The sequence below is a fragment of the Enhydra lutris genome, unplaced genomic scaffold (assembly GCF_002288905.1).
Source record: "Enhydra lutris kenyoni isolate GAN:26980312 unplaced genomic scaffold, ASM228890v2 scaffoldscaffold9, whole genome shotgun sequence".
In the NCBI taxonomy this organism is placed as follows: domain Eukaryota; kingdom Metazoa; phylum Chordata; class Mammalia; order Carnivora; family Mustelidae; genus Enhydra; species Enhydra lutris.
The window spans coordinates 13140142-13210859 of NW_019154093.1; the positions used below are offsets into that span (position 1 = coordinate 13140142).

Sequence of the window (70718 nt, forward strand, 5' to 3'; positions counted from 1 at the left end):
GAGGCTTGACAACCAAAGGCAATATGGGATCCTTAAATGGAACCTCGATCAAATAAGGAAAAAGGTTACCAAGAAAGCAAGGAGGACAACTGAAGACATTTTAATATTGTATATTAGATATCATCATATTAATGTTATTTCTTAGATGTGATAATGGTATCAGAGACGTGTAGGAGAATGCTCATGTTATTAAAGAGTCACATGTAGGGGCTCCTGGGTGGCTCAGTCAGTGAAGCATCTGGCTCTTGATCTCAGCTCAGGTCTTGATCTCAGGGTCATGAGTTCAAGCCCCATGTTGGACTCCATGCTGGGCAAGAAGCCTACTTAAAAAAAAAAAAAAAAGAGTTACATACTGAAATATTCTGGTATGAAATGTCATGATGTCTGGAACTTTCAAATGGTTCAACAAAAAAGAAAAAATATATAGATGGGTACTTAGATAAATAAAATGTGACCAAATGGTAATAATGGTGAATAATTGGTGAATCTAGGCATTGGATAAACTATTAATTTGTTATACTATAATTTTACCTTTTGGGGGGATTATTTTTCAAAATAAAAATTGGGGAGAAAAGCAAAACCAAAAAAAACTAAAAAATGCATCTAACGCAATTGGACAGAGGTAAAGGCAGCAGGGGATAGAAGAAATCCAGTGCAGCCGTTACTGTGGCTTTAATCCTAATTGGTTAATCACCCACTGTGTTCTTGAAATCCTCACTTTTGCAGTCATAAAAATGGAAACATTCCATAATCTGTGCTTGTTTCTCTTCTCTCTCTTCATAAGGTCTGACTAATCTGAATAGTTTCTCCTGAATTTACTGACGTAGTTTTATTTTTCTAGTTAACCTTGGTTTCTCTCTCCTCCTGTACAATACATTTCTGTAGGAGCGCTGACGACACTGACTCCATCTTTGGCCCTCCATTTTGTTCCTGTCTGTGTGATGACCTCCCTAGAGCCTACATGTTCCAGGCCCCATGGAGGTTAAGGTATGCCCTGATCTTCCCGAAAGTCATCCACCACAAGGCACCATGTTAGATAACTGGTAGAAAGGACTGGTGCACAGAAGACCCCACTTGAGATAACTAGTAGAGATCTTCAGGCACGCAGATGGGGCCACTTCAGATAGCATTACCCTTTGTCCTCACCACAATGCCTCTCACTCTGTAAAAGCTGTGGCTTAAGGTCAAGAGTGGACAAAAAATAGCTGTGCAGTGTTTGTCTGTCTGTTTGCCTAATCCTCTTCTCAGTAAGTTACCCTGGCTAGAACTGTATAAACGGTAGGGAGTGGTTTGCATTGTTTTTGGGTTTCAAAGGGCCTTCTCGGTTTAGAGAATACTTTCCTAATCCTCCTCCACCTTGTAACAATTTCCCTTCTCAATTTCCCCCCGCTTTGACCAATGCTGTCCTTTCAAAAATGGAAACCACCTTGATAGATTAAAGGAGGTGTAAAACCATCTGATCATCTCCCTTGATTCGAGGAAAACATGCAATAAAATTCAGCGCCCCTGGAGTGTCTGGGTGGCTCAGTTGGTTAAGCACCTTAGGCTCAGTTCATGACCTCAAAGTCCTGAGATTGAGCCCCATTTAAGGCCCCCACTCAGCCAGGAGTCTGCTTCTCTCTTTCCCTCTACTCCTCCCCCTGCTTGTGCTCTCTTTCTCTCTCAAATAAATAAATAAAAATATTTTTAATAAATAAACACAGTGCCCCTTAAAAAATAAGAAAACTTCCTTAAAATGAAAAGAGCATCTATGGCAATATCTCTATCAGAACTTATACTTTAAAGTATGACTAAGGGGCACCTGGCTGGCTTGGATGGTTAGGCGTCTGCCTTTGGCTTGGGTCATGATCTCAGGGTCCCAGGATCGAGCCTTACATGGGGCTCCCTGCTCAGCAGAGAGTCTGTTTCTCCTTCCCCCTCTGCTGCTCCCCCTGCTTGTGTTCACTCTCTCTGTGTCAAATAAATAAAATTTTAAAAAATTATGAGTAAGCTTCTAAACCTTAGAAGCATTTCTTTAAACATTGGTTAACTAAGCAGGCCAATAAGATGGGGTACTTCTATCACCATTAATGCTCGGCATGATCCTGGAGGTGCTGACCAATACAATAAGACCAGAGAATGAAGGCAGAAGTATGAGGATTGGAAAGGAAGAGATTTATATGCAGGTTATATCACCATCTGCATAAAAAATAAGAAGAGCTAACATTTACTGAGCACTTAATATGTGTAGGTTCTGTTCAGTAAGCATTACATGTATAATGCACTCAATCCTACTTTTTAAAAAACTCTAGGAGATACAATTGTATAGATACAATTATTGTCCCCATCTTACAGCTGATGACACTAGGGCAGAGGAGGTAAGAAATTCACTAAAGACTAACTAAACAGTCTAATCCTAGGGCCCTAACTTATAACCACATTTTATATTATAACTTTATTGCCACCAATACAACTTGAAGCGGACAAAGACAGGAATGAGAAGATCCAGTGCATTAAAAGTAACATGTCTTTAGAGCTAGAGGAGAGGGCATAACAGTGGTTCTCAACCTTGGTTGTATGTTAGAATCTTTGAAGGAGCTTTGAAAAACCCTAATGCCCAGGCTGCACCCAGACTAATTACATCAGAACCATGGAAGAAGGGTGGAAAGGCCTCAGCTTCTAAAGAACAATAGAATTAAAATATCTTTTTTTTTTAAAGATTTTATTTATTTATTTGACAGAGAGACATAGTGAGAGAGAGAACAGAAGCACAGGGAATGGAAGAGGGAGAAGCAGCCTCCCCACCGAGCAGGAAGCCCAACACACAGCTGGCTCCATCCCAGGACCGAAAGGCAGACCCTTAATGACTGAGCCACCCAGGCACCCCCAGAATTAAAATATCTTAAGAGCACTCAAGAATTCACTCAAATTGAGACAGAAGTTTCCTTTCTTGCAACCTGCATGAGGTTGCAAATTTCGATCAGATGAATTACAGAAGGACGTAATTTGAACCCAGGAGAATGGTATGGACAAAAGTCCCTGTTATGGCAGCTATAAGAAGGGGTCACTGTATCCACATGTGGCTCAGGTTGAATCATCTTGGAAGCCTGCAAAGCTCAGGTCCTGCTTCCCAGTGTTGAATCTCTGACTGATAATGACCTTACTGTGTTAATAAATTGTCAACCCAATAGCCTCTGCTTAAAATGTCAACCTCAGCCTTCCTAAGAAGGTAACTGTATCAGAACCATGAACTGCTGAGCTGGTCACCTCAAGGTCACCCTCCCAGATGGTAACTCTATAATGGTTGTGAATTGTTGACCCAGTAATCTGAACTTCCTAGAGATGTTAGACCTTCTTTCTCAGTGATCAAGTGGCTTTCAAATGAGAAAAGGCTTAAAATTAAAAATAGAGATAGATGATAAATAAATCAAACCTATCATATTTATACTTTTGTGTTTAAAATATGTGTGTGTCATAATTTTGAAATAATATGGCATATTGAAGAATCTGGTAGATTATTCTATGGGTGTAAGATAATTTAAGTTTGGAAATAGTATTGGAATATCTGAAAACTAGATCTATTAGATTTATGTTACATATACATATATATAATAAATTTTTGACAAGTACTTGGGAAGGACTTGCTCACTAGGGCTGGAAACTAGATTGATCAGGCATATGAAGGGCATAAAATGAAAATAGAATATATGAAATTTACAAATATAGTTTAAAATGTTTGATGGGGGGGATGCATCACCTGGTGGGCTCAGTTGAAAGAACATGTGACTCTTGATCTCAGGGTTGTGGCTTTCAGCCCTATGTTGAGAGTAGAGATTACTTAAATATAAAGTCTTAAGAAATGCTTAATGGAATTACATATTATAAATTTTAAAATGGGATTAATTGTTTAAGAGTTTAGATCGTGGGCTGTCTGGGTGGCTTAGTTGGTTGAGAGACTGCCTTTGGCTCATGTCATGATCCCAGGGTCCTGGGATCAATCCCTGCATCAGGCTCACGGCTCTGCAGGAAGCCTGCTTCTCCCTCTCTCTCTGCCTGCTCCTCCCTCTGCTTGTGCTCTCGCTCTCTATCCAATAAATAAAAAAAATATTTTTAAAAAAGTCTTTTTAAAAAAGAGTTTAGATTGTTCTGCCTGTTACTTGACAATATTAAAATATCCATTTAAAACTAATTAAGATATACTTTTAAAGATTTTATTTATTTATTTATTTATTTGAGAGAGAGAAAGAGAGCAGGGGGAATGGCAGAGGGAGAGGCAGAGGCAGAGACTCTCAATCACGACCCTGAGATCATGACCTGAACCAAAACCAATAGTTGGATGCATAACTGACTGAACCACCCAGGTGCCCGAACCTAATCTATATACATATAAATAAATATATACGTGTGTGTATACATACATACATATATATTAAATTTAATTAATTAATTAATAATTAATTAATTATTAAATAATTAATTGATATCAAATATTTATTTATTAGAGAGTGCTAGTGAGGGGGGTAAGGGAGAGGGAGACAGAATCTCAAGCAGACTCTGCTCCACAGACATGGAGCCCAATGCAGAGCCAGATCCCACGACCCTGAAATCACAAAATGAACCAAAACCAGGAGTCAGATGTTCAACTAACTGCACCACCTAGGTGCCCCAACTTAATTAATATTTTATATAGGTCCAATAAATTTATAAATAGAGTAGTATAGTTGCAAAACTTTTAAGGCTTAAATAAACCAAGTTTTCAGTTTATAGATGAATAAATGTAATATTAATTTAAAACCCAAGATGCTTAGCATCTTTTCTATACACAAAATCTGCCCTCGGACCTGAAAAAAAAAATCACACTGATGTTATTATTATATATATTTAACCAATGAAGAACTGAAGCTCAGAAAGTTTCAGACAGCAGCAATCAACACCATGCCTGCCTGGCTCTAAAGCTTGTGCTCTTACCAGTGTACGTATGGCTTCTCTAAGTGACCACACCCCTAAAAATTCAGGTGACTTTGGAACTTGAGCCTCTGGGCTCAAATACAGCTAAAAAAATGTGGCTGCCTCTCTCCCAAATGTTCCCCCCAAAGAATCATTGCCTCTCATTAACTCTAACTAGCTTAAGGGTCTAATCTGGAACCAATCACTGTGTCTGGGGAAATGTGATGCTTTAATTGGCTGTGCCTGGAACTGACTCCAAGTTTGAGGAAGAGTCAACTCAATCACAAACACTCGGGCCTAGAGTAGAGATTGTGCAGTGTATGTGGGACATCACCAACTGGACCAACATAGGCATTGTGGGCATCCCAGAAAGGGAAGAGAAAAAAAAAAGGGGGGGATGGAGAAAATATCTGAAGAAATAATGGCTGAAAACTTCCCAAATTTGATGAAAGATATGAATATAAACATCTAAGAAGCTCCAGAACTCCAAGTAAAATGAAATCAAAGAGACCCACATTGAGAGACATTAGGATCAAACTTTCAAAAGACCAAGACAAAGAGAGAATCTTAAAAGCAGCAAGAGAGAAACAAATCATCAAATACAAGGGATCCTCAATAAGATCATAAGCAGATTTCTCATCAGACACTTTGGAGGCCAGAAGGCAGTGGCCTAACACATTCAAAGTGTTCAAAAAAACAAACAAAAAAACAAACAAATAAACAAAAACCTGTCAACCAGGATCTGTATGTGGCAAAAATGTCTTTCAAAAGGGAAGGAAAATTAAGACATTCCCTGATAAACAAAAGCTGAAGGAATTTGCAGCCACTAGATCTGAACTGCAAGAAATGCTCAAAGATGTCCTGCAAGATGGAATTAAAGGATACCAGAAAGTAACTTGAAGCCATATACAGAAATAGAAATCTCAATAAAAGTAAATACCTGGTAATTATAACAGTTAGTATTACTGTTAACAGTGGTTTGTAACTGCACTTGGTGTTTTCTACATAATTTGCACTAAGGAGAGCATTTGATGAAATGACAGTGTTATATGTAACTGATGAATCACTAAATTCTACCCCTAAAATAATATAGTATATATTAACTAGACTGAATTTAAATAAAACATTTTTATAAACATAAAATATGCATGTGCCTAGAAGTGTATTCATGAGGCTAAATAAACAAATAAGTAAAAATTTTAAAAATAGGGGTGCCTGGGTGGCTTAATTATAAAAGGTCTGCCTTTGGCTCAAGTCATGATCCAAGAATCCTGGGACTGAGCCCCATATTGGGATCCCTGCTCAGTGGAGATCGTGCTTCTCCCTCTCCAGGTCCCCTGTGCTTGTGTTTCCTCTGTCTCTATCTCTGTCATAAATAAATAAAATCTTTTTTTAAATAATTTAAAAAATAAAGAGTATAATACATTTAAAGAAAAAAAAACCCAATTATTGGTTTAAAAGCTGGTGTTACTGTAACTTCGATTTGTAACTCCAAATTTTGTTTTTGACATAATTTAAAAGACTAAAGAATTTAAAAGAATTTTAAAAGTTTTATGTTTTGGGGCACACAATGTATAAAGATATAATTTTGTGGCATTAGCAACCAAAAGGGATGGGGATAGAAGTGAACAGGAACAGAGTTTTTGTATCTTATTAAACTGTTATAAGTTCAAATTAGAGTGTTAAAACTTTAGGATGTTCAATGCAATCCCCATGGTAGCCACAAAGAAAATAGTTACAGAATATAAACAAAAGGAAAAGAGAAAGGAATTTAAACATTTTACAACAATAAAAAAAGTCAACTAAACACAAGAGAAAACAGTAATGCAGGAAACAAGAGACAAAGCTATTGGGCATATAGAAAACAAATAGCAAAATGACTGAAGTAAATCCCTCCTTATTGGTAATTACTTTACATGTAAATGGATTAAATTCTCCAATCAAAAGACAGACTGGCAGAATGGATAAAAACACTTGACTCAACTAAGATGCTGTCTACCAAAAACTCACTTTCGATCCAAAGACACAAGCAGATTGAAAGTGAAAAGAAGAAAAAGATATTCCACACAAACAGTAGCCAAAGGGAAGTAAAAATAGCTCTCCTAATATCAGACAAAATAGACTTGAAAGCAAAAACGTTTACAGATTACTAGGGGTATTAGCAGGAGGTAAGGATGTAAGAAAAAGCAAGTCAGTGACTACAGAGGATAGGTACTCTTAAATGACAGGGTAGGTATTCCTTCCACAGTGTGTAGTCACCAAGGCTATCCAGCAGGGAGGACTGCTAACCCCAGATCTGATGACAAGAACTGAAATGGGAAGAGTAAGGAGGAAGTGGACTTGGTTGTGGAGGTGTTTCAGTTTACACTCAGAGAACAAGAAATATTTTCCCATAAAGGACTTGACTTGAAATATCCCTTCTAGAGCTTGCCTCTGAAGATACATCTTGAAGAGTTAGACATGATTTTTGAAAGTATAAAATGAAAGGCTAAAGTTTGCCTAAGCTCCAGCACCCATTGCCCAAAGAATGAAAGGACAACGTTATAGATTTTTGACCCAGTTGTTTTTGAGCTAAGTGGTTTTTAAGAAAGCCAGCACAAGGTGGCTATATAGTAATATAATAATTATTATTATAGTAACCATTTAGTGAGCACTTGATGTGAGCCTGGTACCATAAGCCTCCAATACTCATAATGACCCTGTAGTGATATATGTTATTATCTTCTTTTCATAAATTAAAAAAACACAGTCTAAGGGAGGTCACAGAATCATATGTAGCATTACTTAAAGTTCTGTGCTTCCTGTGTCAAAGTCAGTCACGTTCTCAGCCACCACACTTCACATACATAAGCAGTTGCACTAGGCAGAGAGCATAGCACTGCCCATCCCCACCCCCCAGGATGATGGGCTGACAAGAAAGGAACTGCTTGACTTTTTTAGGTCTCAATTTGTTCAGCAATAAATGGAAATAAAAACTGCCTCTTTATTGAGCAGAGTGATGGGAGATAAGGCCAGTTTTTCCTCTTGATTGGATTTCAGAGGAGGCAGCTCAACCATGATGGAAATGGGAGGCTGGTTAAGAGAGTGTAGATCTGTTGGCAGCCCAGGTGCAGCTGCCTCATCTAGACAATCGGCATAATCATAATAGTATCTACCTGCTGGGGTGTTTCTAAAGATCTGATATATTAATAGACGTCATAGATTTAGAACAGTGTTTTGACAGGGGCGCCTGGGTGGCTCCGATGGTTATGCATCTGCCTTTGACTCAGGTCATGGTCTCTTGGTCCTGGGATGGAGTCCTGCACTGGGTTCCCTGCTCACTGGAGAGCCTGCTTCTCCATCTCCCTCTGCCGTTCCCCCATGCTAGTGCACTCTCTCAAATAAATAAATAAGATCTTAAAAAAAAAAAAAAAAAAGACCAGTGCTTGACAAATAGTACTCATTATCTAAACACCAGCTGCTATTGGTATTAAAGATAGAAACTAGGCTACCAGGGATCACTGTGGCCATACACATATGTAACCTCCAAGCAGAGAAAGGAGAGAAGCCCATACTCACCTTGGCTTCCTCTCAGTTGGAATTTAGTTGGGAGGATTAGCTAGCTATAATCTAGGCAAACAGAAAGGAGAACTCAAAGATATGATATGGATGAAGAAAGAAAGTGTTGGGAAATGATAATAGTTCCTATTTTTTATCATTCCTCTGATCAAACTCTGCATGAAGAGTATATCACTTGGTCTTATCTAATCCTTGCAGATCTCTGGAGTAAGTATATATTTTTTAAACATCTTTATATATTTATTTGTCTGAGAGAGAGAGAGAGCAATCGAGCAAGCATAAGCAGGGGAGCAGCAGAGGGAGAAGAAGAAGCAGACTCCCCACTGAGCAAGGAACCCAATGCAGGACTTGATCCCAGATCTCTGGGACCATGACCTCAGCCAAAGGCAGGCACTTAACTGACTGATCCACCCAGACATCCCTGGGGTAAGTATTCTTACCTGTGTCCCTTGTCTTAGCTTCTACTCTCACGTCTGTAAAAAGACAATAAAAACTGATGGGGGTTTGTGTCTAGGCAATATGGCCCCCAAGCCTGTACTTCTATCCCTTATCCTCATGGCTCCTTAAGGATCTGCCACTGAGAACCAGATGTCAAGGTCAAATGTTAACAAGGCGGGGACAGGGGGACTGAGACACACTGTAAACTACATCACAATCTGCATAAAGTTGTGTGGAAATAAATTATTAGCCTCGAATACTTTCATATACCTTGTTTAAAATTAGATTTTAAACCTTAGGCCCAAGTATCAGTGATACTTCATGAGAAACTTTGAGTGCAGTCTGTCACCACGAGCGCTTTTGAAATACAAAACACTAAAAAATCTTCTATCCTCTGCTTAGAAAGAAAGGAAAGTGGTGAGAGAATATTTACCTGCCAGTGTTTACAAAGTTTGGGTTAAATCTATCCTTATCCTTCATACTTCTTTCTGTCATAGAGAACAACTGAATTCTGAAGACCCCTTATGAGGAAAGGCAGTGAAATTCTTTTAATAGAGGTTCATTTCATAACTACCTTTCATGGGTTGTTGTAACCTCACAACTGTATTTTTATACAGAAAACTATATATGTTGAAATGAGGAAAGCTGTGTTGGTCCCCTCAAAGTTGTAAAATACGCCACAGGAGGTTGGATCTGCTCACCAACCCGTGAAAACTAACCTGCTGACCGTAACTGTGGATTACAATTGACACAAAATATCAGAACAGGGAAGTCTCATCTTACATTTAGAAACAAAAGTTCTGGGGTGCCTGGGTGGCTCAGTGGGTTAAGCCTCTGCCTTCAGCTCAGGTCATGATCTCAGGGTCCTGGGATCAAGTCCCACGTTGGGCTCTCTGCTCAGCGGGGAGCCCGCTTTCCCCCACCCCTCTCTGCCTGCCTCTCTGCCTACTTGTGATCTGTGTCTATCAAATAAATAAATAAAAACCTTTTTTTAAAAAAAAAGTTCTCATGTGATCTAAAGGCTCAACACAATCTAGCTCTCTGTCACCTCTTTGATCACGTCTACTTGTCACCCTAGTCCAGTGGCCTTGACCTCCTTGCTGGAGGCCAAACATGGTCTGCCCCTGCACCTCAGAAATTGCTGTACCTTGACTTAGAAGGTTTTTCCCCCAGGCATGTATATGATTTGCTCCCTCCCTCCCTCATCTGTGTTTAAATATCACTCCTTTGGGAGACCTGCAAATTATCTCATCTAAAACTTACCTATCTATACCTGCTCTCACAATCCATCATCCTCTCTTTAGACTGCCTTTTCCCCCCATAACACAAATCACCATCTGATACCTTATTATGCATTTGTTGATGGCTTATTGGGTCCTCCCCTCAGAATCATTATTACCTATCATTAATAACTCCCAGCCCTGGAATAATGCCAGACTCCCAGTAATTCATCAGTAAATGAATGAAGCAAAACAAAAGATCTGAGTTCCAAGACAGGAAACAGCTTGCACTGGCAATCTATCAACAGGCGGTTTAGGAGATGTCCAATGTCGGAGCCAGAGATAACCTTGAGAATGGAAGAAATCCCCAGGAAACCACAGAAATCTCGACAGTGAGCACTAGACTTTCCCAATAGGGTAGAAGGGGGAATGTGGACTAACTCCAGCTGATGCTGGCTTTACACATATGTTATCTTCTTTCATCTTAATATCACCACAGATGAGGAAATTGAAGATCAGAAAGGCGATTTCTTCAAAGTTATTCTGCTAAATAGCACGTTCTTTCCAAGATGCCTCATTGCTTAGGAGAAAGCTTGGCAAAGAGTGTGTGCCCAGTTAAGTAACAGTTGAAGGAATGAATGGACATGTTGTAGAGAAAGTGACAGTTAATTTACTCTACGTGAGATCAAATGGCCTTTCAGAGAGAGCAAAGGCAGACCAGGAAAAAAGCAGTTTGAACAAAAAGTTTTGGGTTAGTTAGGTGAGGAGCTGTTCAGGAAACACTGAACACATCACTGTCACTGGATCCTTGAGTGCTGAAGAAGCATAGTGGAAGTCAAGGTTTCCAAAATCTTGCCTGCTAGGTTAAGGAATCTGGGCTTTATCATGAGATAGTGGGGAGTATTAAGCCATAGAATAATGTGGTCATGCACTGCTTTAGGAAGGTCATTCTGGGATGCCAGGGATAGGGTCACCAAGTAGATTTGTTGTAATAGTCCTAGTGAAGGGTTATCTCTAGGGCTCTGAACCCCCTGAGAGGTTGAGGTTATCACCTGCCCAAAGAGTTCACACAACAGCCACTAGTTGGCAGCAATGTCCCAACGAGCAGCTTTCCCAGGGTTGTGATGGGATGTATCACCTGGTGGAAAACAAAACTTAGGTGGCAGGGTGATCTGAGTGGAGGGAACCCAAAGGCCCATAGGAGAAGGAGTATGTGGAGGTCAGAAGTATGTGGAGATCACTGCCTAGAGGATGGTTAGGTGAGGTGGGGGCAGTGGTGAACAATGAGGCTGCATCTGAGCTCTAGGCACTGATCCTGAATGGCCTTGAATTTCTGGATCAAGGAAGCTGGGCATTATCCCAAGGGAAATGGGGACCCAGGGAAAGTATTAAGTAGGAGAGAGACATGACCAGATGTGCATTTTAGAAATATTTGCCGTGGGGCGGGGGGCGCCTGGGTGGCTCAGTCAGTAGAGCATGAAACTCTTGATCTTAGGGTTGTGAATTAAAGCCGCACATTGGGTATAGAGATTACTTAAAAATAAAATCTTAAAAAAAAAAAAAAAAGATTTGCAGTGTGGGGAATAAGAGGAGACAAAAAGCAGAGAGAACAGTGAGATGAGATGAGATGAGATGAGATGCTGCAGTGATCCTGGGAGAAAGACGATGAGTAGCCAACAGCAGGGCCAGCAACTGCAATGGACAGGGTGGGTCAGATCTGTAGGTGATTTAGGAAATAAACATCCTAGGATGAGAAAGGGGGCTTTCAAAGTGTTGTTTTCACAGAAGAGAATTAATATTCTTTCCCTATTATTAAATACACACTCTTAATTGTTGGATTTTCTGCCTAAAACTGCACTGGAACAACTCAGATTGTAGAATGTCACTGAGTCTAAATTCTAGTTCATTTGCTCAACAGCCCTGAGCTGAGTCTGCGGTGGCATTCCTGGGGACAAAGGAGTGACTTAGCAGGGGCCTCCCCAGTCTGGTGGAAGGACAGCCACCTCCTGTGTCGGCAATGGAGGAAAGAGAGCACGCCGCGGGGCCCAGCGCGGTAACCCGATGCAGGTTTTCAGGGAGAGGAGGCTTTTGAGCCGAGGGTATCAGATGGAGGATCTCACAAGCTGTCAGCGAACTGAGCTAAGTCCTGGAAAAGAAGGCGGCCGAGTGCAGCCTCGTTACCTATTTACCCCCTTCCGTCGGAGACCGCACATGTCACCTTGTGCGCGCTAGGAATCCCAGCGGGGCTACACTCGCCAGGGGCCGGCACTCCAGCCGCGCACACACACCTTCCCGCACGCAGACCTTGGAGGGGGTCCCGCACCCGGGCCGGGGCAGCCAGGCTGTGATTGGTGGCGGCCTGGGGCCCCGCCCCTCGCCAGCCAACAGTGCGGCCGATTGGTGGAGACGGCGCGGAGCCCCGCCCTTCCTGCGAGGCGACGAAAGGAGCGACTTCCGAGCGAGACCTGGAGTACTGGGGCTGGGGTCCGGGGTGGGTGGCGGATACCCCGGCGGTGCTGGACTGCGCGGCCGGGAGAACAGGCGTCGAGGGGACGGAAGACATGCCTCCCGGGGCATTGTGGGCCACGGCTGGGGCGGGTCTGGGCTCCCGGCGCCTGCGCGCACCGCGCACTGTGGGAAATGGCCGGCGCGTAGGGGCGATTCCCGTGCCGGGAGGGGACAGGCAAGTGGGTTCTCGGGCATTTTCACACCCGGGTCTGGAGCCCTGGGGCGGGGCGGGTTTGGGATGCTGTCGGTTCTGTCCCGCTTCAGGGCCTCGGACTGGTGGCGCCACCGACTTGTCATCTTTCGTGCGCTCCTCCCTCCCCAACCATCCCCTGATGGTTTCCTTGCACCCAGCGGGAACAGCCTCCAGGGGTGTCGCCCTGAGCTTTTAAAAGCCCAGAGCTCATCCCTGCATCCTGGGCCCCTCTCTTTGCACTGCTCCTCCAGGCTCTCCCTAGAAGCTTATAAAGATAACTGCTTTCAACGGAACGTCTTTGGAGGCTCAAAAAGCTTCCTCCGTCAAACACAACACCTGGCCCCAACCCTTCAGGCTTTAATCCTTCAGGCTCCGGCAAGGCTAACCCTTTTCTGAACCAGAGTCATTTGTTACTTGGGGATGGATAATGCCTCAGATTCTTGTACCTAATGATGGCCACAGGCATTTACATTTACTAAGTACCTGTTTTCCCCTCCTTATTCCGTCCTACAACCATTCTCCGCGCCGAGGGAATTACAGTTCTGCGTGCGGTTACGAAGACTTCTACAGGCAAATTCCACCCCCAACCCGCTCGTCCAATGTTCTCAGTTGAAGCTCTAGGGACTAATTTCCTTGGTGCTTTGTTTCACAACTCTTCTCCACGTGCCCGCTGTGTGCCAAGCCCACTTTTAATGCCAAACACCCTGATGAACGAAATTGACTTCCACGAAATTGATACTAAACGGAGAAATCAGGAGTTGTAGGTAAGAGGAGGAAGAGTATATAGGAAAGGAGTATATAGGAAAGAGTATATAGGAAAAGTATATAGGAAAGTTCTTGAAATTCCTGGGTAGGAATGGGGGGTCAGAAGTCTTGAGAGGCCACAGTAGCATCTAAGCTGATCAGAGGGGGCATTTCCAAATGAAATGAAGGCAGCCTGACAGTGCTCACTGGGCCCATTGGTGGTGGTGTAGGACGTGGACGACTCAGGTATGGGTAAAGAGTTGTGTAGTGTAATTGTTAGGAGTTCTAGAAGGATTTGCTGTGAGGTTTCAGGCCTTTTTGGGCCTATCAAATGCAGATATAGTACCTACCTCACATTCAAGATAATACCTATCAAGTTTAGCACATCATTTTCTGAAAACCAGCTATCATGTGAAGGAAAAGAGGAATGCCTCGAATGCCAGCTTATTTAGATTTTCTCTGGGTAATAAGGGGTCTCCCAACCAAGTACTAATCAGGCCCAACCCTGCTTGGCTTCTGGAGATCAGTGAGGTCAGCTGCATTCACGGAGGAATGGCCCTAGACAGACAAAGCAGGAGAAGGGTGTTGATCAGAAGTGCTTGGATGGGACTGGATCTTGAGTCAGAAGTCCAAAAGGTCATGGTCGCTACGGCAGTTGCTTCTCTCCCATTCCATCCAAATCTCCCTACCCTTAACGCACAAGCATTTCAAAACCATGTTTCTAAAAACCAGCCATTTATATCTGTTTAGGTAAGTTACAGAAGGAGTAAGGTGGTGTATTTACAAATTGGTTTGTCCAGATATACTATAACTTAGTGTCTGTATTTAATATTGACAACCAAAAAATATATATAAATATCTTCCATCTATACACAGCAGGGCAGGAGTGTCTGTGGTCTTCTTGCGCAGTGGGTTCTCAGCCTCCCAGGGCCCTCCTCTCGTGATGATCGTCTGGCCCTCAGTGCAAAGGAGACTAGAAGCTGGTAGCCCAGTTGGCCCTTCCCCTCTCCTCCCTGCACCCCAGTGCTCCCAACTGGTCTCAGGCAAGGCAAAATTACTTTAAGTGGTTGGGTAGGAAGGGCGAACCCTAATGGAGCCTGACACTTAGGGCAGGGAGATCCAGGCCTCAGAAGACAGTGGCCACAGCTACCTCTTGGGATAGAAGCTTCATAGTTCATAGTTCGATTAGTGTGTCCTTGGTCATAGGTCCAGCCCTACAGATTAGCGTGGTGAGGAAGGCAAGTGTCTAGGCAGGGCTTGGTCCCCACCTTCAGGTACTGAGCCATTCAGGGTGAAGTCTGGGGTGTAGATAGAGGAGACTCTGGCTGATAAAAAAATAATAAAATCAGTAATAAAAAAATTATAAAACTTGTTGCTTGTCTGAATAGATCTGAGCAACAGTCTTGTTTTTGTTAAAATCCTGGAGCCATTAACGTCCTGAATACTCTTCTGGACATCATTGTTGGCTGAAGGAAGGAGCCCCAGGCCCAGCTCTGCTGAAATCTGTCAGTTTGGAAATCTTATCCAGCTGCCTGTGCTCCGAGAGATCCTTGGAGCTGCTGGGAGCAGGCCAGGCTGGTGGTGTGGGGCGCCTCACACTTGGGAATCAGCTCCCAGGGGGTGGAAGAGCTCCTCGGGTGTCTTGTCATTTTGGCTGGCTCCCCCCTGCCGGAAACCGGAAGCAATCTCGTCAAAGGTCCGGCCTTTCGTCTCAGGCACTTTGAAGTAGGTGAAGATGAAGAAGAGAACCAGTAGCACGGTGAAGATGATGAAGACATACGGCCCACACAGTTGCTGAAAGACACACAGATACACTCGCTTGGAGCATTGACCCTTCCCCCTGGCTGTAGGGTCTTGACCTGTATGACTTGGGGCCTTTGATCTGAAAAAAGGGAACAACTACGCACAACCCAAGGAGTGCTGGGATGATTAAATGACACTGCCTGCACCTGGCACATAACGGGCTCCAGGGGGCAGGGACCCCCCCCCAGCAGAGCAGAATGGAGACAATTCAAAGCTAAGAAAGAACCCTGGAATGGAGGTCAGTGTTTTTAGCTGTGTGATCTGGGCTTCGGAGCCTCGATTTCCTCCTCAGCAGGCTTCTGATGGAAGAACTGGGAGAGCACTTGGCACAGCAGTGCGAGGGGCCTGCAAGCTGGAGAGGAACGATGGGCGTGGAGGCGGGCGGCTCTCACCTCGACATACTGAAAGCACATGCCCACAATGAAATTCGAGGTCCAGTTGGAGAAGCCAGCAACAGCAATGGCAGCTGGGCGGGGACCCTGGCTGAAGAGTTCAGCCACAATGAACCATGGGATGGGGCCAGGGCCCACTTCGAAGAAGGCCACAAAGCCGAAGATGGCCACGATGCTGAGATAGGACATCCAGGGCAGCTGTTCCTGTTGAGGATGAGAGAGGGGTGGAAAAATGGATTAGGCGGTGATGGGACGCTCCAAGAAAACACACTGCTGACGTAGCCCAGGGTAGGGCTAAGAGCTCTGGCCTGGGAGGCAGGCGGCTTGGGGCTGATCCTGGATTGGATACATTAGGCTTGGGGCTGATCCTGGATTGGCTACATGACGTAGACTCTCCACTGGGTCTCACTTTCCTCATTTGAACAAAATGACCTAAGTCCTGTAGGGCGGGTGTGCAGTGGAGTGTACCCTTCGGGACAAGGGTGCACATGGGAGGGGCTAAGAAGAGGTTCCTGTGGTCCCCTAGCTCTGGATGCAGAGCAGTCTGCTGGAAGCTGAATGATGGGGAAGAACATTCCTGGGGTAAATGTTAAGGACTGTAAGGTGCCCAGCTCAGGACCAGCAGAATGGGTCCCAAACAGGTGGCCAGATATCATCATTGTCCTCCAGGAGGCCACCGTGGAAAAGCCACAGGCTTTGGTTCTGATCCCAGATCTGTTACGAATCCCCTGCAGCGTGCCAGACCTCTCAGCCATCACCAGACTCTCCAGACTTTGGTTAAGCTGTCAAATGAGCAAACCGCTGCTTCCTTGCCCCGGAGGTGGACAAATGAGGGTTTATGCAGCGAAGGTGGCTTGCACACGGTCACCGTTGTAACCAGCAGACCTGAGATGAGCTCCTAGCTTTGTCCTTTATCTGCTACCTTCCTCGCCTCACTGGACTACGTTTACCGCACCTGGGAACTAGGAATACTAACTGCACCCCACGGGGTGGTGGCTGAGAACGAGAGAAAGCACGCTTCCATGTGTTGGTGGTTGCGGGGGCTCCTATTTCCTGGGGCTCTTCTACAGATGAACTAAGGCCATGGATGCAGACTTTGAAAGGCTCAGTACTGGCAGAGCAATTCCTGGGGAGAGGATGCTTAGGTTATAGGGCCAGAGGTGCTGTGGCAAGAATGCACCAAACCCAGAAAAGCCAGGGCACGACCAGTCCTAAGTGGGTGGAAGGAGACAGCCTAGGGGGCCAGGAGGTCAGACCTGAGCCCGAGTGGGGTTGGGAAGAAAGGGGCAGAACTAGGGAGAGGGCAGCTCCCACCGGGGCTCTGGATGCCCCTGGCCAGGCTGTGGCTGTCATCCTCCTTCTGGGACCCGAAGCTCCTGGTGCTATCCCCCAACTCGTGCCACCCCACTCCCATAGCGTGGTCACTCACCAGCAACGCCAGCGCGATGGTCATGAGCACGGCACAGCCTGCCATGCCGGCCAGGCCGATGAGGTGCAGGGTCCGGCGGCCAGCGCGCTCCACCACAAACAGCTGTGGGCAGACATGGGGTCAGCGCCACCCGCTCCTGCTGCCTCTCTGACCCCCAACCCCATCCAGAGGCTCGTCGCCAATGCTGGGAAAGCCACGCGGCACTGCAGACACCAGGGAACACTGCACCGCCTCCCCGCTGGGGCTCAGCTTGGGGACTACACAGGATTTGAGGGGCAGAGCGCCGGATCCGGACGGCAGGCTAGGGTGACGGCTGGCCCCAGAGGGCGCAGAGCATTCTGGCTGGGACTGTGGGCAGCCAGTGCACTTCTTAGCATCCGTGTCATGGGCTGTTAGACTGGAGTAATGAACCGGACAGGCTTGGGAGGATGCGCCAACACGTACTTGCGAGAACCTAACGCGCTCGGCTCACAGTAAATGCTGCTGTTCGGCAGCAAGGCCCTGAGGCCACCTTGAGCCAGACCCCGACAGCTGAGTGGGGGCGGGCCCTAACCCTGACTCACCGACACGACAGTGAAGGCCGTGTTGACGATGCCGGAGCCGATGGTGGCGTACACAGGCTGCTGCACCCCCGCCTTCTCGAAGATGCTCGTGGAGTAATAGAACACCTAGGGGACGGACAAGTGGTTGGGGTTTGGCCAAGTGCCACAGCCATTCTCCTGCTGCTGTCCCTGCGGGTACAGGACCCAAGGCAAGGAAAGGATGAAGGGGACCCGGCACCAGGGCCCTGAGGGGTTTTGGCTCTGCAGGAAAGCCGTTCCTGCGGCAGGGGTGTTTGTTTTCAGTGGGGGATCTGGTCCCAGCACACACTTGACCGCAGGGTTTGGCTGCGGCCCACGGGCAAGGGCGGCTGAGGGGGCACTCACAGCATTGATGCCCGACAGCTGCTGGGACAGCTGCAGCACCACAGCGATGAGGATGGGCTGGCGGTAGGCGGGCGAGCGGAACAGCTCCAGGATGGTGACCTTCTTCTCCCGCATCATCTGCCGACTCTCCTCCTTCATCTCCTGCAGGTCTCGGGTCACATCAGCCGTCCCGCGCAGCTTCTTCAGCACTGCGGGGGGAGGGACCGGAGGGAAGGTGGGGGTGCCTCAGAGCAGGAAGGCGGCCAGGGCCGGGGGCTGGGGAGGAGGGCAGTGCCCTGCCCGTACCACTTTTGGCCCGGTTCTCCTCGTTGCGGTTGATGAGCAGGAAGCGGGGGCTCTCGGGGCAGAAGGGAAGCAGGACGCACTGCACCAGGGCCGGGATGAAGATGACGCTCAGCAGCAGGGGCCACAGGTCCTCGTTGCCCATGATGGAGTCCAGGCCGAACACCTGGAGGAGGCCGGGATGGAGGAAGCGGCCCCGGGCACCCCCGCCCTAGCCACCCCTGCTCCCAGGCCCGCTCCAGCCCGTGGCCTCCGCCCACTTTGTAGAGGGGCTGCCAGTCAGGCGAGGCGAGGCGAGGCTCTTCCGAACCTCAGTTCCCTCAGTCGTCACACAGGGAAAAGCAGGACCTACCTCACAGCACAAGTGGGAGGACACATGTGGCAAGGGTGAGTCACAGGGCATGGGGGCTTTGGGGATGGGGATGGGGAAGGGAAAGCCTTCTGGAGAGAAGGTGGTGTCCATGTAAAGGCATCAAGGCCTGGAGGCATGGGAGAGCCCGGCATGTGGAGATACAGGGGCAGGACAGGACACAAGGCTGAGGAGGCTGGGACGAGAAGGGCCAAGTCATCTGGACTTGGCTCTCATGCCTGGGAGGCCGTGGGGAAGTCATGAGTGGCGGAGTGTTCGCTGGGATCTGGGCCTACTAGGATGTGTGCCAAGAGGCCATCCTTCACTGCAGGGCTGCAGAAGGCTGGGTGAGAATTATCATCGGGGAGATATCTGGACAGAAACACGAGAGCCATGGAAGCTGTGGGGCACGCGGGGAGGGGACAGTGTGAGCAGACAGACCCCGCCCCGGCCTACCTGGGCAATGAGGATGCCGACGACGATGCCCAGCTGGTGCAGGGTGCCCAGGGCCCCGCGGAGGGCCGTAGGGGACACCTCCCCCACGTACATGGGCACGAAGCCTGTGGTCAGGCCACAGTACACACCAATGATGAAGCGGCCCAGGATGAGCATCTCAAAGGACTTGCCCAGTTTCGAGAAGCCCATGAGCACAGAGGACACGAAGGCCAGCAGGTTCATCATCAGCATGGAGTTCCGCCTGGGGGTGGGGTCACCAGTCAGGTGCGTGCCTGCATCTCCCCAGAGTCCCAGGGGCTAGGTCACAGACAACACCCTGAACAGGCAGGGAAGTCTCCCGTCCCCCATCTGGGACCCCCTAGCCACAGCCAGAACCCCTTCTGCTCACCGGCCAAAGCGGTTAACAAAAAGGCCCACAGAGAAGGAGCCAATCATGCCTCCTACAGAGAAAATGGCCACAGAGAGGGACCACAGGGTGGTGAGCGTGGCTGACGAGATGCGCTCCCCATAGCGGTGGATCCATGTCTGGTTGTAGAACTCCTCGATCACCTGCGGGAGGAGAAGCAGCCTGCTGGGGAGGGGAGGCAGCTGCCCTTCTTCCCCTTGCGTGGTCCCCTCCATGGGGGCCACTGACCACAGTGTGCCAGAGAGGGCCCAGCACCTGGCTGGGCCCCAAGCTCACTGCATGTCCTTAAGCCAAGTCCCTCCCTTTGGTGGGCTTCGGTTTCCCCAGGTGAGAAAGAAGGGGCTGGGCTCCATCTCCAAGAGGGGAGCCAGCTTTTTTTTTTTTTTTTTTTTTTAAAGATTTTATCTATTTATTCGACAGAGAGAGATCACAAGCAGGCAGAGAGAGAGGAGAGGAAGCAGGCTCCCCGCCGAGAAGCGAGCCCGATGCGGGGCTCGATCCCAGGACCCTGAGATCATGACCTGAGCCGAAGGCAGCGGCTCAACCCACTGAGCCAGCCAGGCGCCCCATGGGGAGCCAGCTTTTATGCTTCCCCCAGATGCAGTTTCCAGTACCCTTGGGGGTCACAAGGTTAACAGAACTTGCTAGCGGGAGGGGGATACAGCAAATGACCCACAGTGAAGTTCAGGCACAGGGTAGGGAGAGGTGCAGGGAGAAAGCGTCTCCTCCGACTTGCCCCCCCTCTTCTCTTCATGGCACCCAAGGCTCTCCTGGCCTCTGCGCCTTCTCCCCAACCCCATGGCTGGGGAGGAAATACAGCTGGACAGATGGCTCCTGGTTCCAGATGCTCTAGGATAAAGGAAGGGCAGCTCACTGACTCACTCACTGACTTTACCCTCAGCACCGGCATGCAAGATGTGCTCCTGAACCTCACACAACTGCCTTCTGACCCCTTGGCCCAGCTATTTGTGGGAGTTCCACCCCGAAGGATGACCCATGACCTCTTCCCCTGAGCCAGGTGCCAAGCTGGGATGTATGGGGAAGGCTAAGGACAAGGAAGCAGTTCCAGGAACTGGAAACACCTGCCCTAGAGGCCTGCCCCCCCACAGCCCTGCCCCCACCCAAAGGAGGGCCTGGCCTGATCCACCGGTTCTACCTGGACACATTCACCCTACTCTCAGGCAACGCGGCCACACACCCAGTGCCACGGGACCGGTCTAACCCATCCAGCCACATGCGTAGCTGGGCATGGACCCAACGTACCCAGAAAAGGCCTTCTGTGCACTCGCACCATCTCGCACACACACTGGTGCTCACAGTCTGAATATTCCTGGGTTCAGCCAGTCACAAACCTGCATGTCTCTCTCCGCTTCCACCACCTGCAGCTCAAACTCGGCTCCTTGCCCACCTAGCCCGTGCCCAGCCTGTCCAGGCAGCCCTCCCCGCAACACGCGGTGAATCCCTCGGCACGCAGCAGTGTGCTGCCGCTCGCACCACCTCCGGGCCACTGCTCTTGGACTTCCCTAACCCTCCCAAGCCCCAGGGGTCTAGCAGAGGAGAAAACGGTAGGCAGCTACCAACTGCCCAGGTTGGGGGTGGAGGGGGTCTGAGGCCCTTGGTCCCAGGACGGACCATCAAGTATGCTGGGCCTGGCCCCATGGCTGCAATGGGTCCTTGGCCTCTCCATTTCCTGCCCTGCTGCCATGATCGGTCCCAGGTCTCTGGAGATGGCTGACAGGCGGCCAGGGTCCAGGGGGTTAGGATGGGTTGACATGGGCCTGGGGAACAGAGGGAGGCAGCCCCCATCTGTCCCAGGGAAGCCAGAGAGCACAGGGGTTATGAACCTGGACAACAACTGAGTTCAGGTCCCAGCTCTACCCTGTTATCACAACCGTGACTTTGGGCAAATTATTTCATCTCCAATGGCAACATTAGCAATATCTACTTCAGAGTGCTGCAAGGAACTAATGAGTAAGAGTGCCTGCGTGGTGCCTGGGGACTGAGCCAAGGGACCCCCATCACGTTCCAGGACCGGCCCGAGGGCAGTGCAGACCAATGACAAGGTCCAGCCAACCCTGCATCCCATAATTCAAAGTGAAGGCTCCGGGTCAGATACCAGTCCGACCTCCCCACTTCCCACCATCTCTACCTCAGCTCTAGGACTCATTTCCACACTCTCCACGGTTATTCCACCTGAAAGGACCATCCTGCCTTAACCATGCTGAGAACTTGTGAGATCCAGCTCACAGGGTCCCAGGAGTCTGTCCTCTCTGAGGACAGGGACCCCAAGGATTCACACTGGGCCCTATCCCAGGGCTGGGGCCTATCCCAGGGCTGGTGTCAGGGACACCTGGTGAGGGAATGGGAGGCTGAAATGAAGAGAGGGCCTCAGGCTCTCCTCCTGGGAGCTTCTGCTTCTGCTCCTGCTTGTGGGGGAGGGGGGCAGAAAGAAGGCAGATTTTAACAAAACAAAACAAAGTGCTTCTGTTCTTCAAGGGCTAACACCAACCCCCAAGGAGGACTGGTTGGGAGAAGTAATGCTCCATTTATCAGGCTCTGCAGAGAACAGGCCGTCCTGGATAAGCGGACTGTCCAGATAAATGACACTAAGAACCCATCATTGGGGTGGAAATCTCCCTCTGTCAGTCTCACTCTGCTGCCCCTGGGGCGCTCTCCAGGGGCAGGGAGACCACCCCTCTGCCCCAGATAACCTTTAATGTTTGCATTTTGTAGTTCACAGGGTCTTCCTCTGCCCCCCGTGGTTCAGATGTTGTCTCAAGAGAACGCTCCACATACATCATTCTGATTTTTGCCAAGAAGCCAGATAACGGAATTACCCAAATTGCGTGCAGAGTCCACAAGCGCTGAGTAAGGGCTTACTCCCTAAATGAGCCTAAAGATGTGAGGCTGAGCTCTTTCAGCAGCTCAGGTCTTTAACCCTCTTCTTGGGGGCTGGCTGGGGATGCTGAGGTGGCCAATGAGAGGACCACATTTCCAGAGGCTCCCCGCCCCCAGTTAAGTGTGCTGCTTGTGGTAGCAAGTCAGAGGGACCCAACCTTGTCCAGAGCTAGCTCAACAGCTCATGAGCTCCCCGGCCACTCAGACCACTCAATGGGGATGGCTGAGGGTGAGGCACCAGTCCCCTCCACCTTCTCCCTCCCCGTCCCCGAAGCCCCAGCTCCAGGCTCATCCTTTCCACTCCCCAGTGGCACTTCCTGGCCAAGTTGAGGCTGCACAGTGGGTTCCTGCCTCTTGATCTGGCACTTGAGATTTCTGGGAAGAAGGTATGTCTGGTTTTCCATTTCTGTTGCTAGTGTGGGGACTCCGTGTCCTGTCCCCCCTGGGGGTCCATGGCCCACGTGGGCCTGAGCTGGCCTTGGGCCCAGGAAAGGCAGGGAGTACCTGGAGAATTAGAAGAACCTACACAGGGAGAAGCTCTGGGATTACCCCCAACCTAGTCTGTGCCCTCAGCGTCCATCCTAGCAGTGGCTGGGTGCCCCTAAGAGCAGCCTACAGTCCCCCAAAAGGACCCCACAGACCCAGGCTCCGCAACAGGGTCACTGGCAGCCTCCAAAAGCCCAGCTCGTACGTGAGGTGAGGCCAGGCTCGTGCTTCTCTGAAAGCTTCCACCTCACATGCTCCTCACAAGCCTTGACCCTGCTGCCACCCTGCAGGCAGTCAGTCACTAGGTCCCACCAAACAGATCCCTCCTGATCTGTCCTATTCTCTACCCGTGCAGCACCTGCCCTAGGTCTCACTGGAGTCTGCTCCTGACCCCTCCCATCAACTGAAGCGGTTCTGCTTCCCATGATTAATTACTCCCCATCATGCCATCAAAGCCCTGCACCTCCAATGCTCCACCCTTAGCCATTCATCCGCAGCTCTGCTCCCTTCCCAACCCTTCCCACACGACGGTCCGTGTGAGTGCATGAATGCTGGGAGAAGAACGGGGACTACCATGGCATCAGGCTCTCAGCAGTTGAGGGCTATGAAGGATCTCTGTCCAATCACCCTACTGACTGACCGTAGAAGGCAGATGCCCATCGGGGACACCGCAGGGGTCAGGGGGGCAAAGCGGGCCTGCTCTGGACAGCTGAGATCCCTGGACTAGACGGTTCCCAGTAAAAAGCTCTTCCTCAGCCTGCAATTTTCCTGGGGGTGGCGGGGGGAGGCTTGCATCATAGATCTGACTCCTCGGGAATCCCCCCCCCCGCTCCCCGGGCGCAGGCAACTGTGGGAGAAGAACCACATGTGTGCTTGTCTGTGGAGGAAGTTCAGACTTCCTCTGTGTCTGGGTAGTGTCGGTAGTCAGGCCCTGGGCATGAGGCAGTGTCTGCTGCCCAGCATACAGAGTAAGCTGCTACTCAAGCCACCTGAAGACAAAGATTATCCCAAGGAATTCAGTGCCAGAAAGGACCTGAAGGGAACTAGGGACCTGCCTCTGGGAGTCTTTCCTCAGACCCTGCCTGGCTGCCCCAGGCACAGAAACCCAGCAGTTCTACAGAGCCCCAGGACACAGACTTTAGCTCTCAGAAGATGAGCTTCCTAGGCTTCAAAGGATGGGAATGCTCAGGTCACAGGTAGTGAGTTCCCTGTCAGCAGGAAGCATACAAGTCAAAGTTTAGGGCAGAGATTGCAAAGTATTTTACGTAAAAGGCTAGACAGAAAAAATTAAAAATGGGCACAGCTGATTTTTCTCCACCACCCCCAACCCTCTAAAAATGTAAAAACAATTCTTAGTGCAAGGGCCTTACAAAAACAGTCGCTAGCTGGATTTGGCCTCCCTGCCAACCCTTGATCTAGAATTCTCAACTACTGCCAAGAGAAGGGGACTGCTTTGGAACCTCTGGCTGGTCTCAACATCCTTCCCTGTAGATTTCCTCTACCCCAGGGTCTTCTAGATCATCCTGGGAGGGAGAGTCAGAGCTCCCTCTCCAGCCTCTCTTCTTTGTCCTAGATGTTCCCGGGGGTGGAGGGTATGAAGGGGCTGAAGAGCTACCTAAGCTCTGAGCTCCAGTTAGAGAGAAGGGCCAGCTTGTCCAGTTCAGTCCCTCAGCCTGGCCTTGACCCCGACTTCCTAGTACCTCCTTTCCCCTCCCCCAGAGCTACCCTTCCTCAAAGCTTCTGTCCTGATAGCAACTCTCAGCCACACCCCAGGGTCAGCGGGGAGTTCCAGCAGATGCTACCGGTGGGGCTGGATAGATAGCCCCACCTGCTTGGTGCCCTGGGGCACCTCCCAGGGCCTGCAGAGGAGACTGAGAGAAGCCAGATGGATCTAGAAGCTGGGTCACAACCCCCCAGTAGAAGCTCCGACCACCCACGCTGCTTCTCTGAGAGAGCCCTGAGATGGCTTCTCTCTAAAACCCAGGCCTGGCCTTTGCTCTAGCTTCCTCACAGGTCCCTGGTCTCCAGGGCCTCCCCTGCCAGCAGAAGGATCTTCAGGTCCCCATAGCAGGCCCCGCTCACAGCCTTGCTTGGCTCCCCACTGCCCTCCCCTCACCATCCCCCCAGACCACCCAGGCACCCCGCATCTCTGCGTTTCCCATGCCCTTTCCCTGTCTTCTCCCCGATGGGCCCTTCATCACCTTTCAGAGTATACACAAACACTCCGAGAGCCATCCCCAACCCCCCCAACCACCCCCCGCCCCCGCTCCATCACAGTGGTTCTCAAACAGGGGCAACTTGGCTCCGCAGAGGACATCTGGCTATGTGTGAAGGCACTGTTGGTTGTCACACTGGTGGGAATGCTGCTCAATGAAACTACACCACTTAGGCCAGCACTCGCCCCCCACCACCAACGCCAAAGATCTCACCCTGAAGTTCATTTTGAGAAAAGCCCTGCTCTCCGGGCCACGCACTTTCTCCCTCCGCCTTCTCTGCTCCCACAGGGCTTGTGCACACTTCCATGGCTGCCCGGAGACAGCTCATCATCAGGAAACATGTATCCCCATCTAGACTCAATTTCAACATGGGGTAGGGGGAGGATTCATCTGTGTCACTAGGTCCCAGCAACAGGGCTAGATAAGCAGAAAGAGTAGTCACTAACTAATAAATGAGCCACCTCTCTGAAGGGCTGAAGTGATGACGCAGCTCAGACAGGCTGTAATGGTGTACGGGATTGTACAACTGTGTGTGGGAGACCGTTGAGAGGTCTGTACATGACTGAGCTTGACTTGGCCTGGAAGTCAGAGCAAGAGGGACCAGCTGTAGGTGTGTGAGAGTGTTTGGCTGCCCATCCGACTGTAGTATGGAACTGCCATTCCTACTGTGGTGGGCAAGGACGCAGACTGGAGCCAGACTCCCCGGATTCAAATCCCAGCTCTGCCGCTTACTAGCTGGGTATCTTTCGTTTAATTGCTTAAAATCTCTGTGCCCCCACTTTCTTGTAAAACAGGGATTCTAGGGCCTACCTAATAAGGTTATTATAAGAAACTGAAGGATGATTTTTGAAGCACTGAGAGCAAGACTTGGCACACAGTAAGCTGTAAGGGTTTGTGTTAGTGGAGATGGGTGAAGGGGAGAGGGGAGGACCTGGAACTCTCTGGATCTTGATGGAAGTTAAGGAGAGGCTGCCTGGAGCTGAGAGCCTGAAGCCTGGAGCCCAGCACAGCCCCAGCGGGCAGAGCCCCTCTTCAAGCTGGGTCATCTTGGGCTGACCTTGTCTGCTCTCCAGGCCAAGTTCCTCCTTTGTCAAACAAGGGTTGATGAGCCAGTGGACCATCAAGCCCCTTCCAGCCACAACTCTGGTTTCTGAGGCTGCCTTATTACAAGACATGCCCAACAATGTCCCTTGGCCAGGAACACATGCATTCTTAATGGCCTCTAGTCATCCCTTGTTGGCAGCTCGGCCATTTGGGGAAGGGAGAGGCAGTTCTCTCCACCCAGGACAGTGGTCAGGATGCCCTGTTCATTTATTTTGCTCTCTGTGGCCGGGCTTCCCCCCTCTCCCCTCCCCAGGAGACAGGAGGCCTGGCAGGGGCACCATAGGGATGTGGTCATCACTCCCTGGTGACGCCTGGAGGCCACCCGTAGCTCAGCCTCTCACTTTCCAAGTGACCTCACCAGTCAAAGCTTCCTCCTCTAGGAGGAGGAGATAACCCAGCCCCACCCGCCTTGCGGGGCAGCTGTGAGGAGATAATTTACCGGGAGGTGCTTTGTAAACATTTAAGATAATGTTATGATTAATTAACCACTTCCAGGAGGAAGCCCTTTGGGGCCTGTTTTATAAGCTCCAGCTTGGGGCGTCCTCACCATTAGTGGGGTACAGTCTCCTTCAGAGAGCAGGCCGAAGGGACCAGCCCAGGGCTGCATCCTATGAAGACGGGCAGTTGGGGTGTGCGCCGTTCCACATCAGGGCAACGCTTCTTGCCACTCCATCTGTGCACTGCCTGGGCCACCTCACCTGTCCCTCCTTCCGCAAGGGGCCAACTCCCCTTCAGGGTCTGCCCAGCTGCCAACTCCTCCTTGAAAGGCCGCCCCCATCAATCCCACGCCAGCATTAGCCTGCCTTCCTCCCTGCTCCATCCAGAGCCACCCCGAAGCCCATCATTAATTAGGAACCCCCCCTCCAATTAATTATGCTCTGGCTCTTCCCAAGTCTCCCCCGCCCCTTCGTAGTCTTAAGTTAGGGCTAGACAGGGTGGGGCCCAGCTTAGACCATGTGTCACAGCTCTACCCTCCCAGATTGTCTGGGACAGTGCCCTGCGCAGGAGTGAAAGTTTCGGAAGGACTGAGTCACAGGCCGCCTCCTGGCACAAAGGGGCAGCTCCAAGGCCAGCCATTATCTCTTAACTCTCTTGGCCATCCTATCCCCCCTTCACCATTTAGGTGAATCACAGCAAGTCCACTCCTGGTTGGAAGGGCTGGGCCAGGCTGACGAGAAGTACGTGCAAAGTACAGGTGTAAACACAGGGGCGCAGATGGCCACCCCCAGAAAGCCCGCTCCACTGCAGGGTGTGGGCAATCAGCACTGGCCCCTTGGGTCCTCACTGTGGACCTCGTGGCAGCGAGCTCCTCAAGTGATCTTTGGACAGGGGCCCAAAGATGCCACCATCAATGACATTTCCAGTTTTGCTGGACCCTCCATGCCGCCCACCAGCCCTCCCCAGCTTTCTCGCCTTCTGCCTGTCTTAGGTTTTAGGCAGGAGGCCGCAAGAACGGGAGAACTGCTCCGTGGATCTGTCCCCATCTCCAAGTTCAGAAGTTTCTCAGTCGCTCCTCGTGGCCAAATGCAACCCTGGTGCCTCTGCCCCCCAGCCCCTGCCACCTGAGACCCCTCCCCCCAACTTGCCCTCACCCCCTCTGCTGATGCCCTAAGGCACATTTTAAAAATGAAATCTTCCCAAATAAAATAAAATAAAATAAAGTCTTCCCAAGTGAAAAGGCATCTCAGGTGGGCCACCCCTCCAATCACCAACCTCTTTTCTCCCTTCACCACTGAATCTCTTGGAAGGACCCTCCTTACTCTTTCCCATCCCCCCACCCCCACCAGCAGGATGGAGGTTTCTACCCACACAGTCCCACCCAGTCAACCTTTGGTCACCACAGCGACATCCGGTCTTGGGTATTGGGCAATAAGGGGCCAGCTGGTCCAGCTCACCCTCTGGGGCTCCTGATAGCACTCCTTCACCCTACTCCCCAACTCCTCTTTTTATCCCAGTCTCTCTAGGGCATCCCCCTCTCCTGCTGTCTGAATACCGGTGACCAGCTCCTAGTTTTTCTCCAGCTGACTACCCGCGGGAGGAACAGACCCCCATGTCCAAATATTTCCTGTACATCTCCAGCTGTGTCTCACCACACCTCAGTTCTGGCATGTCCCTCCCGCACCTCTTGGTCCCTCCCATACCGGCTCCCCCTCCAGAAACCCAGAAGCCACTCTCAAACCCTACTCTTGTCCTCACACTGAACTGATGACCAAATCCTGCCCACTCTTCCTGCTCGGTGTTTGTTTTCCTATCCCTACTTACTCGGAGCCGCTCTCTCGCAATTTCCCTATCTCTCATTTCCCATTCTCAGACCCTCCCACTGCCCAGATGCCCGACTCCTTGCCCTCAAATGCAAATCTGATTCTATTTGTCCTCTTCAATGAGGCCCTATTGTTCTCACTCTAGTCCATACTCCTAGCTTGGCCCACGCCTTGGTGCCCATAGGCCTGTCCTGATGGCGCCGGGCCATGACACACCAGTGGGTGACACTCTGTGGGTGAAATCGACCCATGAAGCCCTTTGTAAGTCAGGCCTGGGCTTCCCGTGGTGGCCTCCCCAGACTTCTTTCTCCTCCCATTCACCCTACCCTGGACTGTCTCTCTCCTCTGCCTACCCAGGCCTGTTCTGCTTCTGGAAAACGCTGCTATCCTGATCTCAGAGTCCTCATCCTCTCATTAACTCACTAGGTGATCACAGTCGAGATGTCACTTAACCCAGGAGCTCCTGATTCTGGCCACACATGAGCATCAGCTGGGGTGCGTTAAACATAAAATGGCCAAACAGCACCCCGGATTGAACACATCAGGATAGGAGTGTCCAGGGGCTCCCAAGGTGTAATCAGGAGCCCACAAGGGGCAATCAGGGGCCCCCAAGGGGCAATCAACTGCAGAACTCAGCCATCCTCTAAGACCGTGCAGAATTTCCATCTGTGCGATCCCCAGACGGAGCCAGCTCTGAGGCACACACCTTGGCAAGAGCTGTTCAGAACACTTAGCTAAAGCAGGGCCTGGGGCTGTTCCAAGCATGGGCGCCATTTCAGACAAGTCTGGAAAAGTCCTGTTACCTCTGCTGCAGCTGAGCATGACTCAGCAGGCCAGGCCTTCCTGGTAACCCGCTCCCGGGTATCAGGCGTGGCCCCCCACAGCCACCCTCTGCCTACTGGGAGGAGGACCAGCTCTGACTCCCGACAGTGCCCAGTGCCCCTGGACTGGCCGCTGGTCCTCGGGAGCTGGCCACACTCACTTTCTAGCCTCACCCTCTGGAGGGCAGAATGTGACCCTGGCAGGACTGTCCACTCTCATTTCGTCCTCCCCAGGAAGGTACAGAGTTTTCAACCGATGAGGCTGGTCAGGAAGACAGCCTGAGGTTATGGAAACCATCTGGCTTCTGAATCCACCATTCACTAGCTATGTGTGGAGCCCGCTGGTTATTTCATCTGCCCAGGGCTTCAGTCTCTGGGTCTCTACAATGGAACTTAACCTCATAAACATATGCAAAAAGGCTGGTATAGAGAAGGGACGCCTTCCGGTTTCCTTTCTGCCCCTTGACCCCTCTCCTCTTCTCTCCTCCCTAAAGCAAGTGTGCTGAGCTGGAGGTGGTCGAGGGGGTCCCTCCCGGTCCTGATATCCAAGGAACAAGTGAGGACAGATCTGGGATGTGCTGCAGGGAGAAGCAAGGAAGCGCAGACCCCTCCTCCCTATGGTTCCCTAGGGCGAGACATCATTTTTACTTGGACAGACAGGGGGCCTCCAGGGGAAGAAGGCTATTTCCAAGTGGAACAGGAGGCCTTTACAAGGGAGGGTGCTGTTTGTGGACAGGTATGAGCACAGGCTTGGGGACTCCCCTGTCAGGAAGGTTCCAAGGTAGACTGGGCTTGGACACCAGCTCCATCCCTGCCTCGCTGGGTGAAGCAGCACAGGTTCTCTTTCTCTGGCCACTCTCCCCACCTGCAGGACGGGAGCAGTGATTGTCGCCTTCCTGCCGGCCTGCCAGCCCGCTGGCCTGCCTGGGCAAACTGAGCGGCAAGGGAGATAAGCACCACCAAGCCCTCTGGAACCCCAGAGTTGTCACATAAATGCAGCATCATTGTATCCCGCGTTGCTCTGATGATTACAAGTGTCTGTGCTGGGTAGGAGGCTGGTCAAGATGACAAGCCCCCACGATTTTGCAGCTCCAGGATTCCAAGGCCAAAGTCAAGAATTTTTGACCTGTTCAGGGCCAGACAATTGGCTGGTGGGATCAGATGGTGAACTGATGTAAATGACTGACACCTGAGAGGCAGGGGGAGCCTGTGGGATGTGCGGTGCCCAGCAGAGCAGGCTGGCGTTGATAAACCTGGGAAGGCAGAGCACTCACCTTCTGCGGGGCATTGATGACTCCAGTGTTGTAGCCAAACTGTAGGGAGCCGAGCACTGCCCCTCCCACAGCCAACATGAGACGGCCCGTCAGCTTCTGCAGAGAAAAGAAGACCCACACTGTTACAGGCATGTCTGGGCCCAGGTTACTCCAGGGCACAGGCGGGCAGGTTCCTGTGTTCAGATATCTGGCCTGGCTCCTGGCACCACACCAGTCCTTCTCCCAGGAAACTCAGCCACTTCCTGACCTCGGATGCCTGAACCAGCCCCGCAAAATTCTAGACACTGGGCTGGCCAGACTCATTCCTTGGGGGAGAAGGAAGTCAGGTCTTCTCTCTTTGTAGCCAGGTCTTGGCTCTCTGGAGTCTCATTCCTCTGGTGGAACCATGACCTGCCCAGGTCCAGGGGGCTCCAGACTCTGTCTGGGAGGCCCAGTAATCAACTCCCCTATGCAAGGGGCGGGGGCAGATTACGTGGGAGGAACAGCATACAGAGGAAGCACCCTGACTTTGGGCCAGAAAGTGCTGGCTTCTGGTTCCAGCTGACCTGAGTCCCAGCAGGCTGCCACCCTTCCCTAGTCCTGTCCGGACCCCCATCTGCTTGTGTACAAGGCAGGAGCAAGCATGCTTGGTAGCATTGGAGATGTGGTCTTGCCCTCCCCTCCCCTCCATTCACAGAGCAGGAAACTGAGTCCCGAGAGGCAGAGACAGATTACGCAGGGGTCTGCGGAGAGTCAGGCTGGAGCTCAGGGCTCCTGACTCCCCACCTCGTGCCTCTCATGGCAACCATCCGCAGAGCATAGGCTTCCCAGGGTATGTGGACACAGATGATGTAACAGGCAGGAATGTGCTTTGGAAAAGTACATGACACCAGGCAAGTAAGAGTGTCGGGCCAAGGTATTTCAAGGGGCAAAGGGTTGGGGGAAGAAAAGCATGGTGGGTCTCTGTCCCCCCCCCCCCCCAACAGCCTGGGGCATGAAGGCCGCAGACAGGAGAGCCCTGGGTGAACAAGGTGCCATACCCTTTGGACTCGGTTTCCCCATAGAACCCAGAAAACAAGATCCTCAAGATCTTCAAGATCCTCACAGACAGCACTGGGTTTATGGCTACTCAGACTGGTTCCTAGCATGGTCTTTTCACTCTCTAGAAGCTGCCAGGCCAACACTGCAAAAGCCAAGGTTCTCACATCAGAGGTGGAGAGAGGAAGAGACTTCGTTAGTTAGCCTGAGCGTTCAGGCGGAGTCCATTCTTCAGCAGGTGAGTGCTGGGACCGTCCTTCCCACAGGGCCACCTGGCCTCTTCCTGGCCCAACTCTGGACATTCATCCTGGGCCGAGGCTCTCCTCACAGCGGACTGCACGCCTTCCAAAGTCTCCCTTCCCTTAGCTCCCCAGGGAGCCTCCAGACCTAGGGCTGTGGGCCTTGTGTGCGTGGGGAGCACCTGACTGACGCGCTCTGTGGGCCCCAGCCAAGCTAACTCATCATCGGGTGGCCACTGGGATGAAGGCAGAGGCGGTCACAAGGCACTGAGCGTGGACGGAGGAGGGCTGGAGAGAGGCCGTTGAAGGCTGCCATGTGAGGGCTCCCTGCCTGTGGTGAGTCACGTGTGAACTCGGGGTTTTCCACACAGAGTACAGTATTAATGGTGTGCCAGAGAGAGATTTCTCTAATTCACGTTAGAATAAATGTAAATATGATTTAATAAAATGTGGCACAGCTATATCATAGAATACGGGGGGGGGGGGGAAGCTCTCTAGGAGCGCCTGGGTGGCTCAGATGGTTGGGTGTCTGCCTCCAGCTTGGGTCATGATCTCCAGGTCCTAGGATCGAGCCCCAGGTCAGGCTCCCAGCTCATCAAGGACTCTGTCTCTGCCTCTCTCCCTGGCTTGTGCTCTCTATCTCTCTCAAATGAATTAAAAAAAAAAAAAATCTTAAAAGAAAAAAAACCCCCAGAAAGCTCTTTACTTATTGATTTGGGACACTTCCCAAGCTGTATTAAGGAAAAAGCTAGCTTCATAGCAATGCCGTGTTGTATGCTGTGTGTGGTATGAAAGGAAGAAGAAATGGCTGAGGATGGGAGAGGAGGCAGAACACACCTATCTACCTACTTAAAACAACACATAAGAAAGGTAATGCTGTACCCTGGGATCTGGATGGCAGAGGCTGGGTGGCATAGAGGTTTCATTTTACACCTTTTTGCATGCTTTTTAATTTTGAACCATGTGACTGTATCACCTACTCAAAAGAATTACCTATAAACCCCTTGGTTTCCTGTTACTTAGAACAAAGCATTTAAATAAAAATGAACAGCACACAGACGATGAAGTGAACAGCAATACAGATGACCCGTGATCAGGAAATGAACAGCACAGCGGAGCTGTGAGCGCTAAGTCGCCTTATCACAGACCCCGTTTTCAATCTGGCTCTGACTTCCCAAGGGTGTCTGCAACTCTGAAGTTACTCTTGGGGCCCCTGTTGAGCAGCTGTGGCCTTTGGCAGTGGGGGCTACTGGGAGCCAAGGACAGACCCCTGGGCTAGAACTGCCATGGGCAGGTCAAGGTCAAATTCCGCTTTAGAAAACCTGCCTACCCACTCCTGGTTATAGCCACAGCCACCGCAGCAGGCTGCTGCCCTAGGACTCAGGCATGCTCAGTGACCCATGCTCCAGGCCCTGGATGACACAGACCCCAGTCCTGACATCAAGGTATTTTGCCTGGGACAATCGAAGATAGGTTCGTAGGAGGTGACATTGAAGTTGGCCATGAAGGACATACAGAGTCTGCCAAGCGGGGAAGCAGTGGTAAGACTGCATTCCAGGTAGACAGAACAGTCTGTGCAGTGGGAAGAAGAGGGGCCTGATTCTGCCGGATTAAACAGGCAGTGCTCAGTGTGGCTGGATGTTAGGTGCAGGGGAGGAGATGTTGTGTGTCCCCCCCCCCGCCCAACCGCAAGGAGGCACACCCCCCACCACACCCAGCGGGATCTGGGCTGTACTGAGCTCAGGAGACCCAGGCGGGAAAGCAGAGAATAGCTTCTCTTCACTTCGGAGCTGGGACAGGAAGAGACCTCTGGGCTCAGGTTCCTCACAGAGGAGAATGGGGGATCCGAGTTCCTTCCCTAAAGATTTGCTGTCAAGTTCAGTATCCGTGGCCATTAGGGAGCCTGGCAGGGTTCACCTGACAAGCATCTGCTGACCCGGGAAGCACGGGAAGCCACTCTCCCTTGGGCCACCACAGCACCACCTGCCCCCACCTGCCACCTGTGGCTCATCCAGGTGCCACAATGAAATCCATTCATTCCACACCTTTATTTAGGTGTCAAGCTGACCAACTAGTTGGTGGCGACTTGGAGAAGGGGAACAAACCCACGGCTGTGGCTTTCTCGTGAAGCCTTTTTTAAGAGTGGAAGCGTAATGTGGAATCTGGAATCTAGAATCTGTGACCCCCAGGAGCCCACCCTGGTCACCCATCTGGGACCACCCTGGGGCTGAGGCTACCTTCTAGAAGAACCTGCCCTCTCACAGGGTTTTTGCCCTAGTTTCGTCCCCTGCAATTCACCCACCAGTCTGGGAACTCCCTCCAAGAATGGGGCCTGAGTCTCACCCAGCTCTGCAGCCAGAGCGCCCAGGGTTGGGCACAGTACAGATCATTCATTCGTAACCGCTTCCGAATTTACCTTTCAGGGTATTTATTTGGCCAGAAAAGTGCTCATCCTAACAGATTTTACCTCGGCCATTTCTCGAACCCCGGGTGGGCATTGGAACATCAGCTCTAAGAGGCACAAACAGGCTAACAGTAACTCCCACGGCCTGGGACTTGAGAGGAAAGACCTCAAATTCAAATTTGGGCTCTCCTAGGAGTGCCATAGGCCTCTCAGTTCAGCACATGCCCAGGCTCAGGGACCAGCCTACAGAGGAGGACCTCACACCCCAACCCCCATCAGCCCTATCCCAATGCAGGGGTCCTGATGCAGGGTCAGCGTGAGGACTTCTCCTCCCACATACCGGGATGCCAGATGGCACACTGGCCATGTCGAGTAACTTGCTAAGCACTGTGGCCTTTTGACCCTTGCCCAGGTGCCCTTCCTCAGCACCGTGCTCCAGTCCTGGGCTTGGCCGGCAGCAGGCCCTTAGTCAATATTGGCAGAGGGAGGGCTTTCCCTGTAGGAGTAGGGTCCCGTGTTGGCTCGATCCAGACGCTGCTCCTATCCCATCCTCCTCCCACAGCTTCTCAAGTGGTTTCCTGACGGGCACGGAAGCACACGACATAGTCTTTCTAACAGCTTGGTCCCCAAGTTCTAAGGAGGACAGGAGGGGGTGAGGCAGGGGAGTATGAAACCCTTAACAGCTCCCCTTTATTTTGTGTATGTTTTTCCCCCCAAGATCGCATTTGAACAAATTCTGGGCATTAAAATAGAAAGAGGCCCCCCGAATTGCTATTAACAGTCTCATGTGACAGATGGGGAGCCTAAGGTCAGAGGGCAGACTCCCAGGATCATTAGCAAACAAAAGCCAGGGCTGGGCCTTGAGTTCTTTGGATTCCTTGACTGGCAATTTACCCTCTGGCCCCTTCCATCCTGCCAACTCTTTTCAAAAAGAAGAGGGATGGGTCCCCCTTCCAAAGCCTAACCTGCTGGTGACCTCAGGCAACTCCTCTGGAGGCCATACCCTCTGGCTTTCCAGTGAGGTCAGGACTTCTGCATGCATGGCTGGGCCTCCCTAGCATCCCGTGGTGGCCCTGGGGGCAGAAGGCACTCCTCAGTCTTGCAAGCAGAGAGGAGGAGGGAGCTGTTGCCTTTATCAGCACCCGCTGCCCCAGCAAGGTACCCGGTCCCATGCCAGCGGCTGCTAGCGTGCCCCGATTCAGCCACCTTGGACACGCTATGGGAGAGACACTGCTCCCACCTCACAGATGAGAAAATGGGGCGTTGGGAGAGGGGAAAGCAGATAACCAGAGGTCCTCAGCCTCTGCAATGCCTCCGGCAGGAGGTCTCTGACGCCAAATCCCATGCCCTTCCTGCTCATGTCCTCCCCCTTGCTTCTGGGCACCGGTCCCCGAAGGAAACAAGGTTCCTACCTGGTACTCTCTATGTAGGTCAACTTCTATTCTAGCGACTTTTGGGGCCTTGCCCAGTCTGAGCCAGGACAGCCCAGGCCAAAGCTCAGAAACCTCTGGCCATTTGATTGGACCTTGCTCTAAGCCAAAGTTGGCAAACTAGGGTCTGTTGGCCAAACCCAGCCTGCCAGCTAAGAACGGAGTTTGCATTTTTAAGTGGCTGGAAAAGGAAAAAAAAAAAAAAAGACTAATATTTTGTGACACATAAAAATGCTATCAAACTCCAATTTCAGTGACCACAAATAAACATATTACTGGAACACAGTCACACTCATTGATTTATATACTGTTTACAGCTGCTTCTGCATAACAATGACACAAGGGTATCACAGAGCAGAAAAAGTTTGTCAGCTCCTGCTTGAAGCCCTAGGTCCTTGGAACTGCTCTGTGTTGGGGAGCCTGGGTGGCTCAGTCAGTTAAGCGTCTGCCTTCAGCTCAGGTCATGGTCATGATCTTGGGGTCCCTGGGGTCTACTCCCCCTTCAGGCTCCCTGCTCCTGGGGCGAGGGGCAGGGAGCCTGCTTTCTCCCTCTCCCTCTGCCTGTTGCTCCCTGTGCTTGTGTTTTCACATACATAAAATCTTTAAAAAAAAAAAAAAAAGAGAGAGAGAGAAAGAGAACTGCTCTGTGCAAACCTAGCCCATGTGCACAGGATTTTCAAAGCCTTCCAGGTAAAACCAAATCATCCTCTCTAAATAACCCAAAGGTATCTGTCCTAAAACAAAACCTAAGTCGCTCCCGGGGCTGTGTGCAGGTACCAGCCATCTGGAAAAGCCGATACCCATTCAAAGGGTGAGATGGGCACCAATTCAACCCTGATGAAATTCACTGGGTCAGACCATGAGAATATGCAGAGGTCCCTGTCTGTGGACAAGTTTAAGTCCCAGCTCCCCCTACTAGTGTGACCCGAGAAAGCCCACTCCCTCCATACCTCTTTTTCTCCAAAAGAGAGGTTTCCTAATAAGCCGTTACTTAGGAATGCTTGTTCCCAAAGCTATTCTAGCCAATGGGCATTCAGCACTAAACCAAACCAACCCCCTGCCTCCTTGAAACTTGGTATTTCAGTTAGGGGTGGGAGGGCAGAAAATAAAACCTCAATACATCAGGTGGCACATGATATGAAGAAAAAGTGATGCGGGTGCCAAAGCTTCGTAATGGTGGGACATGCCTATAATGGAATATTATGCAGCTGCTGGAAAGAATGCAACACATCTGTATGTCCTTGATAGGAAGTGAGTGCGAGGACTGACTGTTAAGGGAAAAAGCAAGCGGAAAAACAAGGTGTCAGATGTACATTTTGTGGAAGGAAGCGGGAGAAAATGTACTTGTAGAGAGGATACTTGCTTGTATGGGCAGAGCATACACATCTGTAGATACTGATGTCTCAGGGATGGTGGGCAAACAGAAGGGGCTGTGCGGGGCACACAGAACTATGTAGAAAGTGTGATCCATTTATAGGCACGCGCACACACGTGCCCAAAAAGAGGTCTGTGAGGAGAAACACCAAACAAACCGTTACAACCAGGAGAAGATGTTTACTCTTTCTCTTTGTATGCTTCTCTATCACTGACTCCATCATTTCTGTATTTTTTTTCCCTAAGATTTTATTAATTTATTTGACAGAGAGATAGAGAAAACACAAGCCAGGGAAATGGCAGAGGGAGAAGCAGACTCTCCATCAGATGTGGGGCTCGACCCCAGAACCCTGGGATCATGACCTGAGCCCGAAGGCAGATGCTTAACTGAGCCACCCAGACGCCTCTCGTTTCTGTCATTTTCAAAGAATCTATGACCTGACCCAGAGAAGTAGATATTATCCCCACCGCAGTTGAGGAAACAGGTTCCAACAGAAGGTGTGGCTTCCCTGAGGTCAAATGGTAGAGCTGTTTCAGTCCGCTCCCTTTCCTCCCTTTCCTGCCGGCTCGCACAAACCAGCGGGAGGCCAGCTCTGGGACAGGCAGTCTGGGGGCACGTCCGGTCCAGCAGAGGCCTCAGCGGCTGAAGGTTCCGTAAGCTGGATCTGGCAAGAGGTCTCTCCCCTTCCAGGGTGCCGATGCCCTGAAGAAGCCAAAGCCAGCAAGGGGTGGGTGCCGAGGTCTTAGAGAGGGTGAACCGAGCCCTGATCGTGCCCGGAGTTCAAGGCCTGGGCGCCTGGCTCAGTTCCTATAAAACCCCACCGTTTATGATTTAGTTACCGCCTCCCTGGCCTGGTGGCTGGACGGCAGAGCCTCGGGCTCCGTTCCACCCCTCCCACGGAGGGAGGTAACAATCAGAGGTTTGTTTTGGTGACCAGGCCTGGGCCTGCCAGCCTGGTCACAGCCTCTCTGTGAGGCCACGAGGCCACAAGGCCAACCAGGAGCCTTCTCAGCCTCCACCATCCGGGGGAGGCCAGTTACCGAACTGAGTGGCTTTGTCACCTGTGCGCCCAGGAGTGAGGCGGGGAAAGGGTGAGGCTGCAGGTCCCAAGCCAATGTTGCACACTTCCCCCTTTGTTCTAGGCCTCCCCAGCTCTGCCAGCCCCAGGGGAGGGGGAACTGGATGCCTCGTACCCTCAGAGCCAGAGAGGCACTCTAGGCCCTGATACCCCGTGACCAGGAGGCACTGGGTAGAGCTGAGCTCCCTGAAGTCACAAGCTGATTATGGGGGATTTGGGACTGACCCAGTACTGTGGCAAGCAGGGCTGGGTCCCCAACGGGCTCAGCGTGGGACCAGGATCCTGATGGAGATGTTTACACTGTCTGTGCACCCAAAATGGCCATGCAAAGGGTCTTCCTACCTAAACAGCCACCACCTTGAGTTGGGGAACAGGGCCAGTCTCATCATACCTGCCATGGGGTAGCAGGTTTCCAGCTCCAAGGCTCTGAAGAGAGTCACTTGCCCAAGGTCATATTTTCCTGAGGACATGTTTTGCTTCCATTCACAGAAGGATTTCGGTTGTCGAGTTATGTCTAATCCCACTTTTTGACTCGGACTTCACCAGAAGGAGCTTGGAAGTCCTGGAGGGTGGGAATTCCTATTGCTCTGGGGTGAGTGGAGGGGCGCACACTGGGCAGGGCTGTGGAAAAAAATCCTTTTTTTTTAAATGCTCAGGAATATCTCCAATTCTTTGTGACAGCCTTCTCTTAGACAAACGTCTTTCCTTCATGGGCCCCAGTTTCCCCCATCTGTCAAACGGAGGGCTGGGCCGTGCACTGGAAAGTTCCTTCCGGCTCTTTTCCTGATGCTCTTAGGCCATCCCAGAGAGGCTGGCAGCATGTTCTGCAGTAGGAAGCTCAGTGTGTGACCTTGGGAAAGTCGTTTTTCATTGGACAGTGATGTCACTGTGGCCTGTATCTCCCTCAGAGGGGAGGGCAGGGCAGCGACATTAGTTGACCCAGCTCTGGGCCCCACAAACCGGCTTCCCAACAAACCCCTGTTACAGAAAAACTGGCTGGTGGGATCTTTAATGATCTACTCAACCGACTGACACTCACTGCCTGGGAATCCCGGCAAAAGCTCCCATTGTCAGAATGTCAAACTTCTGGACGGAGGCCACAACCCGGGTACAGTCACCTGGGACCCAGGTAAGTGCAATGGATCTCAGGAGTCCAGGGAAGCAAGGAACATTTATGGAACCTCTATGGGGACAGAAACATTTTCTTCCTAAAATCTTAGACTCTAATAATGAAAATGACATCACCCTGCCGACGAGGCAACTGAACTAAACTGGGAATTCAAAACCACATACATACACACGACTTTAAAATTAAAAGTCTATGCTCTTCATACCACTGAGGGGCTGAGGAGCCCTGCAGATCTCTGATTTCTCCTTTATCTGGAAGACAGAGAAGGCGGAGGCCCAGGAGAGGCCCCAGGCGCCAGAAGGGACTAGCCAGGAATTCTTCACAAAGGGTGAGAGGTCCTAGGGCTGGGCTCAGGGATCACCTAGCCAACTGCCCAGGAGGGGGCATGAGCGAACCTCTGGCTGAGAGGGGAGGCATTCAACCTGTCCCCCACTTCCTCCTACTCAGTTGAACTCAGCACAATGTGTAGAGGACACCACTGTGCAGAGGACACGAGAGAACACAGCAAAGTCCTTTGGGTCTATTCTCAGTGCCTAAGAGATGAAGGGGAACACAGCAGAAAAAACTTCAGGGGCGCCTGGCTGGCTCAGTTGGTAGAACGTACAACTGTTGATCTTGGTGTTGTGAGTTGGAGCCCCGTGATGGGTGCAGAGATCCCCCCCCCTTTTTTTTAGTATTTTTTTTTTTTTTAAAAGAGAGAATTTCAGAGTCAGACACACCTGACTGAAAGACCTCAGGCAAAGGACGAACCCTCTCCAGGCCTTAGTCTAACATCGTGCACAAAAGGGCTGTGCTTGCTGATCAAATCCGCAGTCTACAAAAGGAAAGGCTTTATTCTAGAATGTATACTAATGACCCAGAGAGGGTTTAGCAAAAATGAAAAAAAATTTTAACCATAACTATTATCTGTGTGTCTTTTTAAATTTCTACCTTAGGCAGGCATATAATCTACTAGCATAAGAGTGTATACACATGAATTTGTAAATATAGATAAACCACTGAGAAGGAGGTGCTCCAAAGTAATTTACTGATGGGCAGACAGTCCTAAGTCTGGAAGGTATTGCATGAAAACACCCACTGGTTACAGCATTTAGAACCAGCTCCTACGTATAAGGACAGCCTTTGAGTTTAGGCAGAATCTCCCGTTGGCCCAAAATTCAAGAAAGGGTGTGGTGAAAGGGGTCAGCGGAGACTGAAAGCCCTTTTGGATTGGCCTGGGTTCAAATCCAGCTCCACCACTGACTAGCTGTGTGATTTTGCGAAAGTTACCTCTCTTCTCTGAGCTCCAGACCTACGAGGGTCAGTAACACAGCGGCATCTTAGCCAAGAGGCTAGGAAACTCTAAGTGGCTGCTGATTTTCTCCCCCACTTTTCTGTGTCTGCTCAGAATACTCACTTATCCACTCATAAACACCCAGGTCCTGCCGAACAGGACAGTTCTTACTTTTGAAGTAAAAAGGAAAAAGAAAAAGGGGAAAAAAAGGTGATTTCTTTTACAGACAGAGAAACTGAGGCCCAGAGAGGTGAAGTGGGCTGTCAGAGCACGGAGATAATACAGCAAAGGTCTCAAGGCCTTCCCACTCGCCAAAATCACTTGCTTTATTTTTGTTTTGTCATATCCATATGCCAAGACAACGACTGACGGCTGACTGCTGGGTTTGCGGCTCAGGGTCTCACCTAAAGCCCAAGGGCCAGCGTGGGTGATACAAGTTCCGTGGATTCAACAGGTATGTACAACCGAGGACAGCCAGGCGTCGGGCAGGCGCCACTCTGGCCAGACAAAACCCCGCTCAGTCCCACTGGACACCTCCACGGCCCAAAGGAAGGGCAGTGCAGATAGAGTTCAGTCCTATCCCCGCATTCCACGTTTTAAAAGGGGGGGGGGACCCTTGTGCCTCCCTTGCCAAGGAGCTGGGAAAATTCGGGGAGGGAGCACTTCAAAGAAAAAAGTCACTTTAAAATATTCGTCGCGAGGGGAAAGGGAGGGTAAGAAACAAACAATGCCCTGCACGCAGGAGGGGATCGACAAATACTTGTTGAAAAGAAACCGTTCTGGAAGTCACAAAGAGCCCCTGCAGGACGAGTCTCTACGAGACGAAGAAAGAGATCCCTATCTGGGCAGTTGTTTGTCCCCAGGGGAAGAGGCCACATCTAGAGCACGGAGTGTCCCCCGGACCCCAGGACCCGGATCCCGGCGTGCGCTCCTCCAGATCTGCTCTGGCTTGGGGCCCCTTCCCGGCCCGGCCCACCCCCCCACCAGCCCGGGGCTCGCGGCGGCGGCCCCCCGGGAGCTCCCTCGGCCCTGCCCCGCCCCAGCAGGGAAACGTGCCACCTCGGAGCACCTCTCCCCGGTACTTGGCAAAGCTCTGGGGCCTGCACTACGAGGCAAGAAGGGCCTCAGAGGCCGGCTTTCTGTCTCCGCCCTGGAGCCGGGCATTCTGGAGTTGGAGCCCCCGCCTGAAAAAAGTGCCCTCCGCCTCGGAGCCCTGCCGCGGGAGACCGCGGGAGGCCGCGTCTAGCGCCAAACAGCAGGCCGCGCGCGTAGGGCGGCCCCCGGGAGAAGCGCGCAGCGGCTCCGAGCCCGCCGAGTGGGGGCGGGTCCCGCCGCCTCCGCGCGCCGAGGCCGGGGCCGGGCCGGGGGCTCGGCCCGCTTAGCCAATGGGCGCCGCGCTCGAGCCCCCTCCCTCGCCCCGGGAGGAGTCGGCGCGGGGCCTCCGCCGGGGAGAGCGTGAGCGACGTGCAGCGCCTGGGCCCTGGATGCCCCGGCCCCGCCGGGCCGCGTGGACGGCGCGGCGTCCCCGGAAGGAAGCCAGTTACCGGTGCGGGCGCCAACTACGCACGCTGCACCCTTGCGCCCGCCACATCCCGAGCCCATCCGCACCCGCGCCCCCCGCCTTGCCAGAGCGCGGCGCTGCAGGCCGGCGCCGAGGGAGGCTCAGAGAGGCGCGGCGCCCGCCCCGGGCGCACAGCGCGGCAGGGCGGCGGGGGGGCTCGGGCCGGCGGAGGGTCGGAGAGGTCCGCGCCTTTGTTCCGGGCGGGGAGGGCCGGCGGGCGCGCGACTCACCTTGCTGCTGGGCTCCATGGCCGCGCTGCGCCGGAGGCTCTGGCAGCGCCGGGTGCGCGGGCGGGGACGGGCGGACCGGCGGACAGGCGGCGCGCTCCGGTTCGGGCTCCTGCTCCGCTTCGGAGACTCCGACTGCGACTCTGACTTCGGTCCTTTGGCCTCCTGCTCCCTGGCGAGCTCGCTCCCAAGGCCCGCGGCCCACGAGCTCCGCGCTAGCCGGGGTTACCTCTAGCTTCTCGCCTTGAGCCCGCGGCGGTAGAGTTTATAGGACCCCAGCCATTGGCTGGCGCTGCGGTGTGTGTCGGGGGGGTCGTGTGGGCAGAGCTTGAGGGCGGGGCCTGGGGCACGTCCGGGGCGGGGCTCCGCGGGGGGGGGGTTCGGGGGGGGGGGGCTGGAGGGCACCCTAACGGCTCCGCGCTCTGGCTGGGGGCGTCTCTCCCCGCAGCCTGTGCCCCGAGTCCGGGGAAGCGCACTCGCTGTGTGACGCTAAGCCAGTGTGCACACCTCTCTGAGCCTCAGCGACCTCTAGCAAAATGGTGGAGCTGTACAGCGAATTGGGACCGGCGTAGGATAGCGCTTTAGAGCGAGGACTCTGGAGTCGTCACTGCGCCACTGGATAACTTCGGCAAACTAAAGATAATAATAGTACCATCTCATAGGTTTGTTATGAAGAGTAAGTTAGTGAAAATTTATAAAGTGTTCAGAACAGCGTCTGCTTCGTGGGAAGTGGTACTGGAGTATTTGTAAGATAAACTACAGGAGGTCTCCTTGGGAGATTTTCTCCTAACCCCCCTCCACCCCCGACATTCCTGCTCGCAAGCCAAGCCTTGCTTTGGCACAGTCTGGGCCCGCTGCCTGAAAATCCATACCCACCTCTTCTCTGGGCTTTCCTATCACCTTTGTGAACTCTTCTCTACTCCTGACAGTACATGTGAACCTATGGCGACAGGTGAGTTTGAAAAATATGAACGGCAAGAACACAGGAGTCCTTGGGTTTGGAGCCAGTTCTGTTGTATACCAGTCCTAGCACGAGTCTAGGCAACGCGCTGGCCTTTGAGCCTCGGCCTTACTACGGGTAAAACGGAATGAATACCACCTCCAGGCTCATGTGCTGTCATGAGAGAGAAAATTTCCAGATAAGTCCATGAAGTACTCAGCACCTGCTGACACACAGCGAGTCCTTTTTTTAGTGGTAGTGGTATCATTTCAGCCTTATTTCCTCTTCTAAACCGGCGTCTTTCTTAAGACAGCGAAGGGAAAGACCCTCCCAGTGCACAGTCCTGAGGTGAGGCCAAGTGTCCCTTTCCCTGTGGAGAGGGACAAAGAGGGGTTACTTTGGCTGGAAAGGAGGAGGCTGAGCTGACCACGTGACTCCTGGACTCCTCTGTCCAGGCTGTGTGTCCAGTGCCGCTAAGGGGGCACCCTAGCTGGGCATGGAGCAGCCCACGGATCGGGGAGCAGGCCCCTTCCCAGCATATCTCTGCCCGGAGCTTCTGTTCCTATGGTCTCCCTGCTGTTCAGCCTGCAAAGCCTGGGGCTTTCTCTTGTGCCCCACATACCAGAGGCCACCAATCCCTGCTGCTTTCACTCTCTCTACCACCTACCTCATCCTCCCTCCCTTCCTCCCTGCTGTTTGCTGTGCCTCCACTCCTCTGGTCTCACCTCCTCTAGTCCTGATGGACACTCTTGGGCTCCTATGGCTGACGCTGCCCGAGAGGGCGTAGGCCCTCACTTAGTTTACAAGCTCTGGGCCTCACCTCTGCCACCCGCAGTTCTTCATCTCTGCCTTTGCTCGGGTTGTTACCTCTGCCTGACTCCCTCCAGCCCCGCCTCAGTGCTTCTGATGGCACAGAGTACCTCTGAAGTGGGGCTTCCAGAAAGTGTCCCAGAGTCCCCCAAGACAGAATCTTACCCTTCGGTGTTTTCTTCATGCGCTGCTGGTCCTGTCTTTCTGCCCCCAGATGGAGGATGGCATCTGTGGTGGAGACACATGGGGAAGGCATGAAGGCAGGCAGTACTGAATGATCAGATGAGTAGCTAACATGCCTATTTTCTGCCAACGCTTGCAGCCTTTCCTTAAGTACCTTTTTGGTTTGGTCACTTCCTGGCTCAAGGTCTCCATAGCTCTGTTTCCAAGCACGCCCAGTCTGTTGTGTGTGCCTTTTCCCAGCTGTGGGTATGTCTCACTCTGCCCCTGGGTCACACTCACCACCAGGCTCCCTTTCCTTCTCCAGGCCAGCCCCAGGTGGGTCGCTTCCCCCAGGGTCAGGGGCATGTGAGTCTGTTGCTAGCCTTATGGAGCCCCCAAACTGAAAAGGACACAGGAGGGGAAATGGACAGCAGTAATACAGGGATAAGAATGTGTACTGGAGGAGAACTCGTACCACAGGGGAAGGACAGGGGATAGAGAGAGCTTTAGGGAAGGGAGGGGGCATGCTGAGCAGGGTTTAGAAGGCTAAATATGAGTTCACCAGGTAGATTGTAGGGAAGGCCATTCTTGGCAGAGGGAAGAACATGCATAAAGACAGCAGGCAGAGAGAAATTGCTAAAAGGAAGGCAGACTCTAGACCACACCCAGAGACTAAGGGCAGACTCCCAGATTCAGACTCAGGAGTCCCAGCTCTGCAACTGACCTACCAATCATCAATGAGCAAATCCCTTCTCTCTGAACTTCAAGATTCATATCTATAAAATGGGTATAACAGTTCTCTCCTGGATCAGCCTGAGAAAAAATGGATATGTATAAAAGTTTATCGAAATAAACAGTCCTGGGGCACCTGGGTGGCTCAATGGGTTAAAGTCTCTGCCTTCGGCTCAGGTCATGATCCCAGAGTCCTGGGATTGAGCCTCACATCGGGCTCTCTTCCTGCTTCCTCCTCTCTCTCTGCCTACCTTGCTGCCTACTTGTGAGCTCTGTCTGTCAAATAAATAAATAAATAATATCTTTTAAAAAAAGGGGGGGGGAGAAATAAACAGTCCTAATTCATGATGTCTAATCAAATCCCCCTCCTCTGGTCAGGGTAGCACCAGAAGACAAAGCAAGAGCGGCCAGAAAAAGAGCTTTCCTTTTGCCCCACCTCACCATACCTGCCCAGACAGTCCCCCATTCTCTGCTTGAAATTCCATTTCTAGGTGTTCTCTCTCTGTAAAAGTTTTATGAGCCCCTAGACGCTACAGTTTCGAGGTAAATTCATGAGAAGCTGTTAACACTGGATCAGAGGTTAGACTCTCGGGGGGGGGCTAGTTTATTTTTGGGGTGGCTGAGTCCTGGAAAACAGAATTTAACTCCAACCCCAGAGGGAACGCCTGAGAAAGTCTAAATGGCGTCTGAGCCTGAAAGGTTGGGAGGCAGGAGAGGAGAGAACAGGAGCTAAGAATGCCTAGAGCGGGCCAGAAAGGTGCAGCCTGAGCCCCAAAGCCCCTGTGTCCACTGTGTAGGGAGTTGGGGAAAGAGGAGATGAAGTTAGGGGGAATTTGAGCCAAAAAAGCTGAAGAACAGGGGTCATAAAGGCCTTCATTTGCCAGGTTCTAGGATGTAAGACGTTATTCAGTGGGCAGTGGGGAGCCACGGAGGGTTTCTGAGCAGGGGTACGACGTGAAGAAATCTCAGCCTCCCCTCAAGCCTCCCCTACCCTGAGGCTTTTAAGAAGGCTGGGAGGAGGCTGCGGAGTCCTAGTGCCGGGCTTGGAGGATCCAAGGGCCCCCCTCACTCCCCCCAACCCCTAACTGTGCTCACACTGGCCGCTTTGTTCCCCAGAGGCTGCCTTCAGCCCTGGAAGGAACTCGGACTTTTTCTGGGTTTGATTCCAAGCAGTTCCAGCCCTAGCCAGGGGAGGAAGGGCTCTCGGGGACTGGAGGGGCGGTGCCAGGTGGCCCAGTGACGGCGCTGGGGTGCGTGCCTGAGAGCACGCACGTGGGCTCGGGGGCGCTGTGCTGGGCGGTCCTAGCTGCTCCACGAGTCTGGTGTGAGTAAGGCACCCGGGAAGAGGGTTTTTTTGTTTCCTTTTTTTCTTTTTTGCCTTTAAAGGCAAGCATCCCGGAGAAAAAAAAAAGCCTTGCTGAGTCAGCCATCGCTGCGGATGCGAGAGGGGCTGGCCTGGGTTGGGACGGGGGGGGGGGGATGCGGGGGTGGAGGGATGGGGGGATGCGGGGGTGGGGGGGGTGGCGCGGTCCGCTAATCCTCAGGATGTTTTGCAACTCAAATCCTCCCAGGCTGCAGGTAAACGGGGGGCTGGACTCCAGGAAGGCCTGATGGACCAACCAGGACAGTTTTGGGTGTTTAATATTTTCATTCTGATTTGCACACCTGTTCAAAGCAGCTGCTCTCAAAGAACTTTTCAGTTCCCTTCTTTACCCTTGCTGTGCCCTTCCCCAGGCCTCTGCACACCTCTGCACACCTTCTCATCAAGGCTGCCGCCTGCTCGCTGATGCTTGGGGTGGGGGGGGGTGTTGGGGTGCGGGTAGGGGGAACATATCGCTCCAGCATCCTTTCCTGAGGGCCAGGCTTATCTGGACAGCTCGCTCCAGGTCAGCCCTTGGAATGTCCCACAGGTACCTGTCACTCACGTTGTTTAAATCTAGACTCATCTTCCCTCCCTCCCAGTGCCCACTCCAGAGATGGCTCCTCTGTCCACCAAACTGGGCAAGCCAGAGATGTAGCATCTTCCTTGCCTCCTCTCTCTCCCTCATCCCCAATAGCCAGTCAGTCCTGTGACCTCTATCCTTACAAAATATCACTGGAATTCACCCTCTCCTCCTCATCCCCACAGGCCCAGAGCCAGCAGGGTCTAGAACCCCTGTGTATCCATGCACCCACCTGCTGCCACACTGGTCTCTAAAACACCCAGCCACCACCTCCTTCCCTTGTTTAAACATTTTTCCTGGGCATGCTTCAACATGGTTATGTCTCACAGACGTAATCTGGAGTGAAAGAAGCCACATGCAAAAGAGCGTGATTTCATGCGTCCAAAGTTCAAAAACAGGCAAAATTTACCTCTGGGATTAGAAGTCTGGACAATGGTTACCCTTGCAGGGGAGGCAGTGACTGTGAGGGGAGCTGATATCAGGTCTGGGACAAAGGTAAGGCAGGGTCAACATTACTGATGTTTTCCTTTTGCCCTGAGCTTTCCATATAACTCAACACGACACTATTACTAATCCTGTCTTATTTAAAATTTTGATATTTTGTCATCATGGATTTTTTGGCATGAATTCTGATTTTTTAAAAGCTATCACATTGGGGCGCCTGGGTGGCTCAGTCATCGGGCTGTTGCCTTCAGCTCAGGTCATGATCCCAGGGTCCTGGGATCGAGCCCTGCATTGGGCTCTTTGCTCTGCGGGAAGACTGCTTCTCCTTCTTCTACTCCCCCTGCTTGTGTTCCCTCTCTCGCTGTGTCTCTCTCTGTCAAATAAATAAATAAAGATCCTCGGGGCGCCTGGGTGGCTCAGTGGGTTAAAGCCTCTGCCTTCAGCTCAGGTCATGATCCCAGGGTCCTGGGATCTAGCCCCGCATCAGGCTCCCTGCTGAGCGGGGAGCCTGCTTCCCTTCCTCTCTCTCTGCCTGCCTCTCTGCCTGCTTGTGATCTCTGTCTGTCAAATAAATAAATAAATTTAAAAAAAAATCCTTAAAATAAACAAACAAAAGCTATCACATTGAAGCATTGTTTATCGTGATGACTGTGCTTTCAACACCCCCTTAAATTTTACTGTGGAGGTGGGTGCCTCACTTGCCATATCCTGGTCCTGACCCTGCTGGTAATGTTTTGTAATCAGGGTGTTGGTTACACAGGTGTGTTCAGCTTGTGAAAATTCATCAAGCTGTACACCTCCACTTTTTACACTTTTCTGTATGCATATTATGTATGCCTCCATTAACTTTTTTTTTTTTTAACTTAAAAATCCCAGATCTTTCCATGGTTCCAAGGGAATGTCTGCCATCTACTTCCTCTAGCATCTGCAACACCAAAACAGTACCTGGCACAAACTGGGACTCAGTACATATTTGTTGAATGAATGGGTACAGTATCATCCCAGTTAATTCCCACAAGAACTTGATGGGATGAATGTTTTTCTCTCCTATTTTCTTTTTTTGGATTTTATTTATTTATTTCAGAGAGAGAGCACGCACGAGGGCAGAGGCAGAGGGAGAGTGAGAATTAGACTCCCTGCTGAGCAAGGAGCCCAATGTGGGGCTTTATCCTGGGACCTGAGATTATGACCTGAGCTGCTTAACCCACTGAGCCACCCAGGCCCCCCCTCTCCCTTTTTCTCAAAGAGTCAACAGAGATTCAGGGAAGTGAAGTCATTTGGCCAAGATCCGGGAGTAGGTAGTGGGATAGTGAACAGGTAGTGAGTGTCAATTTAAGCACCTCTGATGAAAAAAATTAAAAACCAAAACTCTAAGAAGCACCGCTTTACCTGGCCCAGCACCAGCACCGGCACTGGACCTGGGTCTGGCTCCGATCACTTAGATTACAATTTATTTGAGCCTTATCTTTCCCCAGGTAATGACCTCTTCCCAGGCAGGGGCTCAAGCACTCCCGTCCTCCCTCTGTCCCGTAAGTTACTTAGCGCAAGGAAGAGGCTCTGTTTAATAAAGAAACGGAGCAAAGGACGAATGAATGAGAGGTCTGACAGCGATATGGAGCGAGTAGAACACAAGCCTTGGAGACAGATCTGCTAGCTGTGTGTCTTTGGGCATATTACTTGGGCTTTCTGAGTCTCCATTTCCCCAACCGCAAAATGAGAGACTCAGTACTTACTTCAAAGATTTATTGAGAACAGGAAGTGAGAACATGGTTGTCGGGTGACTGGCATGTAATATATACTTGAAAATGGTAAATATGATAAATATTGCCTGTGTTTTCCATTCGCAAAGCCTGGTTTACTTCAGGGTGGCAGGAATCGACCTGTTTCAGTTTCCATGTACTGTTTTCTGGAGGTCTCCGGAAGTGGAAGGAGGAGACCCGATGCAGCCCCCCAGTGTTTTCTTCCTCAAGCCTACAGGGAGAGAGAGTGCGGGATTTAGTCAGAAGTTGGTCTCATGGCCCAGCTCCATCCTGTCGGTGGTGCCGTCTCTGACAAGTTGCTCTCTCTCTCTCTGAGCCTTGGTTTTCTCTTTGTAAAATGGAGCTCAGAACAGTCTTGACCCTGTGGGGTTCTGGGGAGGGTTCAGTGGCTTGACCCTGGGCCTGGTGCCCAGTAGACTCTCCATTAAAGTTGACACTGAGGAATTAATCTGGCACCCTCAGATAGGATCAGCTAGGAGACCGGTGGGTCTCAGCCACCCTGAGAAGTCCAAGGACTGATGGGAAAAAACAAATAAATAGCTTGGCTGGGCTCTGTTTTGTTCTTAGGACCTTATTTCTCCTGAGAAATGAAATAACACTGTCCTTTATGCTGATACAACTTTTTGAGTGTGCAAAATACCTTCTCACAGGGGTGCCTGGGTGGCTCAGTGGGTTAAAGCCTCTGCCTTCGGCTCAGGTCATGATCCCAGGGTCCTGGGATCGAGCCCCACATCAGGCTCTTTGCTCAGCAGGGAGGCTGCCTCCCCCCTCTCTGCCTGCTTCTCTGCTTACTTGTGCTCTCTCTCTCTGTCAAATAAATAAATAAAATCTTTAAAAAAATACCTTCTCACATATCATTCCCTTACTCCTCACACCTTGTGCTGAGGGTAAGACTATATTCACATTTCCGTGGGGCGGTTGAGGAAACTGAGGCACATGGAAGTTAAAGGCACTTGCTGGAGGTCACACCAAAGGAGAAATCTGGTAGCAAATTAAAGGTATGAAACGTGGACCCCTTAACTGCTGATACCACTGTGCAGCTGCTTGGTTCCAGAAGCACCAAGCAGCCCGCATGACCCAGCAGGTGTCACACGGTGCTCACCCCCTCCCCCAGCCCCCACCTGGACGCCACCTGGCAGTCACATGCGCATTCATCACGGAATGCCAGCTGACTCACAGCGGTTATACCAGAGCAGGCTCACACTTCAGAAGAGGGAGAGTAAAAACCAGCTGGGAGCTCAGAGAAGCCCTCCCTTCCTCCTCGAGGCTTGAGATTAATATCCCAAATCCATGGCAGTTCAGCTCTGAAGAAAGGAAAAGTCTTGTGGGCTGGTTGGAGACGGAGATCTCTGCACTCAGAGAGGGGTGGCGGTTCTGCTGCTCGCTGGGCTCCGCTGCAGATCTGCTGGGTGACTTCAGGCAAGTCACTTTCTAAGCCCTTCTAAGTCTCAGTCTCTTCCATTTTGTAACAAAGGGGTTTTAACAGGTGTCTTGCAAGGCTCTTGTGGCTCTGTTTGAGAGGCCTTGTCATTAGAAGAAGTCACGTGTATGGACAGTTTGCTGTGTGCCGGGCACATGACTAAGGGGTTGGCATGGACTTGTCTTCTCTCATTCTTCTAACCAATCCCAGATATACGGGTGCTACTCCATTTTACAAGGAGGGCAACTGAGGCACAGTTCCAGAGCAAGTTGCCTCAGGTCAAGCAAGTGAGCAAGTGGCAGATCTGAGAACTGAACCCAATCTGTCCCTGGAGCTCTCACAAACTGCTCTACACCTACTCCGTTGATCTTGCTAGACCTCATTTTTCTCATTTAAAAAAGTGGTAAAATATACAGAACATAAAATTTACCATGTCAACCATGTGTAAGCGTATGGTTTCATGCCATTACGTCCTTTTGCGCTAGTTGGGCAACCATCACCGCCCTCCATCTCTGGAATTTCTCATCTTCCCCAAGGGAAACACCTTACCCATTGAACCCCCCAGCCTGAGGCGACCACCTTTTTCCTTCCAGTCTCTATGAATTTGATTGCTCTATGGACCTCATAGAAACTTTCTCATCTTTAACTATGCTAATAAAAGTCAAGGGTTGTTTGCTTCTTCTCTCTGTGGGGCGGTTGGCTCAGACCTGGATTTAAATTCCAGCTCATCCATTCAACAGCTGTGTGACCTCGGGCAGGTTGCTTCATCTGTCCTCATCTCCCATTTCCACATCCCTCAAATTGGCTTAAGAGCCCTGCCTCGGGGCTGTTGGGAGGATCACAGGAGACAATGGGTGAAGGCGTTTGGAAAGTCCAATGCCACTTCTGGAGCTCGTCTCCTTCCTGGAGCCCTGGGACCGGGACAGGCTTAGATGTATAGGTTAAGAGCTGGAAAGATACTCAGATTGTACATTTCAGCCTACTTAGAGATGAGAGGACTGAGGCCCAGAGAGGTGGAAATGACTTGTCCAAAGTCACACATGGACATCTATGCATCCGTATACATCTGTGCCCTGGGCGCAGTGCCCTGCATGTGGCAGGTGGCCAACAGATATTTGCTGCTGAAGCTGAAGGTGGAGGCCATGGCATAGAGAGAGGGCCTTGACTGCTGGGCTATGGGGCCCTCCCCTCAGGCAGCTCATATTCCATCCTGCGTACCTGGTTTGGCTTTGTTTAAAGATTTTATTTATTTAAGAGAGAGAGCGAGAGAGTGCAAAGCAGAGGGAAGGGCAAAGGGAGAAGGAGAAGCAAGGCTTGATCCCAGGACCCCAAGATCATGACCTGAGCCAAAGGCAGATGCTTAATTGATTGAGCTCTCCAGGAGCCCCCTGTGTACCCAGTTTTTTACGGTGGCTGGTAGAGCCTCTGCTTATGGAAGGTGCTGGGGCAATATTCTTCTGTCTTGGGTTGTTCTTTTTACTGGCTCCCAGAGGCCTGGCCTTGTGGTGGAGAGTCCCTTCTTTCTCAAACCCATAGAGTAGTAATTGTGACAAATTTTTGGTTGCAAGCATAAATGCATTTGAGCCAACTTCAGCCACCATTACTCAGTGAGGTGGTAGCCACCAGGATGGTCTGTGTGGTTTATCTTGGGAATATGTAAAGAGCTTTCTGTTTTGTTTTGTTTTGTTTAAGATTTTTTTAAAAAATTCATTTGATAGAGATACAGAGACAGAGAGCATTAGCCAAGGCGAGAGGCAGAGGGAGAGGGAGATACAGACTCCCCGCTGAGCCAGGAGCCTGACCTGGGGCTCGATCCCAGGACCCTGAGATCATGACCTGAGCCAAAGGCAGATACTTAACCGACTGAGCCACCCAGGTGCCCCAACAACATTTTTCAAAGTAAAGATACATACGTAATATAATCGAATCTCTAGACGTACATGCTAAATGTTAATTGAAATAATGGATAGTAGAGTTAGGGGTCATGGTTTTTTTCCCTCTTTTGTAATATCTGCATCTTTCTGATTTTTTTTCTAAAGAATCAGTTTCAGTTGAGTGATGATAAAACAACTGTTACAGGACTGCAGTGTGTGCTAAGGCATTTATTTGCTTGTTCAATAAGTAGTACGCATCTAGGACGTGATGGTGTTTGGGAAAGCTGCACAATGTCTGGCCAGTAGTAGAGGCTCAATCATCAGGGGACGGCTGAGGCTCTGCCTTCAGGGTGGGGGGCACACAGGGTACTAGGCGCTCAGACACAGGTCCTTCCGCTCTAATGGTCTATATACACTCTGAAAATCTAGGAGATGAAGACACTGGGGTGTTTCTGCTCTCCATTGCCATGGAATGGAAGAACAACTCCAAACCTAGTCAGTGACTTTGAACAGCAATGAGGTATTATTTCTCACGATTTTGTGGATTCGGCACTTCTGCTCCCCGTGGTGAAGCTGCATTTGCTCACGCAGTGACATTCAGCCAGATGCTTGGCGGGGGCCATCCTCAGCACACGGTGTCACATTCTCCTCTGTCTCCAGCAGCATAGCCCGGGCTTCCTTACAGCACTGGAGCTGGGGCCAATAAGGAGGGTTCCAAGAGGACAAACCCCAGTGTGGAAAGAACATATCAAGCCTGCTGGTATCCATGCAAATCATGCTGAATATAACTTGCTTTATCTAGAAGTGGCCCTAATAAAATCAGCAGACGCAAAGCCAGTGCGATGCAATGTGGTTCTGTCCACTGACTGAGGCTTAAGAAGGAACAGTGTTAATAGCTGAGCTCCTGACGGTAGAGATGAGGTCACTGTGTCCTCACGGTGCAGTTGGTTGGGGCAAGGGCTCTGCTTTCTGGCCCAGTGTCTGCGGGTCTTCCAGTAGTCACAGGGCGCACGGCCTCACCTGTCACACCTGCCACGCCTGCCACAGCCATCTTGGGTCTGTCCTTTCCCCTCTGACCCACTCCGGAGGGCCCCGATGATTAGGTCTGGACCTGGCCCACTCTGACAAATGAGAGTTATAAGAAGCCTGTAAAGCGGGACCCCGTGTCCTTGACCTTGAACAGCCAGAGCCATCCCTCATGACCTCTAAACTTGTGAACTGGGAGACACCCTGCTGTGCGGTAGCAGGGCTCATGAGCTAGAGCCAGCCTGCTTCTTTCTGGTTGTGGAGCAGGCAGTGGAGGCTTTCTGAGCCTCAGTTTCTTCATCTAGAACAAGGGGGTTATAGAGCTTTAAGGATTACGTACCTTCTCTATGCCTGATACCTGTAACTCTCACGGGATCCTCAAAGGTTGGGAGTAACCTGCCCACTTTACAGATGAGGCAAAGTGAGGCCCAGAGGAGGGAAATAACTTGCCCAAGATCACGCAGCTCATAAGTAGCAGAACTGGAAACATGAGCTCAGGCCAGCCTGGAACCAAAGCCCAAGGAATCTCCTTTTACAGGCTCTGTAAAGAATTGGGTGAGAAAAGGACATATGAAAGAGCTCTGCCACGTCGTGAAGACCATCTGCTAACCCAGTACGACTGTGAAGCCCTGCAGACACCCGGCTGGACTGGTAGAGCATTCTCAGTGCATGGGATGGCTGGGCTGGGGACTGCCTTAGAGAGCCAAGTTTACCACTGCATGTACGTTACCACTTTTTTGTCTACAAAGGTGCCTGACTTCCCAGCTGTGATTCTGCTTTGGTCTGTTCGCCCCTCAGAAGGAGGCAGGGCTCTTAGGAATTACTACCGTTTATGTCTGGAGGTATTGCCTTGGTCTAGGTACCCTTTATAGGTACCCCATGCCTTTCCGCAGTCCATTCCCACAGTGCTTGTGTGCAAAGGTCCTCATGGGATCCCATTTGCTGAATGGGGTGCTGGGGCACAGGGAAGGTAGGTAACCTGCCAGGGCGGCAGTGTAGGGTTGCAGGCTGACTGGGGATCCTGCCCTTCCTCCTAACCAGGCCCAGGAGTGAGGTGCTCAGGGCTGGCCCACCAGCCCTGACAAGCCCCTTGTCCTGTGATCACCAGAGCCTCTTCTCAGCCCTGGAAGACAACCAGGGCAAGGCCACTGTCTGCCTTATGGATGGAGAAACTGAGGCCGAGGGAGAGGAGGAGGAGGCTTGCTTCCTCCACTGTCCCAGACTGCTCGATCCAGAATGCTGGACAGGGAAGTCATGGAGGAAAAGTTGCCAGCAATGTCAGACTTCAGCCTTCCAGCTGATGTGGCCTCAGCAAGGGCTGGGCGTTCCTACCATGGAACTCATAACTTGAGGTGGGGCAGGATGAGCAGGAGTGAGCTGAGAGGGCAGGCCAGGCCAGGAAGAGAGGGCAGGTCCTTGGGGGGCGAGGGGAGGGTGTTGGGATGAGGAAGAGAGCCTGGAATGGGGCTTGGCTTGCAATTACTTACCAAAAAGGGGCCATGTGGGAGTGTGGAGTTCGGGAATCAGGTGCTCCTAGGTGCAAAGAATGTCTGGGCTTCCTATGAGAATGGTGAGTTTGGGCAAATACTTCCCTGAGCCTTAAGTGTAAAAGGGCCGATGTGTGGTGGGTTAGACTGTGGTATGTGGAGCACTGCCTGGGTTAGATCCCAGCTCTACAACATCCAGTGTGGCGCAGGGCAAGGGTGCTTGGCTCTCTGGGCTTTGGTTTCCTCATCCGTATTATGGGCCTGGTAATAGCAGTACTCACCTCACCAGGCTCTTGTGAGGATTTACGGGCCTAGCAGCGCGTGCTGAGGGCTTCCAGCAGGCTTTTTGCATAATTGGTCTTTGCTGCCACCACTGTCATTGTCATCCTTTACCTCAGAGGATGTCTGCGAGGATTGGACAAGGCCGCTGGTGCAAACATTATCAGATAATGACTAAGCAGGGTGACAGGTGCTATGGTCTAGGTGGTGGGAGGGACTGTGGGAAGGAGATTGAAGTTTTGCCTGGCTGGCTGGAAGAAGGGTGTGAAAGGCTTCCTGGGGAAGGAAGTGGCATTTTCTGGGCTTCAGAGAATGTATGGAAGTTCCCCAGGTAGCGGAGGGGGGCAGGTAAGAGAGATGAGTTTGAGTGAAGGCTCAGGTGACGAGAGAGCCTGAACAGGACTGGGGACCATGGCGCCATTTCACTGGGCTACGTGTTTGGGGGTGAAGGGCAAGGTATGAGGGTGCACGTGCGCACTGGGTCCCGATGGCAAAGGGCCCAGAATGCCTTACTTGGGGGTTTAAACTTGATCTGGTAGGTGGGGGAACTCCTATGCCTGTCTACATGGCAGAATCACTCAGGATACTTTAAAAAACACAGAATTTGTGGTCCCATCCAGCAATATTCTGAGCAGTGGATCTCAGGTGGAACCCAGGAATCACTGTGGTTCAACCTCCCCTGAAACACAGCCCTGAAGTTCTGATGCTTAGCCAGGCATGGGGACCTCTCCTGTGGGGGAGGGGTTTCTCCAAGCAGGGATAGGCCTCATTGAGATTCCAATCCCAGAACTCTACGATTGGAGCAGAGAGCTTGAGAAGGTGGGGAGGTAGCATAAGAGACCCCCGACTCAGACCCCCAGCCTCTTACCCCTTTCCAAGGGGGTCCCACACTCTCCTGGCCACATTTGCCAACAGGGATGGACCATGGAGATGCTATTCCCCTACAGCCCTCTGGTCCCAGGCAAGACGACTTTCCATCTGTCCATCCATCCATCCATCCATCCATCCATCCATCCATCAGACAGAGTTTTGAGCTCCCTCACCATGTGCCAAGCATGGTATTGGGTCCTGAAGGTACAGTGGTGAAGACCGTATGAGGCAGATACTTTATACCCCGCAAAAAACTTTCCGTCAGTCCTGCTTCCCTTCGCTGGCTGAGCATGGAGTGAGTGCTTTTCATCAGGAATGTAGCTAAGTACAAGAGAACTAGGACAGGAAACCCACCTGGGGTGGGGGTGGGTGTGGGGGGTGTGCTCAGAGACAGCAGCATGGCCCAGCGGCCCAGCCTCCAGACCCCATGGCTTTCTGGTTCTCCCTGTCCACAGGCCCAACCTCCTCTCCCATATGGCTCAGGCCTTGCTCGCTCAGCTCTCAGGCCCTCCCCACGGGACCCCTGCCAGGAGGGTCCTGGTGCCCAGAGGAGGGGTGAACTGTGCTGTCCCCTCCTCACCTCCCAGCGTGCAAAGAAGCCAACAGCCTTGGGTAAGGCCTGAGCAACTCTTCTCAAGGGCGAGGTCAAGGAGCATTTCCTCATAGAGGTAGCAGAAATAACAAACATGAGGAAATGACAGGGATTCTGGGGGATTTCAGAGCACGCAGCCCGGTTACAGGATGGACCCATGCAGAGAGATAGGGTTGGAACATCGTTGTGGAGACTTCCTCCCCTCCCCCTTGGATCCGTCTCCTCGTGTCTTCCTTCTGGTCTTTTGGTTCATCTCCATCCTTTGCCTGCTCCAACCCACCCACACCATCACCACCGTGCATGCTGCCAGGTCACTGTCCCACTCACTCACTCTGCCATTCATTCATTTCTTCCCTCGTTCATTTGACATATAGGTACCATGTGCTGGCTACTAAAGATGGAGTTATAGGCATGTGGAAACCCCAGCTGGGTGGGCCAACAAACACAATGGAACAACTCTAACACAGTGTGGCTGTTGCCATCGGGAAGGGGTTTTGTTTGTTTGTTTTAAATAATCTCTGTCTCCAAGGTTGGGGCTTGCACTCACAACCCTGAGATCAGGAGTCGCATGCTCTTACCTACTGACCCAGCCGGGCACCTTGTCACTGTAAAGTTTTGCACAGGGCGCCAGAAACCGAGGAAGGAACCAAGGGAGGGCTGATTCTTAAGGAAGGAATAGGGACTTAAAAACAGCGTGCCAAGCAGTGGGAGCAGCAGGTGTAAAGGTGGTGAAAGGTGGTTTGCAACGGCTAGAGCCCAGGGAAGCTTCAAGGGATGGAGGGAGTGGAGGCTGGAAAAGTCAGAGGCGCAGTCCATGGAGGGCCTTGAATGCTAGGCTAAGGAACTAGAGCTTTCCACTACAGGCAATGGGGAGCAGAGGAGGGACCTCGTCAGATTTGCATCTTAGGGGCGCCTGGGTGGCTCAGTGGGTTAAAGCCTCTGTCTTCGACTCAGGTCATGATCCCAGGGTCCTGGGATGGAGCCCCTCATCGGGCTCTCTGCTCAGCGGGGAGCCTGCTTCCTCCTCTCTCTCTGCCTGCCTCTCTGCCTGCTTGTGATCTCTCTGTCTGTCAAATAAATAAATAATCTTTAAAAAAAAAAAAAAGAAAGATTTGCATCTTAGAATGATGATGTGTGGAAGATGGATTAAGGGAATGGGCTGGAGAAAGGGAGGCCAGGCAGAGCAGCCAGAAGAGGACCAGATATATAGCTCAAGTGGGAGAAACCAAGACTGAACCAGGGTGGGGACAGATGGGTGGCTCAATAGGTGTGAGTACCTCTGGGCATAAGAATGGAGGGGAGCGTGGGACAGACCCAGGCTGCAGAGCCGGCCCCACTCACGGCGGCTGGGTGTGTCCAGAGCTTGAGGTTGAAGACAGGCTGAGGCAGCCAGGAGCTCCTGGAACCCCCGGGCTCTGGGCTTCCATAGTCTCAAGGTCAGCCGGTCTCGTGTCTAGAGACTGCGCGGGTTGGCCGCAGGACTCCAGTGGGCGTGGCAAGCTCCAGCCCTGGGAAAGCGTTCCCATGGGCCAGGCAGGGTGTCACACGGGGCCCTGATTCTGAAGGGAGAGGCTACCCGGCAAAGAGCAGAGGACTCCGGGCTCTTGAAACTTTGTCACGAACCACCTCAATTTTATGACACCTGGAAAGATGGGCTACATGCGCACCTGGGGCTATTTTTTCTTGCTCATGCTTGGCCCCCCCTTCAGATGAGGCTTCCCTCAGACTCCTCCTCATCTTAACTCTAATTACCACCTGCTGCCGAGCTGGGGACCCGAAGTCCGCAGTGGGTCTGTCCTGCCCATGGCTCCGAGGTCCTGTGAGGTTGAACTCTGGAATGGCTCCACCTGCAAAGGGGCACACCTGGAATGGCACATTTACTGCCAGGAAGTTTCTTGTAAAGATCTATCTATCTATCTATCTGTCTATCTATCTATCTATCTATAGATATAAGATATAGATAAAAGATCTATCTATCTATATAGATAGATAGATATATCTTTTTTTACATTATAATCCAGCAATCGTACTGGTAGCTATTTACAGAAGACGTACGAAAGCGTATGTCCACCCAAAGACTTGTAAGCAAAAGCCCATAACAACTCTAGGTCATGGCCAAAGACTGGCACCAACCCACTTGTTCACCGACAGAGGACTGGAGAAAGTAATTGTGAGATAGCCATATAATGGGGTACTACTCAGCGATAAAAAAGCACGAGCTAGCTATTAGTACATGCACCAACATGGAAGATCTCAAAACAAGTCGAATGGAAGAAGCCAGAAAAGAGAGAGAGAGAGAGAGTACATAATGTCTATGATTCCATTTACATGAAATTCTAGGAAATGCAAGCTAATCTGTGTTGACCGAAAGCAGACCCATGGTTATCTGGATGGAGCAGGGTGGAGGGATGAGAGGGGGGGATTCCAAGGGGAATAGGACCATTTGGGGGTGATAGATAGGGGACTTATCTTGGTGGTGGTGATGGTTGCAAGGGTGGATACATCCTCAAAACTTGTCCGATTGTATAATTGAAACATGTGCTGTTTATTGCATGTCAGTTATACCTCAATAAAGCCGCTTTGCAAATCTGATGCCAGTTAGTGCAGTCACAGCTAGTCCTAGCTTTACAAGGCATCTCTCCCCTGTCCTCCTCCTGACCGCGAGGGCATACCGAGAGAGGTTAGTGTGTACCAACCACTGTGGGCTCGACACAGGATAGACAGAGTGTTCATTCAACCCTCATGACCACTTGTGAGCTGTCACTGTCGCTATTGCCTCTGTCCTACATCTGGGGAAACCGAAGCTTGCAGAGGCTAAACCATTTCTCTCAGGGAAAGGTCATCTGACTGCACCCCAGCCCCAGCATTCATCCCTTACCTAACCCAAACTCTGTTCTGATGTGTTCTTTTTTTTTTTTACATTTTTTAAAAGATTTTTTTATTATTCATTTGAGAGAGAGAGAGAGCAAGAGCACAAGCATGAGCAGGGCGAGAGGCAGAGGGAGAGGCAGAGGAAGAAGGAGAAGCAGACTCCTTGCTAAGCAGGGAGCCAGATGCCGGGCTGAATCCCTAGACCCTGGAATCATGACTTGAGCCAAAGGCAGACGCTTGACTGATTGAGCCACCCAGGCACCCCTGTTCTGCTGTATTCTTATGATTAGGCAAACACTGTGATGATATATGTGGAAAACTGAAGCCGTTAAATTGCTTTCCAACAATCCCCGTATGTCATTAAATATCCTAGCACACCTAGTGATATTTATTTTTCCATATTTTTATCCATATAAAGACAGTATTTTTACTACCGTAACTCAATAACATACATAAAAATTTGTTCCCTCTCCCCCAACCCTACATGTTTACGAGGTCTTATACTCTTCTACCTGAAGAACACCGTGAAGAACAGCTTTTAGGTAGGTAGCTTTTTTGTTTTCAGGCAAAGTCCTGAAAAGCAGAACACAGGGCACAAAGTGTTATGCTTTTTCCTCCCTATCCTGATCTAAAAGAAACACAACTCAGCCTTTTCACTGCTCAGTCTGGAGCCTTTTGGGAGCTCTAATCCAGACCCTGACATCCTTGTGAGAGTTGTCCTCTTTGACCGCCAAACACCCATTCCCCTGACAACTGCAGGAAGCAGCTCACTCCCCAGCACCAAGAATAGGTTCTGATTGGTTTTAGCCAGTCCATACAGCCACAGCCAAGGTCCGAACTGGGCCCCAAACCAAATCAGAGCCAGTGGAAAGCAAGGAGACTTCTTCGGGCATTCCTGAGAAGAAGAAGTGGCTTTTCTTCTCCATGGTGCAACCAGGGAGACTCCCCTTTATGGGACAGCACAGGGGAGCACAAGGAGGCTTTTAGCAGAACAGAGGTGGGTGGTGAGTGGTAGGAAGCCTTCAAATGACACTGTAGAGGTCAGCACAGAGAGATAGAAAGAGAGCAACCCCTTCTCTATCCTTCATGATGTTATCTGAGCCACCTGAAGCCAACTAACAGCTTCCTTCCATTTCAATCAGTTTTCATTCATTCATTGATTTGAACAATATATACTCACCACTCCCTATGTGGTAGACACACTTGGGAGGAGCAGTGTGAATTAGGCTTTCCATGCCCATAATCCTAAATTTAATCAACCTAATCCTTAGTTATAAACTACGACTCTGATCCTTTTCTGGTGAAGAGCTTTCAGGGGCAAGAAACAAAGGACGAAGGGACATTAGTATGAGAATATGTATGGTGCAACTAGCACTAAGTGAAATGCCAAGGACATTCTTATGAAGACCCTACAGCCGGGAGCCTTGGGGAGGTCCACATATGGGAAGGGCCGTAATGATGAGGGCGGTCCCTATCTAATCAGTGGGACTTCATGTCAGGGTCTGAATGTCAGTAATCTCGACTAACAAAGAGGTCCTGAAATAATTTGTTCACTGGACAAACTGTGATTCCTTTATAGATCTTTAATAACAATCTCCACTGGACAAATCCTATTACTCATATATATTATACCGGACAAAAACAGTAAACTCATTCAAACGTATGATATTAGAACTTCTTTCGAATTTAAAAGTTTTGCAAAGGAAAGTGCTAAGTGCCTTTCCCCTTCCTGGCTAAACTTCCCAAGGTTCATTTTTCCTACTCCGGAGCTGTGCGGCCCCTCCCCCACTGCTAACCACAAAACCAATCTGGGAGGTGGCCTTATGTATAAAAAGAAGCCAGTATTTTTAAAAAATAGGTTTATTTAAGCACTATTTACACACAGTGAAATTCTCCAGTTTCAAGTGTAAAATATGAATCTTGACAAATGTATACAGTTGTGTAATTCCTATATATAGAGATAAACATAAATCTATTCCTTGATATATGGAGATATAGTGCATTTCTATCACCTCCAAATTTCCCTGTGCCCCTTTGAAGTCAGTCCTCTCCCCCAACTCCTAGCCTCTGGCAACTACTGATCTGCTTTCTGTCACTATAATTTTTAATTTCCTGGAATTTCTTATAAACGGAATCACATAATATGAATTGTTTTATGTCTGGGTTCTTTCATCCAGCATGATTTTGAAATTTATCCATTTTCTTATATATATATGACAACTGTAGTGGCTTGTTTCTCTTTATTGATGAGTAAATTCTGTTATGTGTATATACACAACTGTTAACCCACTTACCAGTTAATTGGCATTTGGGTTCTTTTCCGCTTTTGGCCATTGGGAATAAAGTTGCTATGAACATTCATTTATTAACTCTTCGGGTAAATATCTCTCGGTAAACATCTCTTGGATAAATACCTAAGAAAGGAATGGCATGGATGTAATGTAAGTGTATATTTATCTTTACAAGAAATCGCCGAACTGTTTTCCAAAGTTGCACCATTTCACATTCCCACCAGCCATGTAGGGGAGTTCTAGCTGTCCACATTCTTGCCCTTTTTTATTTTTAGTCATTCTTATGGATGTGTAGTGGCATTTCATCGTGATTTAAGCTTATGTTTCTCTAATGACTAATGATGTTGAGTTTCTTTTTGTGTGCTTATTGGCCATTTGTGTATCTTCTTTGGTGAAGTGTCTGATCAACTCTTTTGTCCATTAAAATAAGTGGTTGCTGAGGCACCTGGGTGGCTCAGTGAGTTAAAGCCTCTGCCTTCAGCTCAGGTCATGATCCCAGGGTTCGGGAATCGAGTCCTTCATCGGGCCCCCCTGCTCAACCGTGAGTCTGCTTCTCTCTACTCCTTCTCCCTGCTCATGATCTCTCTCTCACATGCTATAAACTCTTAAAACAAAACAAAACAAAAAAACCTGAGCTGAGATCAAGAGTTGGACACCTAACCTAAGCCACCCAGGTTCCCCTTTAATGATGATTCTGCTCTTTTAAAGAGCAGAAGTTTTTCATTTTAAAATCTAATTTATCGGGTTTTTTTTTTTTTTCCTTTTATGGTTTCTGACTTTTGTGTCCTATCTAAGAAATCTTTGCTTAGCTCAGGGTTTCTTTCTTTCTTTTTTTTTTTTAATTTGACAGAGAAAGACACAGTAAGAGAGGGAACACAAGCAGGGGGAGCTGGAGAGGGAGAAGCAGGCTCCACACTGAGCACGGAGCAGGATGCTGGTCTTGATCCCAGGACCCTGGGATTATGACCTGAGCTGAAGGCAGACACTTAAGGACTGCGCCACCCAGGCACCCCAAGCTCAGGGTTTCTTAATTCCAGTACTCTTGTTATTTGGGGCCAGGTAATTTTTTGTAGGGGGAGGCTGTCCTGTGTATTGCAGAATATTGAGCAGATTCCTGCCCTTTACCCACTAATTCAGAAGCATCAGCCCTCCAGTTGTGACAACCAAAAATGTCTCCAGACATTGCCAAATATTTCCTGGAGAAAACTGTCCCAGGTTAAGAAACACTGAGACCACTAAGACACTGAACCAACTGAGCCACCCAGGTGCCCAGCTTGTTAATGTCTACAGAGACATCCTGGCTGGTTTTGACTGAGATTGTACTGAATCTATAGATCAGTCCAAGATCGATTTAATATCAGGTCTTTTCATCCACAAACACACTTTATCTTTGCATTTAAAAATTTTAATCAGCAGTGTTTTGTTGTTTACAGCGTATAGGCTGTGGTGGTTTAAAAAAATACATTCACGGAGGTGCCTGGGTAGCTCTGTTGTTAAGTGTCTGCCTTCAGCTCAGGTCATGATCTCAGGGTCCTGGGATCAAGCCCTGCATCAGGCTCCCTGCTCGATGGGAAGCCTGCTCCTCGCTCTCCCACTTCCCCTGCCTGGGTTCCCTCTCTTGCTGTGTTTCTCTCTGTCAAATAAATAAATAGAATCTTAACTAACTAACTAAATAAACATTCAGAAATTATTTAATACACCTTCCTTCCGAAGGTGGAAACTAATTCACCTCCCCTCGAGTGTGACTGGACTTGTTCTAGTGAGAGAATAAAGCAGAAGTCACAGTGCGGGACAGTGGAGATCAGGTCATAAAAAAATAGTGTGGCTTTCCTATAGGGCCATTCTTTCTTAGATCATTCACTCTGGGAGAAGCCAGCTTATGTTGTAAGCAGTCCTATGGAGGGTTCCACCTGATGACAGCCACAGCAAGCTTCAGATGAAGCAGCTGTGTCCAACATCTGGGGTACAGCCTAGGAGAAACTCAGAGGCAGAGCCATCCAGCTAAAGTGCTCCTGATTTCCTAATCTGTGGAAACTGAAATGGAAACTGAAATAAAACAACAAATGTCTGTTGTTTTAAACCACTAAGTCTGGGATCATTTGTTACACAGCAATAGATAACTAATACACACATCTTGCATCTATTCTGTTAAATGTAATACTATTTGATTTTCTGATGCAATTTTATTTTTTTATTTCTGTTTATTTATTTAAAGATTTTATTTGGACTAATCTCTACACCCAATGTGGGGCTCAAAGTCACAACCCCAAGAGAGCAAGAGTTGTGCATTCCACTGACTGCCCACTAGCTGGGCACTCCTTGAAGCAACTTCAAGAGGTTTCTAAAATTTCAGTTATTAGTTGTTTATTGCCACTATATAAAAATCTGATGGAGGGTGCCTGGGTGGCTTAGTTGGCTAAGCATCTGCCTTTGGCTCAGGTCATGATCTCAGGGTCCTGGGATGGAGCCCCACATCAGGCTCTGCTCAGTGGCAGGTCTGCTTCTCCCTCTCCCTCTGTGATCTCTCTGGCTCTCACTCTCTCTCAAATAAATAAATGAAATCTCTCTCTCTCTTTTTAAAAAGATTTATTTATTTGACAGAAAGAGAGAGCAAGAGAGCAAGCACAAGCAGGGGGAGTGGCCAGCAGAGGGAGAAGCAGGCTCCCCCTGAGGAGAGAGTACAACAGGGAGCTCAATCCCAGGACCCCGGGATCATGACCTGAGCTGAAGACAGATGCTTCACCAACTGAGCCCCCCGGGTGCCCCAATAAATAAAATAAAAAGAAAGAAAGAAATCTGACTGAATTTAGAACGTTGGCTTTGTATCCTGTGACCTTGCTAAACTCAGTTTTAGTGATGTGTTCAGAAACTAGGAGGCTGTCCTCAGTGTCTGGTTGGCGGGCATGTTCCTCCTTCTTTCTAGCAGCGCATTTTTAATAAACCACGTTCTTACTAATTCTGAGTCTGTGTTCTCTCTTAATACTTTAGGATGACCAGCAGTGGGAGTGTGTGGACTTTAACTTTCACATCTCAACACTAACTCAACAACCCAACTAGCACCTGGCTTTGCTTCACTTTATTCTGCCCACTAATTCACTTCCTTTTTTTTTTTTTTTTAAGATTTTATTTATTTATTTGACAGAGAGAGAGAAATCACAAGTAGGCAGAGAGGCAGGCAGAGAGAGAGGGGGAAGCAGGCTCCCTGCTGAGCAGAGGGGCCGATGTGGGGCTTGATCCCAGGACCCTGAGATCATGACCTGAGCTGAAGGGAGAGGCTTAACCCACTGAGCCACCCAGGGCCCCCTAACTCACTTCCTTTTAATACTTTATTTCAGCCATTGGCTTGAACAGGTTCAGCTCTGTGGACTTATCCCAACCATGACTCCTTTGTTTCTATTTTCCTACCATGTTTTCCAGTGTTTCCTCCTTTAAGTTCCCAAGTGTGACAGTCTGCTTTTGCCTGTCTCATCTTATCCCTCCATGTCACTGGTTGCCAGGCAGCCTTCTGGTCACGTCCCCCTTCTTCCTTCCGGTTGGTTCTGTCTACGGGGTCAAAGTCCCTGGGTCTACGTGTATCTGTAAGATTGGGGACAGAGTGATCTACCTTGAAGGGAGTGTGGCTGGGTGGGTCCTGTGATGGTGCAAATGCCTTTTCTACAGACCTGTCTCCTGGTAAACCTTGAGTCACTGTGTGACCTCAAAATGGCTCATCATCCAATCCATGAGAGAAACCCAAACCTCATTTATAGAACTGAACATTTTTATGTTCAGCATTCATTATCTTCATCCTCCTTCCCAAACCCTCCTACTCCTTCCCTTGCTCATTCACAGTCACAACTAAAAGGCTCAGGAAAGGCATGTGTTCCAATCCACAAATCTGGCAGGTGAGCAAACTGTGGTCCAAGTTCGTATAGAGGCAAAATTGCAGTATGGGTCTCCTGATTTTCCCAAGTTCTTTTTTTGCCCAATGAACCAGTACTTGACCCCTGCCCACATGCCCACTTCCCACTCCCACTGGGGTCTGATGGGGCCAGAAACTGGTGGTACAGTCCAACAGAGGCAGATAGGGCCAAGGAGCAGGTGGCAGTTAGGACTCAGCAGACACTGTGGGTGGCAGCTGTTCCACCCCACCCAGAATCAGACTTTAGGGCCTGAGATTCCAGGTCCAGGTTTGGCTAAGAGATGAGAAGTTCCAGAGGCAGGGGACTGGCTAAGTTGGAGCCAGAACCAAGAGACCTATGTTGGTTTCCTGCTGCTGCTATAATGAATGACCACAAACTAGGGAGCTTGAAACAATAGAAATGCAGTCATTCATGGTTCTGAAGGCCAGAAATCTGAAAGCAAGGGATCATTAGGGCTCCACTCCCCTCTGAGACTGTTCCTTGCCTCTTCCAGCTTCTGTTCCTTGGCTTGGTGGCCCAGCACTCCAGTCTCTGCCCCCGTCTTCACACCTCCTTCTCCTGGGTCTGTATGTCTTCTCCTCTCTCTGTTCCTGTCTCTCTCTTATAAGGACACTTGTGATGTGATGGCATTTAGGGCCCCCTGGACAATTCAAGAGAAGCTTCTCTTCTCATGATCCTTAGCTTACAGTCGCCTGGGTGGCTCAGTTGGTTAAGTATTCGACCCTTTTTTTTTTGTTTAAGGTTTTATTTTATTTATTTGAGAGAGAGAGAGGACACAAGCAGGGGAAAGGAAGAAGCAGGGCCCCTGCTGAGCAAGGAGCCCAACATGGGGCTCCATTCCAGGACCCTGGGATCATGACATGAGCCGAAGGTGGATGCTTAACCCACTGAGCCACCCAGGCTCCCCTGTACTTATGTCTTTATGGAATTTTCTCAACTATAGATTAATACTCTATGGGACAGGTGAGGATACTGAGGATTAACAGATGAAGTGACTTGTCCTATTAACTCATCCAGCTGATGAGTGTCAGAGTGGAGATTCCAAGCCAGGCTGGTCTGCCCCTGAAGCCCATGCTGCTTCCACCTGCCCAGGCTCAGCCGGAAGTCACAAGTAGGACTCCAGTTCTGCCCAGCACACACCACAGCACGGAGTCTGCACCCCCGGCACCACCAGCTGATGAGGTTTTGGAATATAGGTAAGGCTCGGTGGGGTGGAGTCTGGTGCCAATGACCAAGAAAGGATTCTTGAGACGTCTTTGGTGCAAAACGGTGGCCCTGGGCAGACATAGCTGCTGCACCCCAGTTGTGAGGAGTGACTGATTATATACTATGGGGTTGGGGGAGGTAAGGAAAAGGGAGGTTTCAAAAGGATTTTCATATGTTAACGGAGACTCACAGGAGAACGGAGGCCTTGCCATTGTCAAGTTAAGGTTGTTTTTCCCCTTGGCAAGGCATTAACATGAAGATAGTTGGGAGCTTCCTGGAGCAACGTTACACTCTGCCCACTTCACTGTCAATGGGCTGCGGGTTATACGGAATTTTAATTTTATCTACATTTCCTTCTGGAAGCTAGTTATTGCTAGAAATGCTTTGTTCTAGGACCTTTGTAAACTGAGGGAGACTCAGGTCTTGCAGGATTGTGATCTCTACAAGTTAACTATTTGTTTTTTCCTTTAGGGCAGCCAGGAATGCCTGAGGAATGTCACATATATCCCATGGGGGGTGGGGGTTGTGGGGTGTCGGCTTCTGCTTTGTCCTCCGCTTGCCTTCTGTTCCCTCATCACCAACTCAGAGTTCCCAGTCCCTATAACATGGTGCCCCCACCGCCAGCCCGCGAGAGCCCGCGAGAGCCCGGATCTGCTCCTCGCTCTCAGGCGTCTTGAAGTCGGCAGTCACTGAAGGAGGACGGCAGTGCTGGACTTCCCCATGTCTGCACTGGCTGGAGCCCTGTAGGGATGGGACGGGGGAGAGTCCGATGAGAACTACCTGTGGAGAGGCTTTCTCTCCCCCTTACCCCAAGCCGGGGAGTAGTAGACTTTCAGTTGAAGTCCAAGCATGACAACCTCCATAGAGGATCACTGGCAATCTCACATTCTGGACCTCAGTTTTTTCATCTGTCAAATGGGGGATTCGGTTCATTTGTAAAATATATTTCGGTCCTGAAGCTCTGTGACTTCAAACACTATCACACGACCAAAGCTATCTGGCTAACAGTGCTTTCACTCATCACTGCTATTCAGGAACACTTACTTCCCCTGCCAGGTGCTTGCCCGTGTGTTGGGCAATGCCGGGTAACAGAGGGCACGGAGAGGTGGGGGAGCCCTGATTCTTGCCCTCGGAGGACTGCTAGTGGGGGTATGAAGGCAGATAGACAGGGAGGAGCGGGTAGGAAGGTGTTCAGAGTGAACTCAGAGCCCTGGGTGCAGAGGGGGAGGGGCAGAGCTGCAGGTGACCCCACGTTCAGGAACACAATGAAGGCATTTTTGTCTCCTCCATTTTACAGTTAAGGAAACTAAACCTCAGAGAGAGAGAAATGACTGCTAAGGCCACGCAGCTGGGAAGTGGCCTTCATTTCAGGTCCTTGTCTTCTGGCACAGTTTGTTCTATGCTGTTGGGGACACTGAGATGAGGACGGGAAGGAAGGTGACCCAGGCACTGCAGAGGCCTGTGAACAGTTCTCTGTCTGGGATGACGGACCCTCAACACACCCCTAGCTCCGGATATTCTGAGAGCACAGCTTGCCCACCTGTGGACATCAGGCCTTGGCCACGGGAGTGAAGGGGCTGAATCCAAGTGTTTTCCCTAGCCCCTGGGGAGCTGTAGCACACACCAGGATCAGAGCAGTGACAAACCACAAAAAGTCTCAACCTACTGAGGGTTTTCAACCCAGATAAACTCAAGGCCTTGGACATTCACTCAATCATCCACTTACTCGTTCTTTCAGTCCTCTGTGTATGTAGCCCTGTGTCTGTCTGGGGAGGTTTCCCTCCCTCTTTGGACACTAATCCCTAGGACCCTGTGCCTGGGCTGCTGTCCTGGATCTGCACTTGTGTCTGCAACCGTGGCTCAGCACCTGGGGCAGACAGGGTGGGGGGGCCTGGTCTCCTTGTCTTTCTGGCTGACCTAAGGGAGACCAGGCTAGCTGACCTCTCTGAACCTTCTCTTTGCTGCTCCCAGAGCACCTTCTCCAAGGAACAGGGGCTCTATGCCAGGTTGCCAGGGGGAGGTATTTGTGAACACAAGGGCCCCACTCTGTAGGTCTGCAGATTAGGTCCAAAGCAGAAGGGCAGAAGTGGAGGGGCCAGATCCCAGGGCTCAGCCCTGTTCCCCACTGTACTGATAAGGCAGAAGCAACAACTGTGCCTCCCCCAGATGGAAGGGGCCCTGCTGCAAATCTACTCTGGGTGGTCCTCTGGCTTTCCCTTTAGCTGCTTTGATGGGGGATGGTCCCTGGGTGTGGCCGGGGAGAGCAGCTGCTCTGGGTCCAGAAAACATTCCCTCTCAAACTGCTTTTGATCTCCGGTGAGCCAGGCCCCATTCCTCTCCCCCATCTGCCCCTGGATTGCCCTGCACCGAGGACAAAGTGAAGGGAGAGTGGAGGCCGGGGGCAGGGAATTGGAGGACTAATGCAAAGGATCCTTCTCGGATTCATCCTCTAACCCTTCTGGACAGCCGGATCTCTTGCTGGGGCCCACCACCCGACGTGTACGTGTATGAGATCAGGGGTGGGCGCGGGTCTGTGGGACCACACACACGTGCACGCGGGACTGTGAGCGAACACCGGGGCGTCCTGGGGGCACGAGGACACAGCTAGCTTCAGAAGGCGTCCGTTTCCCCACTAACCTCCACCGGCGCCACCCTCCCCCTCCCTTTGATGAGGACAAGACAGGACCATCTTGCGTAAAGAGCCGCTCGGAGACCGGTCCATCTAGGTTGGCTCCTAGATAAGACATTCCGGAGCGCAGACTTGTGTACCTGGATGTAATTGTACATGGAATTCCGCTTAGAGGTCTGGGGCGGAGTCCTCGTCCTCACGCTGCGGGTGGGGGTGCGGTCGGGGCAAGCGTGACTACTGGGGAACCCTGCCGGCGCCTCTCCTGTACACCCCGGGACTGAGCATTTCACCACCCGCTCGCCCCTGGCCCGGCCGCCGGCCCTGGCCGCGTCCCTGCAGGCAGTCCCCCGCTCTCTCAGTCCCGGTCCAGACCTCCCAACCAAAGCTCGGGAAGCCCTCCGCCCTCCTCCAGGTGCACGAGGCAGCTCCGCCCCTTTCGGTCCGCACTGCCCCCGAGGCGAGGGCGGCCGGGCAGGTAGCGGGCTGGCGCCGCCCCGCCCCGCCCTCTTGTCACCTGTCCGGGCGCGCCGAGCGGACGAGCGCTACGTGCGCGGGCGGCCGGCTAGGGCGGGGCGGGGGCGCGGAGCCCTCCTGCGCGGCGGGGTGCGGAGCCCTCCTGCGCGGCGGGGTGCGGGACTGACCCATGCAGCCCCTCCCCCACGCGCCCCCCTAGCTGCGACGGCTGCCGAGACTCCCCGAGACCGCGATCGCTTCCCAGGCGGCGTGCCCGCGACCCCTTTGAGCGCCGGGCCTGCCTTCCCTGCCCCTCGCCGCCTGACCACCTTGCACCCCAAGGCCCAGCTCGGAGGCTGCTTCTGGGAATTGGCCTCTGACTCCCGGTTTTAGTCACTTTCCTAGGGGATCCCTCCGGCTCCGATCTCTGATCACTCGGGTCGAGGCTTGCATCCCCTCCACCTGCAGGGCGGGGCCCAGCACACTGCCCGACCCAGGCCCCACTGCCACACTGGTGTCCTGAGTGCGGGAGTGAAGGAGTGAAGTCTGAGAGGAGCAGAAAGGAGAGCCGGGGCCGCGGGGGGAGGGGGGCGCTTCCCTGTCA

General features: G+C 51.0%; 1 protein-coding gene across 2 annotated transcripts; it reads right to left on the bottom strand.

The window, feature by feature from the left end:
• Positions 1–14305: 14305 nt before the first annotated feature.
• LOC111143335 (solute carrier family 2 member 1) lies at positions 14306–42641 on the bottom strand. 2 transcript variants are annotated; one of them, XM_022497011.1, is made up of 10 exons: positions 42427–42641; positions 30691–30786; positions 19613–19773; positions 19225–19465; positions 18423–18585; positions 18138–18325; positions 17775–17879; positions 17212–17313; positions 15783–15986; positions 14306–15381 (listed from the first exon to the last, which is right to left on the bottom strand). In XM_022497011.1, exons 1-10 carry the CDS (start codon positions 42442–42444, stop codon positions 15181–15183), a joined length of 1479 nt encoding a protein of 492 aa, XP_022352719.1. In that variant the 5' UTR covers positions 42445–42641; the 3' UTR covers positions 14306–15180. The 2 variants fall into 2 exon arrangements, with proteins under 2 accessions (XP_022352719.1, XP_022352718.1); XM_022497010.1 differs by lacking the exon at positions 42427–42641 and having other exon boundaries at positions 30691–30822.
• Positions 42642–70718: the final 28077 nt, after the last annotated feature.

Coding starts and splice junctions, on each gene's coding strand:
- LOC111143335 (XM_022497010.1), bottom strand. CDS start 30,822: ATGCCTGTAACAGTGTGGGTCTTCTTTTCTCTGCAGAAGCTGACGGGC. Junction 19,466..19,612: donor TTTGTTAACCGCTTTGGCCG/GTGAGCAGAAGG, acceptor CCCCACCCCCAG/GCGGAACTCCATGCTGATGA. Junction 15,987..17,211: donor CCATCGCGCTGGCGTTGCTG/GTGAGTGACCAC, acceptor CATCCTCAACAG/GAACAGCTGCCCTGGATGTC.